Source organism: Gymnodraco acuticeps, unplaced genomic scaffold, assembly GCF_902827175.1.
Source record: "Gymnodraco acuticeps unplaced genomic scaffold, fGymAcu1.1, whole genome shotgun sequence".
NCBI lineage: Eukaryota > Metazoa > Chordata > Actinopteri > Perciformes > Bathydraconidae > Gymnodraco > Gymnodraco acuticeps.
This window is the reverse complement of record NW_022990997.1, coordinates 289,554-361,642: the sequence shown is the minus strand read 5'-3', so window position 1 is coordinate 361,642 and position 72,089 is coordinate 289,554. Positions and strand designations below refer to the sequence as shown.

The 72,089-nt window shown below is 40.6% G+C and overlaps 1 long non-coding RNA gene across 1 annotated transcript; it reads left to right on the top strand.

Annotated features, from left to right (window-relative positions):
• Window positions 1-47,419: 47,419 nt before the first annotated feature.
• On the top strand, window positions 47,420-51,217 carry LOC117559239. The gene is made up of 2 exons (XR_004570945.1): window positions 47,420-47,723; window positions 50,290-51,217. It is a non-coding gene; the product is annotated as an uncharacterized LOC117559239 (long non-coding RNA).
• The last annotated feature ends 20,872 nt before the right edge of the window (window positions 51,218-72,089 follow it).

Sequence of the window (72,089 nt, the reverse complement as noted above, 5' to 3'; positions counted from 1 at the left end):
TTTTTTTATAAATGTAAGGCTTTCAGGACGCCCAAGGACACCACCGTACACCAGGGGTGCCCAACCTTTTTTGAACCAAGAGCTACTTTTAAAGTTGCCAGTCTGCCGAGATCTACCAGTCCAAATAGAGAGGGGGGGGCTGGGGTGCAAGCGAACTGTCAACTGGGGGGAAACGGCTGCAGGGAAACGGCGGACCTCTGTCGGTGCAACTTTAATGATGCCTTTTAAAAACATAAAAAATGAAGGGCGGTGACGGCCGTCAGCGGATCGAGCCGAACCTTGACGACCGGCTGTTCTGTGATTCTCCAGATGGCCAGTCCGCGGAGGGTGGAAAATGCATACCGGAAGTAAAAAAATACGTCCAACGGGACGGTGTTCCCACGGGAAACAAAACTTAAAATATTAAATGAAACAATTTAATCTCTTAAAATTCACAACTTATTATGAATTCACATTCACAAATGTATAATGATGTATTCACATGTTTAACTCTGTTACATATGCACGCAACGAGCAGAAGAGCGTAGGGCAGAATTAGGAGGGAATTCCGTCTCGTAGCGTTTGTGCACTGTTTTGAAATGCCGCTCTAAATTACCCTTCTTCGATAAAGCCACGCTCGCATTGCAGATGAGACAGATGGACTTTGAATTGGAATAGATACAAAAATAATTATCCTCCCACTCGGAGTGAAAATGATATATTTTGGGCTTTTTTGCTTCTGCCATAATTGCGGTCTTGTGTGTGTGCGGACTGTCACTCCTACGGACAACGTCAGCGAACTAGTGCCCACTGCCCACCAGCCACGCCCCGATACATGGGGTCACGCCAATCACAAAACTTTGATGCGTTCAAGTGCATTATTCTGGCACAGGAAGATTATGTTATAGGACCTTAACGATAAAACTGAATATTGTTGTTCTATTTTTAGACACATCTCGTGATCGACTGGGAATCTCCCCGCGATCGATCGACTGGTTGAGCACCCCTGCCGTACACAATTGTTAAATATTCTAAGAATCTTCTCTGTTAAATGCATGGTTGGCTGAAATTGGGTTGCATTGCTACAAATGATAGGCAGAGGAAAACCTCATGAGGACTTTTCTGTATTTTTATTCCATATTTAAAAAAGTGTCCATGTGTGTTTTGGCTGGCCAGGTCTGTGTTTGGTTAATTAATGAAGTAAGTCCCCTTGTTCATACATGGTTTTAAAGCTCACCTTCCACTACACATTGCACAGAAGAAACTTCTGTGAGGACAGTCCTCTATTGTGGGACCTTTAGCATTGTAAACCAGTGGGAACCTTTTTCTTGTACACACCTTTTACTGTGTCACTGTTAAATAAATGTGGAAATGTTAATGGCTGCACATTTGAGCAAGACTTACACTGTCTGACCAACTAACTGTGGACACTAACATGAACAGCATTATTGGTAAATGGGTTTCCAGTGATCAACACAAGGAATAAAATACTAGAATAATAGCATCATAAAGTACAACAATTACCTCTCCTGATGTAACTGTGGAAATAATAAAACCTCACCCAATAATAGAAAAATAATAAATACAGCCATTCCCATCTACTCAAACATCTTCATGGTACGCACTGTTGCTTTTCCCAACGTGCATCGTTTCATTCACAGGGTCGCGGGGCTGGGTCTGGCAAGAGTCATTTTTAAATTGTGGGAATCAAACAAACTACCCACTCAAGTACATAAGATGCACTACAGGAGCCAAGTTAGGCGCGTCGTAAAAACAATGACACAACCACAAGGCCTTCTTGCAACACAGCTAATTCCAAAGACTCTCTGATTGCATATACAGTACTCGAGTCATGGTTGCCTCAAAGATTGTTTGAGGCAGATGTCTTTTTGTGTTTGTTTGTTTGTGTATATTATTCCAGGACATTTGCCTTTGCTGTTTTTAATGAGCACATTTAATACCTAATTGGGAGATTAGCCTCCATGCCTGCAGGCTGGAAATGGTGTCCCCTGCTTGTGCCTGTTTGCTGTTCAAACACAAAGCTCAGACAGTCTGCCTCTTAGCTATGGTCGGAACTCATTCTTCGCTCTATCAGTCTGCGGGGAAATGAATGTGGATCCTACGGCAGGAAGGGATAATCAGCGTTTTCAAACAGAGAGGTTTGTCAGGAGCATTTGATGGAAAGAAAAGTTTCCCTCTGCTATCTGGTCAGCCATTAACATCTGGTGACTTTCACTGCTTTAAGTGATCTGCGATGGATCCACAGATGATGGCAGATTGAATTGCTCTAAACGTACAATGAGACACATTTCATTATGATGATAGTGACTAAACTGGAACAGATGTGGTAGCGCTTTGAATCATGGACTAAAGAAGGTGACTCAGTCAGAAAAACAAAGCTGTAAGAACCAGAACTAGAACAAAATTGATTGAAGTTTGACTGCAAAGCACTCTAATATGTTATAATGATATGATGTTTGGGAGAAAAAAGAAAAGCTTCGTCTTCTTTATCTGCTAAGCTTCAATGCCTTCTACTTTTGATTATAGTAGAAACACTTTCATGGAGTAAAATGATTGTGGCTTGTTGCACTCCACCACTGTGAACTCTATAAGAAAAGGGCTGCGATCTCCCTTATCAACAAGAATGTACGATACGATATACTTTATTGTCCCCGTAAGGACATTTGTTCTGGACTCCGTCCTGCTGTTCCGCATACATACAACATAGTGGACATGAAGACATCAGTCATACACCGTTTTGAACAAACACAATACACACACGCACATACTGACATGGCGACCTATTGCACAACCTTCATGGCCAACAAGAATGGTGATTGTTATTTTTCCCCTCTGCAGGTTTATAACAACTCTATGAGGTTGAAATATCTTCCCAAAATTGGGAAATCGGCATACAACATATCTCAGACAGTAATTCCCTACAAACTCTGACAAAAGATTGGAACGCCAGGCTTTGTTGAACCACAAGAAAAGCAGCCAACCTCAATAATACTCTCCGGCTTGGGAATGGGAAAAATGCACCGCCTTTTTCCATATATTATTTACCTGTTAGTGTCATTTTGCAGGTGTCCTTAGTTATTGGTTAGAATCAATCTACAGTTTACAAGATTAGAGCCACATTTGGGTACATTAAACATTACATCTACCCTATTGCCAGACAAGGATGTCAATATTGGGCGCTTCGGCTCATCTAAGTTGAATAACAATCCTTACGTTGTGTGATTTCGGAGTGTGTAGGTAAAGGAAGGTTTGTCGTTTTGGCAATAAATGATGGTACAGTATGGTTCGTTAACTAACACACTTATCGGTTGAGTTTAGAGAAATAATCTTCCATCTCTAGCGGGACACAAACTTCGGCTTCCTGTGTAAAAAGTCAGATGTGCTACCAACTTCTCATCAATGACACATTGACCCTGCATGCTCTTACTTGCATTTACATTACCGTTGGCATTGGACGTTAATTATAAGGAGAAGAATAATCCAATTGAAGGCTTTAGATTCCTGTAATGTAGGAAAGGACTGCCATCTGTCATTTTCCTCAAAGTAAATGGAACAAAAGTACAAATTATATTCAACCTTAAGCACCATGTTTGATTTTAACTTGTATCTTTAGCGTAGTATCTATGCAGAGGTTGGTTATTATCTATGGTGCTGTTTGCATCCGTTTTCGTCTGTCTCTCTTTCCAAAGAAATCTCAATCTCAATGGCATTACCTGATTAAATAAAGGTTATGGTAATCAATAATAAATATGCTGATACTGCATTCCTCTTGATTTAATCCCTGAGGTGCAATCAAGCAAAGGAAATCCTTCTCTACTCACTGTATGTCCTGATGCGAGGAAAGAATAACGTTGGATTCTGTCCAATGTATTACAACAGGAGGAGTAAATGGCGCAGAAATAGCTAAGCACTGTAAGATGTGAGACTTTATAATATTTTCAGAGTGATCCAGAGTCACTGTCAACGGCTGTCCACAGTGCTGAGCTTGTTCAAAACAAGACAATACGTATTCTTCTCCACGTCAGAGAGGCTGGCCAAGACATTCCTCTCTCCTCACATCCAATATCCCCTCGTTCGCCACACAGCACTCTCACCGTCTCTCCTATGAAGCTTCCTGTGGTGCCAACCTGCCCTGAGACTGGTGGCTTAGGGATTTGCGGTCCCTCATCACAGCTGGGCTCTCCCACTGAGCTCCACTTAACCTCCATGGTCTGCACGTCTAGGACTCTCATCGAGGCACCACCAGAGATTGGCAAAAGTACACACACCCTTTACTTAAGTAGAAGTACAGAAAACTTCCTGCTTTAAAAATACTGACTAAACTTCTTTACTCAAGTAAAAAGTAAAGGCTTTGAAATGTACTTCAGTAGAAAGTACCCATAACTAGCAGCTGTTTTAAAGGAGTACCTGACTCCTCCCTTTATATTAATAGAAACAATAATGTCTATTGTAGCTAATGAAGTTTTCATGCTGAACAACGGCAACATGACAACGTTTCCATTGGTCCCTCTTCTTTAGAGAAGAGCAGGAAATGATGGATACACGGCTCGTGTTCAAATCAATAGGCACGCCATGACTCTAAATAATAATGATCACGCACCAAACACACATTCAAGACTAAGGAACCAGCTGTTTGGAAAATGAGAGAAGTAGAAAGTACAGGTATTTGAGTTCAACATGTAAGAAGTAGAAAGTACAGGTATTTGGGTTCAACATGTAGAAGTAGAAAGTACAGGTATTTGAGTTCAACATGTAAGAAGGTAGAAAGTACAGGTATTTGAGTTCAACATGTAAGAAGTAGAAAGTACAGGTATTTGTGTTCAACATGTAAGAAGTAGGAAGAAAGTACAGGTATTTGAGTTCAACATGTGAGAAGTAGAAAAGTACAGGTATTTGTGTTTCAACATGTAGAAGTAGAAAGTACAGGTATTGAGTTCAACATGTGAGAAGTAGAAAGTACAGGTATTTGTGTTCAACATGTAGAAGTAGAAAGTACAGGTATTTGAGTTCACATGTGAGAAGTAGAAAGTACAGGTTATTTGGGTTCAACATGTAAGAAGTAGAAAGTACAGGTATTTGTGTTCAACATGTGAGAAGTAGAAAGTACAGGTATTTGTGTTCAACATGTAAGAAGTGAAAGTAAAGGTATTTGGTGTTCAACATGTAGAAGTAGAAAGTACAGGTAATTTGAGTTTCAACATGTAAGAAGTAGAAAGTACAGGTATTTGGGTTCAACATGTAAGAAGTAGAAAGTACAGGTATTTGTGTTCAACATGTAAGAAGTAGAAAGTACAGGTATTTGAGTTCAACATGTAAGAAGTAGAAAGTACAAGGTATTTGAGTTCAACATGAAGAGGATAAGAAGTAGAAAGTACAGGTATTTGTGTTCAACCTGTAAGAAGTAGAAAAGTACAGGTATTTGTGTTCAACATGTAAGAAGTAGAAAGTACAGGTATTTGGGTTCAACATGTAAGAAGTAGAAAGTACAGGTATTTGGGTTCAACATGTAAGAAGTAGAAAGTACAGGTATTGAGTTCAACATGTGAGAAGTAGAAAGTACAGGTATTTGGTGTTCAACATGTAAGAAGTAGAAAGTACAGGTATTTGTGTTCAACATGTAAGAAGTAGAAAGTACAAGGTATTTGAGTTCAACATGTAAGAGTAGAAAGTACAGGTATTTGTGTTCAACATGTAAGAAGTAGAAAGTACAGGTATTTGTGTTCACAAATGTAAAGTACTGATACCAGAAAAATGTACTGAAGTACTGTAACGAAAGTATTTGTTACTCCACTACTTCCCACCTCTGGGCACACTGTCACTGCAGAGACTGGAGGAGGGGTCTGTGTGTGCACGGCTGTTGCTATGTACCTTTCATCTATTGTTCTCGAAGATACACAATGAAGCTGTTCGCTGATTTCAAGGTTCCACAAGGTAAAACCCTATTCAACTTAAATCTAGGCGATGCACAGCTCAGTAAGTAGAACATAGAAAAAAAATTGACTTCTAAAAAGATATCGACAAAAACCTGCTCAAATGTCTTCTGAAAAGAAGTCAAAGACGTCATTAGGAAAGCACAAATAGTTTGAGGCATACACAGGAGAAAAGGAGTATGATGCATGCGTGGTCTCATACGTTTAAATTTCATTTTGATCCTTTTCTTGCTGTCCTGAAAAAATGTAAGTGATTTGAATCCACGATAATTGCATCTGCCATCAACAAATCTTTAAAGTTCATAGGGCTTCCTTTAAGATTTTTAAGTGGTCAATTCATCAGTATGCTAAGAATGAAGTTTGGATGATTAAAAGTGTCTGGACAGAGTTTGGCATCAGAGATGTGGGACAATGTGAGGAGGCGAGGAAGTAGGATTTTAACTTTTTTATGTCAAGCTTTATCAAATCTTCACACAACTTCTTCTTTCAACACCTTGAACATCTCGGATGAGTTCTGAATGTGTGACCCTTTATCCCCATTTGCACTTATTTTACGACTCTCGGTGACAGCAGGCTTTTCACCAAACCATTTCTGAACAACTTTTAACACTTATACCCTAGATGTGGTCTGACAATATCTCGTAGAAACTTTTAGTCTCGCACATTTTTATGTTACATGTGTAACTAATGTCCTGCAGGTCACCCTTGAAAAAGAGATCTTTTGATCTCAAGGGGCTTCACCTGGTTAAATAAAGGCTACAAACAAAAAAACATGGCCGTTTTATATGAAAATGATTTGGAAAAGGGAAAGGTTTTAGTCACAAGTCTACAGTAGCGAACCGTCAGGGCCTTCAAGGCATTCAGAGAATACCCTGGAACACTGAGTAAAAACCAACAAAAAATCAATTTAATTATATAAATAAAATGTATATAAAATGAATAAATGAGAATCGTATCTGTGTTGTTGATCTGTAATATTACAGTGTTACGTTGATTTGTTTGTCCTTCTCGGACCATGCACTACGCATTTCAGTGGTTTTGTGTTAGAAAAGAAAGCAACCAATCAGATCTTGTTCTGGGTCTCTGGGTAGAATATCCTTCAACAAGGTATTCTACATCCTTGATCGAATGCCCTGGCCGTTGCACCGAATGAGAGCGTACTTTTGGACTGACAGTTCGATCAACCAATCATATATTGATTTGTAGCTAATGGGCGTGTTCTTTCAGAGTTCCCCTCGGTTCCAGGGTATTCTAGAAGGCCCGCTCGTTAACTGGCTCGAGACAGAGGATCTAGGTGAATGCGACGAAGCAATTCATGCCGTTTTATTATTTCTAACATTGAAATGACAAGTGCAACAGGTGAAGATGAAGTTGTTGCGGAAATGTTGTGAGTTCCCTTTTCAAGACGACAATTCAGTGAAAAGACGGACATTATAACACGGGGCGGCGGCGGCGGGGGGGGGGGGGTGTGTGTGTCTACAGAAGGTCGAGTTGTGATAGACACGGTTCGCCACTGCAATTCCACTATTAAAGAAGTCATAACGCCCAGTCAGAATTGTGACTTTCTGCACTTCCTACATTGGAACAAATCAGAGCCAGTAATCTCGTCATAGTATTGTACATTTACTATTACATTAAACAGTAAACAGGACAAAGGGTTGGAAGAGCAGTGTGTTTTTTAGGGTTACGGTTAGCTTCTGGCAGTTAGTATGAAATGAGAATCTCTTTAATAAATAATAATATGACATTTGGCACGGAGTGAATTTGGATGCAGTTGCTGTCTGTAAAATGCTTGCTGGGTTTGATTCCCTCTGGAGCAACATGGTCCACGTCAGCCCTTGAGGTAATCCTTGTAAGCCACTTTGGAATTTAAATTTGCCAGCTGAATGTCTAACTGGGGGGAAAAATAGGAAGGAAAAAATCCACCAAATTTGCAGTTACAGGTCTTTTCCACAACAGCAGCAGATGACTGTCTTCGGAGAGACATGTCAGACTAATGACAGCACTACAGATTCAAGACTCAAGGCTTTTATTGTCATTTGAACATTAGCTACAGTGTAGATATATCAATGAAAATCTTAGGTCACAGGCTCCTCCAACAGTGCAACACAATAAGACAGATAAAATAGTTGAAAGGGACTCATATTTAAACTACCATAGACCTCAGTTTCCAACCATGTCTCCTAAAGATTATGTTCCCACAGAACTAAACTGCATTCTCAATTACGTTTAGCGTAACGTTTAGCGTAACCTTTAGCATAACGTTTCTCCCACATTACGTTTGTTTTGAACGTATCTCAAATACGTTTATTTTCTACATATCTTCTAGAAACCTATCATTATTATAAGCAAGACAATACATGGCAAAGATATGTAGAAAGTAAACGTGTTTGAGTTTCGTCCAAAACAAACGTAACGTGGGAGAAAATACGTTTCTAGCTAAATGTAATTGAGAATGCAGTTTAGTTCTGTGGGAACGTCATTAGTAGGAGACATGGTTGCAGTTTCTACCACAAATGAGGCAGCTCAGTGGGCTGGAGAGGCACAATGTGAGCTGATTGGTTAGACGTACTGACTCAGTACTTTGAGGCAGAATATGGCGAGCACCTGTGCAAAGTGGCACGGAAGATAAAAAGAAAATGAGTAGCCCACTTAGCCAGCTGTACAATTTGACTAAATCATAAATCAAGTGTGGGTATTGTTGTTTTGGCAGTTATTGTGAGGTCTCCACGTTCAGGACAGGCTCTAAACCTGGTGCTGCTCTGCCATCCATCAACAGGACGGAGTGATGGGAGACTTTGGCGTTAAAGCTCCAGTTTTAGCCTTTCATTGTTCGTACAGTAAGGCTGTGTTTACATCGGCTTGTGTCTGTGCTGTTGGAGGATGAACATGTCAATTCATTTCTTTATATTGCCAAGTAAATGTTAAGGGGATTTACAATGTGTATAACGGACATACATGCAGCCATTCAACAGATTTATAGGGTTAGAGTTAAATGGTTAGGTAAAGAGGTGATAATCAAAATATAACAATACAAACAATTATACAAAGGTATTTATACAAACAATGTAAACAATATTGAGTATAAATGCAATAATTGTATTCAGTTATTGTTGTTTGGGGACATTTATTTTAAATAGCATTCGAATGTTTCACATTAGTATTTTTTAAAATATATTATAACTTTAATTTTAAATAATTTGAACAGCATTTCTTTCTATTATCTTTCCCTGATGACGTTATTTATTTTAATTAGTTTTTGTGCTGCTCTAATTAAAAATGATCCCTCGGGAACAATACAATGTTCATTAGGGCTGTCAAGTTAAGGCGTTAATATTTTTTTTAACGCACTAATTATTTTAACGTGCGATTAACGCATGTGTATTTGTCCTCGGCCCGCCCCGTAGTTTCAGAGCCCAAAGGCTTGACGTTGTTGTTGTTGTTAGTTGGATGGTGGGAGATTCTAGCGAGAGATATGGATACAAGAAAATGTGTTTTAAACAGCAAGCCAAGCACCCGGCTGATGCTGACAGCCCCGCTCCTGCCGCTCGCTTGCGGCAGACCACGCTTGAAAGTTTGCCGGGGAGACGCCTGGACACGGCGTCTACGAGCAGCAAGCTTTCAACAGCGATAGCTAAATGGGTGGCGGTGGCTACAGCTTGCAGGACCATTAACATCGTGGAGGACGAGGGACCGTGTGAGATCATTCGGATCGCATCCAACGTGTCGACTGCACATCACAGCGTCATTATTGGAGAGAGAGATTCCAGGTTGTTGTGTTGAAAATATTCAGGAGAATATTTGTCATTGTTCCAATGATAATAAACAGACATTAGCATAAAGCATATTTGTCCACTCATATGTTGATAAGAGTATTACAAACTTTAAAGATATTCCTCTAAGGTGCATTTAGAACAGAAAAAACATGTGCTATTAATTTGCCATTAATCGCGATTAAATATTTTAATCGACTGACAGCCCTAATATATATATTATTATTATTATATATTATTATAATTGGTTTTGTTTGTGAACACTTTATTATGTTCTGCTATTAGTTATTTTGGCCCATTTTAAATAATAGTTTTCTCTTAATATAAAACCAAGACAAGAAACCATGAACATTTCTTAAGCTTAAAGGAAAATGTTAATAAAAAGACATACATTATCAATCTCATTCTACGCAGTCATTGAGAGCTGCAGTGGTGTTGGAAACATTGTTATTGCTTTCAGTGCAGACTCCATCAATCTATCATCGAGTATTCCCATCATGACCAAACCTTAAGGGTGAAATATATGAATCTCTCTCAGTCGCAGATGCTCCTCCCTGTCGCAGCAACACATGGCGGAGAAGTTTGCCAAAGTTTGCACGTACTGTAGCTGGCTTGAATACTTTATATTCCTTCCCTGAGTGTGCATGTGGGCGTGGAACAGCTGTGAAGAGACGAGCCTGCAGAATGTGTGCACAGTTTTCACCCACGCCCCCTCATGGCTTTCATTGCCTGCACAAACTGGAATGAAAGTGTCCATCAGAACAAGTCACTTTTGACTCGTCTGTGAAGCTACGACTCCTCCCATCCTGAATTAGTGGGGTGACTTTCCTTATGTGCCCAAATCAAATTCTGGCATTAGATGTGGACAAGGGCAGGAAATCTTTGCCATCTGCAGGAAGTGATCGATCAAAGCTTAGAGTGGGATACAGACAGCCTTCTGAACAGATGTTAGAGAGCATTAGTGTTCAAGTCTATTATATATATTGTTAACAGTTACTAAGATTGCTTGTTACAGATTTGTTTAATTGTTTCACTTAATTTGAAGACTTCCACAAGAGGTTTTGTCTCTTCAAATTCTACTTGTTTACAGTGCTATGCAGATCTAGAATATGCCTGATGCTAGCTGCTTGTATTTAGGGATGGATATTTCTTTACATGTCAAACATAAATGCCATCCCACCAGCCCAAACAGCAATTTACTCTTTCCTTTTGATTACGGGTAACCCTGAATAGCAGACATTTCAATTGTTCATTCTTTGAGTCTGATGTGACTGCCAATCTCTCTGTATAATCATCGAAGTATAAATTGCATTTTGAAATGATAAAAACAGCAGTTTGCATCTCTCTGCATTTCTTCTTTGTTGTCTCTGAGCATCATTTCCCTCCTGTCTCCACCAGTGTTGTTTTCTAATTTTTCTTAAGAGCAGTGAAGCTGAAACGGAGAGGGATCATTGCAAAAAAAAAGAAATGCATGATTTAACGAGGCAAACATCGACAAAACATCCCTACTGATTGGCACATTCGAGCATGCTTTCGTCCTAAATGAAGGATGAATACGGCTAACATAATACCTGATAATCACCTGGATAGTACGGCATGGCAATGTCGTTATAAGCTTGTTAGCATTCAGCCAAAAGCCCTGTGTACTCCTACTGAATGTTCAGAGAGAGGCACAAGCACGGTTTTACTTTTGTTCTTCTGAAACACATTGTGGGAAGGTTTTCAGTGAAATAATATACAAACAATTATCGCACATAATATCATATCGGTGTGCATTTAACCAGAGATGTCTTGATGTGAATTAATTGGCAGATTGATACCGTTTGCACACTCCAATTTACTTCATTGAGAGATGGTAAAATATTTTACAACAACTATAATATCGTTTTCGTCAGTGGTTCTTGTCGAAAACAGTGGAAGAATCTGCTCTGCGTGTCACCCTCTCACTCGGGGAGGAAATAGGACATTCCTCCTGCTGGCTCAGGCCACAGAGGAAATGGAACAATATACTTCAGAAATAACAAGAGGCGGTCATCACAGTGAAGGATTGTATTGGTCCTGGAGATGCTGAAGTAGTGAGGATGGAAGAGGGAGCACAGAAATACCTTTCTGTCTCTGTGCTGTGAAGAGCGATCAGAACAGATGTACCACGGGAATACATCCTAATCCTTTTTCAAATCAAAACAACAGAGGGATTTGTTGAAATGCACTCCCAGTAAACGTACTGTACATATGTAAGGTTCTCTTCAAAGCAAAGAGGACGCAACTTATCTGATGAAGTAAAGTATTCTGAAATAAAGATCTGATTTGTTTCTTATCAGCAAAGCAGTCTGATGTAATGAACTTATTCAAACTACAAACATAATCAGATCAGATAGATGTCAAAGTCAAAGCTAAAACATATAACCAAAAGCATCCATTTAATGTTATCTGATTAGCAAAGCAAACTGGTGTTATAAATTGACGCTTATATGCTCCCATAAAACTTGCTTCATATGCTGGATATGTTGCCTCTACTGTGATATGTTTACATGATCTAATAAGGTGAAGTAAAGTCTAAAATGTAACAAGAATATATGCTCCCATAAAACTAAGAACTTTCTTCATATGCTGGATATTTGGCACCATATTTTCATACTCTCTGCAGTTAGGGTTAATCTGTTTTGATCGAGGCGCTGCTCGACTCCAACTGTGGGAATTTGGCCGTCAGTGGTGACTGCATAAAACCACAAAGTGTGAAGTGCTGGCATGAATCTGACCTGGAGTAAGATTTTAAAGCCCACAAACAAGGTGTTTAAGTGTCTGAGGTACAATCTCACATTCCTTTTGCTGTTTAACTGCTGGATTTTATGACAGACAGAAACAGTAGGCAGTGTTAGTGTAGTATCCCTCAGTGTTTAACTCTCCTGGAATGTGCTGCGTTGCGTGTGTAAGGCCATATTCGGTCTGTTGTTCCTGATGGGAGTTCTTTGGACCATCCCTTCACTGAAGTCCAAAGGTTGCGTCCAAAGATTTTGACGTTAGGGCCTGAAGACTTTTGAAGGGTTTGGGTTGGGGTTAAGGTTATCAATCAATCAATCAAAAATACTTTATTTATCCCAGGGGAAATGTGGTTGTGACAGTTGCACCATATTAAAACATAAGTTGAAGTCAAAATGTGCAAAAATACCTTCTAGCCACTGGACTGGACTGAGGCGGGACACAGGTACAGTACTCTTGGTGAAGCCATGATGAAGACTCAGACTCATGGTGAAGACTCAGACTCATGGTGAAGACTCAGACTCACGGTGAAGACTCAGACTCACGGTGAAGACTCAGACTCACGGTGAAGACTCAGACTCACGGTGAAGACTCAGACTCACGATGAAGACTCAGACTCACGATGAAGACTCAGACTCACGATGAAGACTCAGACTCACGATGAAGACTCAGACTCACGATGAAGACTCAGACTCACGATGAAGACTCATACTCACGATGAAGACTCAGACTCACGATGAAGACTCAGACTCACGATGAAGACTCAGACTCACGATGAAGACTCAGACTCACGGTGAAGACTCATACTCACGGTGAAGACTCAGACTCACGGTGAAGACTCAGACTCACGGTGAAGACTCAGACTCACGGTGAAGACTCAGACTCACGATGAAGACTCAGACTCACGATGAAGACTCAGACTCATGATGAAGACTCATGATGAAGACATGATGAAGGCCTCTGTGCTGTGCAATCCTTATCGTTCCAAACTGTCCGGAAGCAATCGATGGAAACTGTCGTGGCTCATTCTTTGTAGTATAAACTGTGCCTTATGAACAGGGCTCCGCTTCTTGACGCACACGTTAATACCGTCCAAAATAAAACTCTGCGCCTTCCTTTGGCAATTTCGTCTCAGTCCCACCCCTTCCTTATATAACTGTCACGGCTGGAGGGCAAGGTACACAGGACCCAAATGCAGAATATCCAAATCCAAAATACTTTTATTGCAGAACTAGCAACAAAGTAAAATTAGGCAAAACTCAAAAATCCCTCTGAACAAAAACCTTCCAACAACATCAATAATCTCACAAAGACAGACAGAAAAACCAGAACTTAAATACACACAAGACTAATCACACAAACAAGACACAGGTGAGGAGGGAGGAGAAAACACAGGGGCACCAGGTGAACACAATCAGGTAATCAGGTAGGAACACAGAGACAGGAAGCAACAGGCAAGACGGGGGGTGAACACAGAGACAGGAAACCAAAGACAGAACTAGACATGACAAAAACACAACACAGACAGATCGTGACAATAACAGCTGATCATCTGATCGATCACAATAAATCCAAACTATTCTCAGAAAATGTTATTTACTAGAAATTCAGAAATCGAAAGAATATATTAAGACCTAAATGAATTAGAAAATTGTAATTTGTAATCAAACGTTGTCAGTTAGGGTTTGGATTTGCCTGAAGGGATCAGAACACAGTATCTAACAACAACTCGAACAACTTTGACTTGTAATCTTAGTCATTTTAACATCTTTGCGACAGTGGAACTGCCTTTCCCGCCGAACTGTTCATTGTCTTGCTCAAGAAGTTTGGGACCAGATCCCCAACACTGCCAAAACCAGTTTTACCTCCTGATCCGATACCTTCCCGAAGCTGACCTTCTTTTTGAGCCGAGACACTGAGTAAGGAAAGAGTAAGGTGTTCAGGAACCAATCTTAGCTGAGTTTCACCACGTTCGTATCTCTCCTCTGCCGGATCTTCAGAAGTTGTATTTGAGAGAAGTATAATGAACAAACTGTGAGCAATATATCCACTGGTCACTATGTCCCCAAGCCTCAAACAGCACCTGCTTTACAAAGGCACACAATAAATTGAGACGGTCGAATCAAAACATTTCAATCGTTTTTCTAATTTAGTATTTCGAACAAGATGTTAAAGTGTAAAAACATGCTCCTTTCTTCCCCATCTTCATGTGTCATCAATCCTCTCCTGAGTTTTTATCTTTCACTGCATGCTATCTAATAAACAGAAATGACAAGAACTGATATCAAACTGTACTGTCGCACATCCTGCATCATAATAACTTCCTGAACCATAAAAACCTGCCGCTCGTGCTGTATTGAAGTGCTGGATAAACTACTGGCTCTACATCAATACGCTCAGTGGGTAGCCGCCTTCAAAACGCCACATTCTCGCAAATTACATAAACAAATTGTGATTGACCACGGGGGCGTCAGTTTAGACAGCCAATCAAAACAACTCTACATGAAGTCAGAAGCGCCGGGCTGAGTTCTCGCACACATGGCCGCAACGCTTGAGCAGATATCCAAACAGCTCGTGTGCCACCGTGTCACCTCTCTGCGGTATTGACATTGTAAAAGGACCTTGTAATATTTTTCCCGAGGTTGAACGCTGAGCTCCCGGTGCACTACGGCTGGGTGAATCCATCTGAGGCCCGGCCAGCACTCTTTTTATATCAATATCGCTGCAGAGCCACCTACATTTGCTGAAAATGAAAAATGAAATAGGGTTTTTTTGTGTGTGTGGGTGTGTGTTTGTGTGTGTGGAGCATTTAAAGAGCGGCCTCATGGGAACAGAGGAGCTGAGGAGAATTGAGCCTCAGGGAAGCAGCAGGCCATGCAACAAGACAATTTCTCTTCTATAGAAAGCATCAGATAAGTATAATACATATATGTATACATGAGTATATGTCTGTTGATTGTGTATATATATGTATATACACATTTTTCGATATATTTGTATTATTTATTGTGGGAAACAGTATTTGGATCTCTCCGTCTGTACACACCAACTGAAGGATTGACAATAATGAAGCAGTGTCTCTAATGACTAAAAATACCCGAGAGCAAATCCTTGTATTAGGGATGCCCCTCTTGGTCGATTAGTTGATTTATAAGTTGTTTTGTTCTTGGTTGACTGAAATGTATTTAGGTGTTTTTTAATGTTTAAAGATTTTTTTATACTGAATGACTTTTCTAAAAAACTTGTGATAATTACTTTGATAAAAACAAGACTTAAAGGTGGGGTAGGTAATTTTGGAGAAAGCAGCTCGAGTGCGCTAGAATTTGAAAATACACAACCGGAAAAAATCTGCCACTTCCTCACAGAGCCCCTCCTCCAACACACACGAACGCGCACATGACCAAAGAGGGCACGAGATCAGTTTGTGCCCAGATGGAAGGCTGACAGGCAGGTAGGCCATCCAGTTACTTTAGCCGGCTCAGATGATTGGTCGTGCTTTTTACAGCGCTACAGCTTCCACAGATGAGATTTCTTTATGGATTTTTTGTCAAAGCACTTCAGATATTCATTGCTATCGGGATGTTAAGAGCATTCCATGGAATATAACAAAAAGTGTATCTCGAGCCGGTTTCTCAAACGTACCTTTAAGGTGACGTTTTTGTATGATTTTTAAAAAACATTCATGGCGAAACTCTGTTTAACAGATTTGGCAATACGCTAAACCAATCGATTAGTCTACAAAAACAATTTTTATTCAAGACATTTCTTAAGTCAAGCACAGTCCTACATTGTATTTTATTCAAAACACCAAACTATATGTTGTTAAATGTTTCTCTCGTACATGCAAGCTCACTTTTCCAACACACCACTCTGCCACAGTTAGGGTAGACTAAAAGTCCAGATGATTTTAGTCTAAATACGATTAGAGCCCCAGCCTCCCGCTGCTGTTTTGTTTATTTGTCAATGCAGCATTAAGGTTTATCCTTGGAAGTATTTGGAGACTTATTTTATTAACTTTTGGAACAACCTATTTATTTGGGCTAATCTAATTTGTGAACTAAACTGAACCAGAGTAAGCAAAAAAACAAGTTATGAATTTCACTTCATTTCAGAACCAGCCGGGCTAAATGTATCAAAAATAACGGAATGCTTTTTTTTTAATCAAAAGTGTCACATTACACACATTATGGGCTGGAGTGTGTCCTCTTGGCAGTCGATGTGCAGATTCGTGCTGAAGGTGCATCTCTCGGCTCTGTGACACCGCTGACAATCATTCAGGACTCATAACCGCCTGCTGACACACCGCCCAATTACTCAGTCATATCCAGGGTCCATACTTGTGTGTGTGTGTGTGTGTGTGTGTGTGTGTGTGTGTGTGTGTGTGTGTGTGTGTGTGTGTGTGTGTGTGTCTGTAAGTAAGGGTGTGAGTGATGGATAAAGCTGCAGGAATGACATACATGTGGGCAAGTATGTGTAGACAAATGTGTATATGTACACAGTGTGTGCAGCATGTCTGTCCGCATGATTCTGTATGTGTAGGCGCATCTGTGATGGATCAAGCTATCCCTGGAATGACATTCTTGTGGGCGAGTCTGCCTGTGTGTGTGTGTGTGTGTTTATATCTATGTGAGTGTATTGTGTGCCTGTGTGTGTGTGTGTGTGTGTGTGTGTGTGTGTGTGTGTGTGTGTGTGTGTGTGTGTGTGTGTGTGTGTGTGTGTGTGTTAGAGAGAGAGTGTGCATGATGGATCAACCTATCTCCACAGAGGCAGGATGACAAAGGGGGCTGAAGACGGTGAAAATGGGAGAATGTTTTGCCGCTGTGACCAGAGTTCAGATGTGTTTTATCTCCTGAAAAAAGGAGAGCTGAGAGGGAGAAAAATAAACTTAAGAGGACTGTTTCTACAAACAAAAAAGGTAACAGAGGTTATCGATCTTATCCTTTAAGATTCTGAAGACTTAATGATGTCACAATCCAACTTCATTCAGACCGGTTTGGATTGGTGAACACAAGTAAAGGGGCCATATTATGATGACTTTCAGGTTCTTATTTGAATATGTTGCCTCTACTGTGACATTTTCACATGCTTTAATAAGGTAAGGTGAAATAAAATCCAAAATGTAACAAGAATAAAAGAAATAAAAAGATTTGCTCAACAGTGATACCACAGATCATCCAAAAAGCTCCAACAATTGAAGTGTAATGTAAGACATACCATCTTAGCATTGTATTTCATGACAAAGTCTCCATTTGAGGAAATGATCCCATCCCCTGAGGCCTCAAGATTCCTCTTATTTGCCAAAATCAAACTCAGGTTCAAGTAGGGTCACTGCTATGGGGGATGTTTCTTTCTGAGACGAATGGAAACTGAAGAGCAAATCAGAACATGTCACCTGAACGTCAGCCAGCAGGTCCTCTGTCAAGAAAACCTGGATCCACCAATCGATGATCAGTCCTCTTCATCATCTGCACTGACATCACACATTAAACATCAAGGCTCCTTACACTTGTTGGCTTCACACTGCTGAACACAACATGCTTTCATCAATTTACAAGCACTTTAAGACAGACAGCGTTTGGGTCGACTGTTCTTTTACCAGGTCAGAGTCTCTGGCAATAAGGAAATATGGATCAGGTTTAATTAAAATGTGAACGCAATGAGGCAGACTTTGTGCAAATATTTAAGGGTTGATGAAATGGGAAAACATTGAAGTCTGGTTAAAGTGGACCTATCATGCTATATTTGAAACATATATTGTAGGGCCATGCCCATAAAAACATGTCTGTGAAGTTTTTTTTTCAAAATACCAAACAGATCCCCCATTGTAGCCATGCCTCATACCGCTCAAACCCCTCTTTTGCAGCCCTGTTAGAGAAACGCGGATCTTGGGTCCTTAGCTTGAGAAAAAATAAAAAGAGGAGGCGGAGCTAATGCCTGATCAGAATTCTACCGGAGATAAAGTTAAATTTGGTTGTGATAAAACGCCATCCTGTTCTAAACCACATCAAGGATTATGTCTGAAACAGTATGGAGCTCAAATGCCTTTTCTCTTGCTGGTTTATCACAAGGTGAGCTCCTTTTTTATTTCCTGCTTTTTAAACACATGTGCTCTCCAGTACAGGTTAGCTCTGAGTGTTAGCGATGCTAATGTAAACAAAGACGAGAGTACGTCCAAAACACGTCAGGCATTGTTTCTGATAGCAACTCTCTGTGGGTCCACCATCCGAAATGACGTCACATCGGCAGCAAATCTGTATCCGCTCGTTGTACCCCCGTTTTTAAAAGATTTGGGTACGGAGGAAAAGAGAGAGGGTTTTATTTTCTGACGCTGCGTGAGTTCCCCGACGCACTGGGGACACATATTTATGTATTAAAGACATCAAAAAGTGCATTTTGCATGATAGGTCCCCTTTAAAGAAGAAGATATGGCGCTTGGAGTTTCCTGCCAGAGGTTTGGTATTATTTAAGGCAGTAGAACGTAACAAGGTACATTTACTCGAGTATTGTACCTAAGTGCTATTTTTACATATTATACTTGACTTCAGTATTCTATTTTATGTTACACGTACTTCTACTCTACTACATTTTGGAGGCAAGTATTGTACTTTTTACTATGCTCTATTTATTAAACACTCATAGATATAGCTACTTTGTATAAATTAAAACATAAAAATGTGGTGCAATATTATTTTTGTATATACTTCCGTTCTTCTACTTAAGTGACAGTTTCAGTTCAGGATTTTCACTTGTGATGGAGTATTTTAAGAACATCATAGTTCTGCTTTTACTCAAGTAAAGGGCCTGAGTACTTTATTTTTTTTTAAAGTTTTGCAGACTATAATTTCAACGATTGTCTCCTTTTTACCTAAAATACTTTTCATATCAGGGATTTGCAGCGTTGCCTTATACATGTCTAAGTCTTAAGAGCTACACTGCAGACATATTGAGAACGAGTTTTGTTACAGTGGTTATTATGGGCCAATTTAACCAAACTCTATATCCTCACCTGCTCGAATGAATCTCACTGCATGATGTTTCCATGTTTTCATCGATTGTTTCACTAGAAACTTTAAATGTAATATCAAACCTAATACAGTTCTCCTTCTCAAACTGTTTGGCCAGCCGGGCTCTGACACAGACCAGATGCTGTAAAAGTAAAAGCTCAGAGACGGATGAACATATGCAGGCTTCCATCTCTCCCTCCCCAGGGCGAATAAACGGGAGGCAACCCATCCGGAGATCTTATTCGCGGGCAGTAAAACACTCTTAAGCGAAGGAGCCCCACCAGGCCACAGCTGCTGTCATTACAGAACATGAACTAATTGATTGGAGGGCGCACCCGCTGGTTGGGGGAGGGGGTTTAGGAATAAGTGAGGGACGGAGGGGGCGACGGGGGAGGGGAGGGGGGAATTGGAGGACGAGGGAGGTTATGTGGGAAGTAGTGGAGTACAAATAGTTCGTTACTGTATTTAAGTACATTCTTCTGGTATCAGTACTTTACTCCACTACCTTTTTTTCTGACGACTTTTTACTTTTACTTCTTACATTTTGAACACAGTCAGGTTATTATGCTGTGATTCCTCTGTCCGGCCTTTGCATCTGTTTCATCCTTTACGGTCAATATTAGCTTTACTGTTAGTTTTAATGAATTGTAAAATTGGATTTATATTGACAACTACTAGTATTTATATTGTATACATCTGTATTTTGATCTGTTTTAATTGTTAGTGTGATAGGCTTTATTAGGTGTTTTAATGTTTGTTGATGTATTGTGTACCTGCCCAGGAACTGCAGAAATTAGCTTTAATCTGACAACTCTGAATGTGTCCCCTGAACTAAAATGTGTTTAGCTCTAAAACCTGACTCTCCCTCGGGTGACATGTTTGAGTCACTGCCGTCCTGCGAGCAGAGATGGGAAGTAGTGGAGTACATTCGTTACTGTACTTAAGTACATTGTTCTGGTATCAGTACTTTACTCCACTACTTATTTTGCTGACGACTTTTTACTTTTACTTCTTACATGTTGAACACAAATACCTGTACTTTCTACTTCTTACATGTTGAACACAAATACCTGTACTTTCTACTTCTCACATGTTGAACACAAATACCTGTACTTTCTACTTCTTACATGTTGAACACAAATACCTGTACTTTCTACTTCTTACATGTTGAACTCAAATACCTGTACTTTCTACTTCTTACATGTTGAACCCAAATACCTGTACTTTCTACTTCTTACATGTTGAACCCAAATACCTGTACTTTCTACTTCTTACATTTTGAACACAAATACCTGTACTTTCTACTTCTTACATGTTGAACTCAAATACCTGTACTTTCTACTTCTTACATGTTGAACACAAATACCTGTACTTTCTACTTCTCACATGTTGAACACAAATACCTGTACTTTCTACTTCTTACATGTTGAACACAAATACCTGTACTTTCTACTTCTTACATGTTGAACTCAAATACCTGTACTTTCTACTTCTTACATGTTGAACTCAAATACCTGTACTTTCTACTTCTTACATGTTGAACACAAATACCTGTACTTTCTACTTCTTACATGTTGAACCCAAATACCTGTACTTTCTACTTCTTACATTTTGAACACAAATACCTGTACTTTCTACTTCTCACATGTTGAACACAAATACCTGTACTTTCTACTTCTTACATTTTGAACCCAAATACCTGTACTTTCTACTTCTTACATGTTGAACCCAAATACCTGTACTTTCTACTTCTTACATTTTGAACCCAAATACCTGTACTTTCTACTTCTTACATGTTGAACTCAAATACCTGTACTTTCTACTTCTTACATGTTGAACCCAAATACCTGTACTTTCTACTTCTCTCATTTTCCAAACAGCTGGTTCCTTTAGTCTGAATGTGTGTTTGGTGCGTGATCATTATTATTTAGAGTCATTGCGTGCCTATTGATTTGAACACGATCCGTGTATCCATCATTTCCTGGTCTTCTCTAAAGAAGAGGGACCAATGGAAACGTTGTCATGTTGCCGTTGTTCAGCATGGAAACATTCATTAGCTAACAATGACATTATTGTTCTATTAATATAAAGGGAGGTCAGGTACTCTTTAAAACAGCTGCTAGTTATGGGTACTTTTTACTGAAGTACATTTCAAAGCCTTTACTTTGACTTGAGTAAAGAAGTTTAGTCAGTATTTTTAAACACAGGTATCTGTACTTCTACTTGAGTAAAGGATGTGTGTACGTTTGCCCTCTCTGACGGGACGTGAAAAGGAGCAGGAGAAGGATGAAATGTTGTAAGTGGGAGTGAGAAGTGAGGACGTTACTCATCAGCCATTACTCAAGTCACACATCAGTCCTCACAATGTGACCGGGCGTAGGTGTCCAAATGAGGAATTGGTCAAGCGTCGCGGATGGATATACGTTCTGAACGATGTGCGTCATTATTTGTAGCCGAGTGTCAATGGTAGACCCCCAGTACTTAAAACAACTGAGGATTGATGTTGAGTGTGAGAGGGGGTGGGGGTGAATACATCAAGGCCAAACAAACATTCGACAGCGCACTAAGGAGATAAAACTGACGTGTGTATTCTTTCTGTACAATGTGTTTATGTTTTGTTGGCATGTGCAAATTAAAGTGTTGATCTGTCTCCTTGCATACATACTTTGTCTCAACCTTCAGCATGTATCTATTGTATTGTGTTTATTGTGCACACTGACATGTGTTTTGAAAACTGTCATGCCCTGAAACTGCTTATTAAAAATGCACTTTTGCTCTCTGCTCTGCTGCTCCTATCCATTACATCCAACCCTTTAATACTGGTGACAATGAATTGACACTTTACCCCGTTCATCTGACGCTCATTGTTGTTTATTAATGTTGTTTAGGTGTGGAGATTGTCTCTTGTTGTTGTTGTTGTTCTTCTTCTGTCCAGCCATAGTTGTCACTAGGGATGCACGATAATTATCGGCCCGATAATTATGACGTCATCCCGATAAACCCGATACCAGTATTAATAGCCCCGATAATATACAATATATTTTTTGGGTAAAAAAAAAGAAAAAATACTGCGGTGTGGGTGGATTGGGATGAGGGGCGCTTGTTTTTCACTCGGCTCCTCCCGTTTTGCCAGTACTGTGGTATTAGTGGTTTAGGAAGAGGGGAGTTCTTCACAAATCCAGCACTCCCTAACTCATGCCTGGCTGTGACGTAAATGGTGTGCGGCCGTAAAGCCAGGACAGTAAACAAACATGTCGTCGTTGGTATGGGCGTTGGAGCTATGTGCAACTCAAGGCATATGCTCGAACCGGAGCTGCCTGGACGCTGCAATCATGTTGCGCACTATCCGTGCTGAGTGTGCTGACTTTTCGTACAATGTCCCACTGTCTGGCTTCCTGCATAAAGTCAAGTGCTCGGCGCAGTTGTGGCGAAATGTCGCTCCTCTGTTTTCATTTAAACAGCTCCGTATATCCATTAGCGCAGCTAGCTAGCACCAGATGCTAACAACAACAATGCACGTAAGGTCTCTCTCTCGCTCACTCGGGCCACACATACACACACCCTCCCGGTCCTCCAGATGGCCAGTCGGTGCCTGCCGGTGAGCGTGGAAGTGTGGTCTGCCACAAGCAGGCGGCAGGAGCGGGGCTGTCAGCATCAGCTTGTAGACGGTATTTTAAACTCGATGCGCTCTGAAACTACGGGGCGGCCGAGGAAAAAAAATACACATGCGTTAATCGCGTTAAAATAATTAGTGGCGTAAACATTTTTTTATTATCGGTTATCGGTATCGGTCTTGAGAAGCAGGAAGTTATCGGTATCGGTCTTGAGAAGCAGGAAGTTATCGGTATCGGTATCGGTTTCAAAAAACCAATATCGTGCATCCCTAATTGTCACCAATGCTCTGTTTTGAGCCCCTTTTTCTTACGATGCAGCATCCACTGAAGGTAAGAGTAATCCTCAGACAAACTGTTGGTCTTTGGGGAGCCAATTTTGATTTATTATCTTACATTACATTGCATTTAGCTGACGCTTTTATCCAAAGTGCATTCGACCAGGAAGATACAACCTATCTGGGTCAATATGGAAAGCATTGAATATTCTGTAAATCCCTGTGTTCTACAATATGGATCTAATTTTAGATGACCATCCAACATCTTTCTCAAACAATGGCCATGAATGCAAGGAGGCCAGCTGATGAAGACGAGTCAGCAATGAGATATAGGGTCTTTCTCAATGTCGAGTACGCTTGCTTGGTAGCACATGTCTTCCGAGTCACTTGCTTCAGAAGCGAGGCAAGAATCCTTCCTGGCAAAACGAAGTGTGGAACAGGCAAGCAAATGTGCAGGTGTGCGTCATATGAGAGGCCCCGCCTTACATTTTCCGCCACAGATTTGGGGAAATTGGTTTGGTGCAAAGCATTGTGGGGATTTTAAGACCGCGGAGTCTACACATGTGCAGCCTCGACATTTCTCGCTACGAAGTACGCCGGGCTCGGTAGAATTCCAAGTATGCTGGACATTGGAACAGTCCTTCGGCGGCACTCAATGACGTAGTATGCTTGAAATAGTGGCTCTGGAGCATCCTTCCTTGACATTGAGAAACACCCCCTGTCCTCCTTCACAAATACATCACAACATACGACAACAAATACACGCAGCATACATACTTATGTAAGAATAAAGTGCAGTAATTATTTCCAGGGGTAAGTAATAATAGGTATGTATTTATAACATATATATCATTATTATAAATACATACCTATTATTACTTATTTATTACATTTTTTTCTTTATACCCCTGGAAATAATGACTGCACTTTATTCTTACATAAGTATGCTGCGTGTATTTGTTGTTTTTGTTTTGATGGCACCTTTTTAAAAGGGAGAAGCTTTTCTTTATTTCATTGTACATGTATAACGACATTAAATGATTCTATTCTATCTATGCTATTCTTTTGCAAATAGAAAATACTGAGATATTCAGTTTGTCAATCCATGTGTTTAAAAGTCCCAGAATATGATAATAATCATAATATTATTTTTATAAAGCCCATTTCAAACAACAAGGTGCTCTCCATCAAAACAGAACACAAGAATAAGCTGGGTGGCTGTGGCTCAGTGGATAGTGTGCTGGACTTCGAATCAGGGTATAGCAAGTTCGAGTCCCACTACACTTCACCCCAGATTGCTAATGTGGGGATTGTCCACAGTACTGCATGTATGTCAGTCGCTTCGGATAAAAGTGTCTAACAAGTGACGTGTAATAAATTGAACTTATTTTTCCTTGTACGATGTGAGGGTCTAAGGACAGAGGGTCTAAGGACAGAGGGTGTCGTTTTTCTCATACTGATATTCTGAACAATCTGTGCTGTTGTATTTGCTGTAAAGTGTCTCTACTGTAAGCTATTTTTATTATATGTACAGCACTTTGGCTCCACCAAAAATCGTTTATAAATGTGCTATATAAATAAAACTTGATTTGATTTGATTTGACTTGAACTAAAAAGCTAAAGGAAGTAAATCAAAACAACAGTAATAAAACATGTCTAAAATCACCTCAAGGCCATTTTTTTAAAAGTTTGCAGCCCTGATCTCATCAAGCAGGTCTCTCCAGAGTCCAGGAGACATAAGGCACTGAGAGGTCGGATACATAGCCCGGAGCAAGGCCTCTCAGGGCTCTGTAAGGAAGCAATACAATCTTAGGATCAATTCTAAAACGAGATGGAACTAATAAGCACAAAGCAGGCCAAGGAAAATACAAATCAAACCTTAACCCCAGACATGTCATAATTGAAATGTTATTTTCATTACACACACAAGTGTCTGACAGCCTTCAATAAACATGTGTTTTAATTGAAATGTCACACATGTGTTTTTATTCTGGTGTTCCTTCCTAACAAATTGAATAATTGATGGTTAAAGACTGGATAAACAAATGTGTAATTATACCCTGGTGTTTAATGATAGTCACTGAGGATCCTCTTCATTCCAGAGTTTGTTGTTGCCTTACTCAGGTACCGGCTGGCATTCTTTCAATAAGATGACAGCTTTGAGTCCTCAGCCAGCTGTGTGATTATGGAGTAAATGACAGCCGTGATGCTGGCATGCTCAGTATGTCAGCAATGCAGCGGCACAAAAGCCAGCACTTTGTTTGTCAGGTCTGCTGTACAAAGAGCATGAGTGTGTGTGTCAGAGCGGGATGAGCTGTGTGTATACATGACCTATTTTGTATTTGTGGAAATGTGTGTTGCATGCAATGATGTGTGTGTGTATGGAATGATGTGTGTGTATCGGCACGTCCTCACAGGTAACTTGTAGCTCACTGCAGTGCATACCTGCCTGCAGTGCCTCCTCCTCTGCAAGTATCTGCCTGTTTTTGTTTTTCCTGTTTCTCAACGGGGCCGGCCACTGACTCTAAAACACACACCTGTAACGCAAACTCCCCGCCCACCGTCGCCTTTGAACTTGTTAAGCAATTGGATGTTTCACCGATGCGTGGGTGGCAAACTGAGCTATTCACCAAGACAAAAACATGTCTGGGGTTTAAGCCTGATGGAACTTGAGCAGGCCGATGAAAAATGTGGCTGGTTATTGGGTAACACTCAACATACAGTGTGTTATTGTGCTTTCAGCCATGATGCACTGACAGGATAGGAGGCCACTGGATGTGAGAGCTTCAAAAACAATGCCATTCATTCTGCCTTGAATCTAAGGATTTCAAGATGGCGCCAGTGTCGGCTCGCCGCTCCCTCAGCTCTCTGCCTTTAGCTATCCTGATTTTGTTTTATGTTTGTCAGAATGTCCCTGCTCTGCTTGTCTATGATCGCCAAGCTCTCCTCCACCTAAAAGACCCTCACTGGAGTTTATACTGCTGCCCGAACCTATATCTGGCAACCGTAAATCGTCCCCCCCCCCTCTACTGTCAGATATTCCCACCTACCTGCGCCGGTTGCCCTGCATCCTGCCTCACCGAAAGCGCTTTAGGCGACGGGGAAAGCGTGGTGGCGCGCTCGTCCATCAAAAAGCACACCTGACTGCTTCTTCCGTGACTTATCCACGCATCAGATGTCATGGCCCTCCCCGCTGCACGCCATCCGAGGGTTCGGTGGATTCGCCCTGTCTTTCCGGAGCTGCGGCCTCTTCTGGGCCCGCTGGCAGCTCCTCCTGCCCGACTGACTGCTCCCGGTCCGCGCGGCGTTCAACACGCACATCTTCGTCAGCTGAGACGCACTACACCTTCGGCCAGCCCGGAGCGAAAACTGCATGGCCTTGCTAAACGCTAGGTCAATAGCAAACAAGATGTTCCTGTTAAACGACTTCTTCACCTGTCATGATCTGGCATAGCCGCGGGAAGTCATTTTGCTCAGGGGGTGCTGCCAAAAGTGGGGGAGGGGGGCGCTTAAAAAAAGAAAAGAAAAAAGGCGGTGCCGGGCCCGGCTGTCAGCGATACGAGCCGCATAAATTGTTTGTTAAAGGCGAGACACCGCAGGCAAAAACATCGTTTTTCAAGTACTGGTCAATTTTGAGATGTTGTGCTATTTTGATTCCATAACATGTTTTCTTTCAGGCTTTTGGAAGGAAAACGTACAAAATACACATTTAAGTGTTCATTTTACTATAGTTTGTCTATTTGCGTCTGTATATTTCTCCTAAATTCACCAAAAGTTAGCATTTCTAACGTAACATAAAGTACCGCGATCGCTGTTTGCACCATGCCATCAGAGATATCGTTGGAAAGCTCCGTCTCTCCTGCACAATCTCATCGGATCCAAATATGGTAATTTCCTTTGTATCAGCAACCAATCGTGAAAGCACAAAGGGGTCTTAAACCAAGAAACGAAATCTCATTGGCTGGTGTCAATTTCTGACAACGTGATTCGTTCAGATGCGTCACGTGGTGTGCTAAAACACTTCCTGGTTAGCTTTCCGCTAGAAATGTAAATCTCAAAATGGCAAAAGAACGGCGAAAAAAACGTTCACAGAGAAGACAACAAGTGTCACTTGCACGAAGTAAGGTTATACAAAAAACAAATGAAATACCTTCACGGAGTGCGTTGAGGCGCAAGCTGTCATCCAAAGAACAGGAGGGTTTAGCTAGCGCCTCACTGCAATCTTTAAAGGTCGTTTTCTCAAAATGAGTTTTTTCTCCTACTCTGAGTCCGACATTTCCACTTCAGTTGCACGTACATACACCAAACCTTCCAGTTATATTCCTATCAATATTATGAAGGCTTTTACAGAAGGGTTTGTTCATATGTCATTCATAGCCTGAATTATATAAGATTGTATACCTAGAAACATGGCGAAAATTGATATTTTAGGGCTGTTGATAAAAAGTGATAAAGTGATAAAAAGAGATATCCAATATCCCTTCTGTAAAAGCCTTTGATACTAATATGACTACAAAATGAAACGAGAATTTTGAACCTGGCTTTATCCAAAGTTCAGATTTCGGTTCCTGAAATGTGTTAAAATATGCGCAAATTTAATGAGATATTGGATCATTTGCATATTCAGAAAACGTGTAATACAAGAAACAATTGCCTTATTGTAGGTAATTAACTGGAGAAATTTCTAGCTGATATATTTAAGTTAAAAATAATTACCTATTCACCTGGGGTGTCTCGCCTTAACTGTTAGGCTTAATAAACCATGATAGACCTACATCACTTAGCAACAGCTGCACATGCCCACATGCTAACTATGGGTCTTACAAACCTACATAACATTACAAATAGTCAGAAAATATTATTTACAATATTAATAAAACTATGAATTCAATTTTAACTGATTGACAAGGCAAAACACTGCACAGCGGCAGCAGCATTAAAGGACAAATATCGTCTTACCTTGTGTTGGGGCTTCACAAAACTCCAAATGTAGCCTGGGGTGGCACTAATGAAGACCCTCATTAGAGCAGATACATCCACATTGTTCAAAATGTTACTATGGACATGCATCAAAGTCAGATGTGTCAGTCTCTTCTGTGTCATATTACTCTAGTTGTAGAGGTGGTGGGCTGAAGAGTCCACTCTTGTTATTGGGTTGTTTGTTGGAGAAAACAATCCAAAATCATTTTTTGCGCCATTCTAGAAAGTTGTCACTCTGCAGTGTGTGTGTCGCGTCAATTACGTCACTCTCCCACAACCTACGACCTGGATGACTCAGATTTGATTTATTTGGAAAATAAATTCAAGCCACCTGACTGATACAAATATATACTATGACTATTATATGCTACTGAATACAGCTTAAAAAAAAGTAAAATCATAACTATTTTATGTAGTTTAATCATTTGTATTTAGGTGGTCACTCAGTTTTTCAAATGTACACCACTCGCCAACAGGGGGTGCTGCAGCACCCCCAGCACCCCTACTTCCCGCGGCTATGTGATCTGGATTTAATGTTCCTGACGGAGACCTGGGTCCACACCGGCGAGTATGTACCGTTTTCTGAACTTCTTCCTCCCGACTGTACTTTCTTCAGCTCCCCCCGTACCACCGGCCGTGGTGGGGGCATAGCTTCAGTGCTTAGAGCTAATCTCCAATGCCGTTTGCTTCACCCAGTAACTAGCTATGCAAGCTTCGAGTTGCAGCTTTTTGAGCTGAACCTGGCCTCACCTATTCTTTCACACACACATACGGGTATTGGGCCGAGGGCGACACCGTACTTCCGGTATCCGCCGTTTTACGCGAGGTGCAAGCAGGCCAAGGGTTTAGCCGTACACCGTCTAGGTGTTGCTAAGCTTCCTGTACTAAATATCATAGTCTATTGCCTTAATCAATATCTAGTCAACTCTAAAATACCACATATATGCAATGGCATGATAATATTATTGTGACAAGTGGGGTATTCACCTGGTGTTTCCAGAAGATAGACGAAGATGCAGCCAAAATCAACACAGTCTGTAAGGGCAATCCGACAACCCACACAGCTCTAGTTTACGCTGGTAACGACCTAGAGCACACCCCTCAAGTCCAGAGATGTAATCCGAAGACATGCAGCGATTTCTTCGGTCGTTAATTCAGAAAAAAAACCTAGTGCGCTCTGCCTTGCTACGTTAGCTAGCTGTTTATATTTGCACTTCCAGGATATTTGCACCTCCATGAAAATGGCGTATTTATATATATATATATATATATGGCGCCTGTTGCATTGTGGGTAGCTCGTAACGTCACTCTGTGTGAAAGAATACTATGCGCAGTCGTGTATCGTCCGCCAAAGTACAATAATGATTTTATAACTGATTTTTCTGACTTTCTGTCCGGGATCATGGTGAAATATGATCGTGTTTTGATCTGCGGAGACTTCAATGTCCATGTGTGCTGCGAGTCTAAACCTCTGGTTAGGGATTTTTTTAAACCTCCTCGACTCTTTCGGTCTCATTCAGTCTGTGGCTGGCCCAACACATGATAAAGGACACACCTTAGACTTAGTATTATCGTTTGGATTGTCTATCTCTGTGGATGAAATCTGTGCAGGAACGCGTATCTCAGACCATTTACCGGTTCTGTTTACAACCTCGATCCCTTCTGTAGGAGTCGAATCACGTGCTCCTGCGCGTTGTCTGCGTTCAATTAACCCCTTGACTGCCTCACAGTTTTCAGATGCTTTTAATACTTATCCGATTTGTAAATTAGAGGTGAACTGTGCTTTTAGTGCGGATGAGATTATCTCTTTGTTTGATTCGACATGCACACTAATACTGGATTCCGTTGCTCCTTTTACGCTCAGACGCACCAAAATTCTCTCAGAGCCGTGGCTCAACGATTGTACTCGCGCTTTTAGACGCGCTTGTAGGCGTGCAGAGAGAAAAAGGATAAACTTCATGTCTCCTTAGAAATTCTTCGCTCTTGCCTTTCCGATTATCAGACGGCAGTCAAAGCAGCCAAAACAGAGTATATTTCTTTGTTAATCTCCAAAAACAGCCATAAACCTCAAGTTATTTTTAATGTCCTCAACTCGATCATTAATCCTTGTGATGCTTCTCCAATTGTGCCATCAACTACTCTCTGCGATACATTTCTTACATTTTTTATCAAAAAAGTATCTGCTCTAAGGCTAGCCTATACTAGTGCTACCCCAGATCCTGCTCCCTTTCTGTGCCCTGCTGTCCTCGACCATTTTGAGACTGTATCCTTCTCTTCTCTTTCGGAAGTAGTCAAGCACCTGCAGCCGACAAACTGCACCTTAGACAGCATTCCCTCTCGCTTCCTTAGAGATGTTTTTGAATCAGTTGGAGCAAGTGTTTTATTGCTTTTAAACACCTCTCTTAGCTCAGGATGTGTCCCAGCTGCCTTCAAACATGCCGTGGTTAAGCCACTACTTAAAAAGAAAAATCTCGATCCCTCCATTCTCGCAAATGTCAGGCCCATCTCCCAGCTACCCTTTTTATCTAAAGCCCTGGAGCGAGTAGTCTATGCCCAGCTGCAGTCGTTTTTAACCACGCATGGCATCCATGAAAAGTTTCAGTCTGGCTTTAAACCCATGCACAGCACTGAAACAGCCCTTTTAAGAGTTTTTAATGATCTGCTCCTAGCCGCCGATTCAGGCAGCCCAGCTGTCTTGGTGCTGTTAGACCTGACAGCTGCCTTTGACACTGTGGATCATAGTATCCTGTTGTCACGGCTTGAACAGTCCGCAGGCATTACAGGCTCTGCCCTTGCATGGTTCAGGTCCTACCTGACAGACCGTAGCTTCTCAGTGCAGTTAGGTGCCTTCTCCTCTGCCAAAGCCCCTCTACCTGTGGGGTTCCCCAAGGCTCGATTCTGGGCCCCATCCTTTTCCTATTGTACATACTGCCCCTAGGTTCAATTCTCACAAAATATAATATCCCCTTCCATTGTTACGCTGATGATGTACATATTTATCTGCCTCTCAATCAAAATGCCAACTCACTACAGCAGTTGAAGGACTGCTTAATGTAGATAAAATCCTGGCTGAGCCAAAACGTCCTTACCCTCAATGAGAGCAAGACCGAGGTCATCTTTTTTGGACCCCAACCAACAGTCTCCCCGGTTGATATTCTGGGCTCCCTCAATACAAATATCTTCCCCTCTGTTATGAACCTTGGAGTGACCTTCAACAGCGCCTTTAAATTTGATAAGCAGGTTAGCACTGTAGTCAAGACCTGCTTTTTCAAAAATACGACTATTGGCTAAGACCAAGTCATTTTTATCTTTATTAACGCCTTTATTACCTCGAGACTGGATTACTGCAATGCTCTGTATGTGGGTATGGACCAGGCCTCAATTAGACGCCTCCAGCTAGTTCAGAATGCAGCTGCACGTCTTCTTACTGGCCATAAAAAGCGTGACCATATCACCCCAATTCTGGCTTCATTGCACTGGCTTCCAGTTCGGTTCAGAATAGATTTTAAACTCCTTTTATTTGTTTTCAAAGCCCTAAATGGGCTGGCTCCTGCCTATATAGCCAAACTCCTCCATCGCTACAACCCAGGCAGAGCCTTAAGGTCGGCTGATCAGCTGTTGTTGATAGTGCCTAAGACCAGGCTTAAAACCCGAGGGCATCTAGCTTTCGCAGCGGCTGGCCCTAGGCTCTGGAATACTTTGCCCCTCCATGTGAGGTCGGCCCAGACCCTGGGGTTTTTTAAATCAACACTTAAAACTCGCTTTTTCTCTCTGGCTTTTGTTTAATTATTTATTTATTTAGTTATCCACAGAATTGATACTATTTTTAATATTATTAAATGTTATTAATATTATTGGGGTTTTATGGGGTTTCAGTTTTTTATGATTAGTAGGTTGGGGGCGGGGAGACCTTAGAGAAGGTTCTGACTAGACTGAATTGGTTGCTACATCTGGTTGCTTGGAGCTGAGTTGGTATAACCCTGAATTAGATTAGAACATTTTAGAAATATGAGGAATAACCTCTTGGTTTTATAAACCGTTTTGTAATTACTTCTTTATCCATTTTTGGATCTCTGCTGGATTTTCTTTTAAAACCCTAAACCCCCCCTTGGGGTTGGTCCCTCCCCTCTCCCTCTGCGGATCTAAGGTCCGGTAGAGGGGGATGGGGCACAGAGTCGTTTATCCAGGCGGGGGAGTGCATCTGACGAAGAGATAGGTTGTTGTGCTCTCTATCTCTGCTTCTTATCCTACATTTTCACCCTGGACTAGAGGGAAAGCGTTCTTGGACGCCTTTTCAGCTCTGTTTCTTACTATATTCTTCCTACCTCGTTTACCTTGAACTATTCTAGGAGAGTGTGTTGACGTTGACTCGTTGGGCCTTTCCTCCTGTATTTGTTTGTTCCCCAGTTCTTTCCTTTAACTGAATCTAGGAGAGGGCATTTAGGCCTCTCTACTTCCTTCTTTTGATTAGTTTCGTTTTTCACCCCCTTTCCCTTGAACTAATTTACGGGAGAGTGCATTTACGTAGTCACGTTGTGCCCCTCGGCGTATACTTTGACTTTCTGTCTCTTTGGAGAGTGCTAGTACGTTGGATACGTTGGGCCTTTTCACTGTTGTCCCTCTTCACTAGTATCCCATGTCCCCTCTTCATAATTTGGGTCTTCATAATTTCCACCCTATTCTAAGGGGAAGCATGATGGTGCCTTTTCATTTCAATTTCTGGCTTTGTGTTTCTTCACCTCTTACTCGTTTAATATTTAGGAGAGTGCATTTACGTAGTCACGTTGTGCCTCTCTTCCTCTGGTTCTGGCTGTTCTTTTCATACCCTTGTTTCTTTGAGAAGAGAAGAAATTATATTCTAAAAAGGAGCTGACACATGGTGTCTCTTCACTTGTACACTTGAGGGGTCAGAGTTCATATGGTGAGGGATCCATGAACGGTATGCGCCGGCCTGTGCCTTTACCTTGGACTTCTAATAGAACTGCTCGGGTCTTGATAGATTGAGTGGGGAAGTTCATGAGATCTTTCTAGAGGGTTATCAAGAATAACTTTTATCCAATGACCTTTTCCCTCTCTGTCTGTGTCTGTGTATTCTCTTGTTCCGATTAACCCAGCCAAATCTTTTTTCTTGTTTTGTATCTATATCTACGCCGGGATCCGGAGTCGAGGCTGATCCTCTTGCTGTAGTCCTGTGTCCTGGATCCTCTATCCCGAGTTCTGGATTAAGTCGTGGACTTCGGGTCGTGGCTGAACCTGTCTCTGCGGTCCTGCCTTGGGTCTCGTCATGCTGCTTCCCTGATGGCTTCCACAGGATTGAAGCTGACATCCTCGTGGATTCATCTTCTTATTACAGACGCATGCATTTCCTAACATTCGGTCTATATTATATATATATATATTATCTCTTCGATTTACACACGGCATCTATTGCACGTCTGTCCGTCCTGGGAGAGGGATCCCTCCTCTGTTGCTCTCCCTGAGGTTTCTCCCATTTTTTCCCCTTTAAACTGTGGGTTTTCTCTGGAAGCTTTTCCTTGTACGATGTGAGGGTCTAATGATAGAGGGTGTCGTTTTTTCTCATACTGATATTCTGAACAATCTGTGCTGTTGTATTTGCTGTAAAGTGTCTCTACTGTAGGCTATTTTTATTATATGTACAGCACTTTGGCTCGACCAAAAATCGTTTATAAATGTGCTATATAAATAAAACTTGATTTGATTTGATTTGAAAGCAAATGTAGTTGTGTTCACTACTTTAACAGGTGTTGCACCTTTTGTGACATAGCTTCACTAAGGATTTAAGGTCACATGCATTAAAGACACGTATTCTGTATGAATGCAAGTAATGACTGGGTGTGAAGAGTTGTAATCACTCCGTCCATTCAGCAGGTGTGAAAAGGTGTCATTGTAAATGAAAATGAACCCTCTTTCAAACCGGCTGATATTTACCTGCATCGTGACAGAGTTACACAACGGGATTATTTCATCAACCTTTTCTCAACAGATGGAGGAATCGGTAATATGTGTGATCAGAGTGTTCTTGATAAACCTTATGATTTTTACTTCATAATCAGAATACTTTTATAGGAGGAAAATTGGGTTTTGTGGCAGTTTCTCCATTGTAAAACAGTAAAGTTCTTAAATTATACAAATAGAATAAATAAATAAATTGGTATTTAAACATAGGAATTTAAACTCATAATGTTCAATAATAAATTAAATCAAAAATATTTATATAAAATCAGAGAAGTTAAAAAATGTCCATTCAAAGTTAAACTAAAATGTAATTAAATAGAAATAAATATATTGAGCAACAGTAGTGATACCACAATGTCAAATATGTTAGTTTAAAATGTCTTAATTATAATACTAAGAGTAATTAATTGATATATGAGAAACACATATTACAAATGTATTATGCGAGCACCTAAACATTAGTACAAGTACTTTAACACAGTATTTTGATATACTAAAGGAATACTTTCATCAGCTTCAGAGCAAGTTTTTGTCACCTCAGCTTTCCTGTGGGAAGTTCAGTACCACATCATTCAGTTTGGGACCCTCTGACTCTGGGACGGGGCTGCTGGGGAGGGGGCGGAGTTTTAGGCGTCTGTGCCTCGGGGCCCATTACCTCATAGTCCCATCATGCTCTCTGTCACAGACCACTGACAGCTCTCTGTCAGCTGTTTCCTTGTGGCTGTTTTTATGTTGGTCCCATCATTAAAAAAAAAACATGTCTTGTTACCAGTGATATAAACCATGAGCGAAACACATGTGTTATTAAATCCTGTCTTTACCATCGTTAAAGCAAAAACAAATGCAATTGACTATATACTGTGGATAATTAAGTATTTTAAGGATTGGTGTGTACATGTCAGATGATCCATCTCGCAGCTCTTCGTCCCGTTTCTCCGCCTCACACTCGGCTCCAGCCCTTAAGTGGTTAACAGCCATCTAGCTGACTCTTAAATGGCCCAGATTGCCATTACTAAGGTTTTCTGGAGCCATCCCTTACCCTTTTAATGACAGCTGCTTCCGCCATTAATTCTCAATCAATAATGCAAAAACACTCAGAGCGAAGTCCATCCTGCCACAGCTTTATTTTCTAATGCTCTCCGAAAGCTAATGAGTCAGGCTAATTGGTCCGTCATCATCACCACTCAGGAGTTTACCAGAGGAAGTGGCTCTTTCCTTTTGAGCTTTAAAGAACATTAGATAAACAACTGGTTTCACTAAAGCACAACCTGAGCTGCCTCCTGAAAGAAAACTCTCCAAGGTTTCCACGTTTTTCATACCCAGCTTTCTCTTCTTGCCATTTTTTGTAGACTTCAAATGATTACAACACTTCCAAATGTGCATAGCAACATTATCTGTTATGAGTCATGCATGAGTGTGTTTTACAAGACCTTTGACAAGCTGCAATGTTATTTGGGTGCATGGAATAAAGGTTTTTATACTCTTCTGATAATGGGAAGAAGATGGCATGGCTTACTTTTAATATGAGTGTTACAAAGAATAAGAATAGTAACAGTTCTGAAATAAACTCATAAATGCATGTGTGGTAATAAAATAACAAGTTCAACATTTTAGAAAAGCGGCTTGTTCACTTACTTGCAAAGAGGAAGACGAGAGGATAGATACCGCCCTTTGTCGAAATATGAGGCTAATGTTAGCAGCCGGTTAGCTTAGCATAAAGACATGAAACAGAGCCAGGAAGCTAGACTAATACCAATTATGCCTACTTTTCAATTTTACTTATTTAACCCTCCTATTGTCTTCGTTTCCCCCCCTTACTTTGGTGTTCGCGGTCCAATTTGACCGGTCCTGTTTTAACTGCTATTACATGAACACAAAAACCATTAATCATCACCAAATTTCATTTCACACCCTTTCAAACTGTACATATTGTATCAGACTACTGGTATACATGAACAACTGCAGTACATATACAAAGAATAGACACTGAACATGTATTGGTGTGCCAGGTGTGATCCATGTGGGGGGAGGGGCACATAAGAGCGGGAAATGTGTCAAAGTGTTCTGTGTGTGTGCGTGTGTGTTTGTGTGTGTGTGTGTGTGCCAGGTGTGATCCATGTGGGGGGATGGGCACATAAGAGCGGGAAATGTGTCAAAGTGTTCCGTGTGTGTGCGTGTGTGTGTTTGTGTGTGCGTGTGTGTGTTTGTGTGTGTGTGTGCCAGGTGTGATTCACATGGGGGGATTGGGCACATAAGGGGAGGACGACACATCTAGAGTATGTGTGTGTGTGTGTGTGTGTGTGTGTGTGTGTGTGTGTGTGTGTGTGTGTGTGTGTGTGTGTGTGTGTGTGTGTGTGTGTGTTATCTGATCCGGATGGTTAGGCCTACTAATTCCTTTTCTTTATGGGAACACCATGGGTGTTACAAAGTTGACTAAATCATCCAAAATGCAATGAAAGTGGTGATCAGCCATTGTATATGTTCAAATGTCGGCTGTGAAGAATATCATAAAGCCTTAATGCAATCGAACATAAAACAAAAAAGTTATGATTGATGAAATTAGTAAATCGGTCAGATTTGACCCGAAGACAACAGGAGGGTTAATTGTTGCATCTTTGAATAATTCGAAACAAAATGAGATAAACAAATTAAAATGTATACTTTCCCCCCAGTTTCACTTGCACGAAATGCAGCAAGATCCATAGCCCATTCATATCCATTTCACTTTTTGCACAGGCTAATGCAAGAAACCTTTTTGGGGGGTTTATTGACAACTGTAAGAGGAGTGGGTGGATGGGTGGTTTTCATATAGGATAATTAGCTAATAGGGAAAATAAACCATGAAGACATCTTACAGGGAAGACAAAACAGATTCTCAAAGCCTTGGAGTTCCACAGCCAGATACACAATCAATGAACAATGTGTGTGTGGCTAAAGCAGCTAGTGTATCTCTTCTGCGTGTAATGTATGATCTATTGTAACATTAACTCCATAATACCACTCAATAGTGACTGGGAGGCTATTTCCTAATGGTAATTCACCTCATTTAGCAAAGCACACTATGGGGCATTGTGTTTGTTTATGGTCACAATAATGCATGTGGGAGTGCAGAAGTTATGAGAGATGAACTGGGGTTGTATTAGCCATCATCAAAATGAAAATGCAATCATTGTGCAATACATACATTTCCCCGTGAGCTTATTCTGCCCCTCCTTTCCGCTTCTGCCGATATGAGAGGGCTTCCCCAAATCCAATATTATCTTGTGAAAACATGTTCGCAGATGGATTATCCATAAATCACGCTGTATGCAATACCGCGGCATGATCGGGGTCATGTAATCATCTCGATCATTTCAAACAAATAGTCCCTCGGCGGATCAATACAGCTTCAGTCGCAGTAGGCGAGAGAAATGTTTTTCTCCATAGATTTTGTAATCAGCGATAGCCTCTCCGTTAGATGGTTGTGTGTTTTTCAGTAAAGACTAAGTGCACGAGGTGACTAAATGGATGCCGTATTGAATTGTGCTTTAAATAAAGGGCCAAATGACCTTATTTGATGGAAGGACATGTCGGGTGGTGATTTGTGGACAGCTGTGACCGAAAGGTTAGAACGCCCGATTTATGACTCAGTGTTAGGATTCAGCGCAGGGCTTTGTTAAATGGCCTCTTAATGGGAAATATGCACAGCCTGTTGTTGACATGATGAAAATGCAGAACATATCCTTTCATTACTTAATAGTTGCATGATTGATTGCATGTGGGAAACCAATATCAACGTATTTTATTTCATGTTTATTCAAGCAGGAAGATCTTAATCTGTGTTGGCACAATTCGAAGCACAAGAAAATGTCACACCAGGAAGTGAGTTGAGTGAAAAAACTACAATTAATTGAAACATCAAGAAAGAAATCAGGGTAAACTCAACTTAAAACATGCAAAAGTCATGCTTAGAAATGCTTTGTTGCTCAATAACGCTAATAATTGGTACCTGAGTTTAGCAATAATAGGATTAATCTCCAGAGAGTTTCAGACTTTTTCTCTCATCTGTCAGACAGCACACTCAGAAGACAGTATATTTGCAGAACAAGTGTTATTCTCCTGTGAATACTTACATTGAACCCGACTGCAGATCCTTTATCTCCGTTCCACAGGTAGTTTTGTGATGAAACTACGTTACTTGGGAAATCATTCCTTTCATTACTTAATAGTTGCATGATTGAGTGCATGTGGGAAATCAATAACATCTTTTATTTTAAGTTTATTCAAGCGGGATAATCCCTAAAGATCTTTTTCAGAGGAGTGTTGGCAAAATTCGAAGCACAAGAAAACAGACACCAGGAAGTGAATAGAGTGAAAACACTGCAATGAATTGAAACATCAAGCAAGAAATCAGGGGAAACTAAACTTGAACATGTAAAAGTCATGCTTACAGTAGAAAGGCTTTGTTGCTCAATAACGCTGAAAATTGGTTCCTGAGTTTAGCAAAAACAGGGAAAATAGGATTACCATCCAGAACGTTTCAGACTTGTTCTCTCATCTGTCAGACAGCACACTGAGAATGACAGTAACTATGTGCAATATTATATTATATTATTATTAATAATGCTGCAATGCGTGCAATTACGTAACTGCCACTACGTTTTAATTGTTGCACTATCTAAATACTGCTAATAATGATTGCATTGATTACGTGACCATCTATGTTTCTACGTTCCATGTTGTCTGTGGATGTTTAATTGCTCTTTTGCTGCACTTTTAGTGTACAGTTTTGCTGCTGTGTTTATTGTATTTTGGCACAACAATTTCCTTCGGGATGAATAAAGTCTTATCTTACCTTATATTTGCAGAACAAGTGTTATTCTCCTGTGAATACTTACGTTGGACCCGACTGCTGATCCTTTGTCTCCGTCCCACAGGAAGCTTTGTGATGAAACTCGCTACGTTACTTGGAAAATCATTCCTCTCTATTGGTTCCTCGTCATTCTGACTGTGCGTTGTTTGGTCTGCATCAGAAAAGACACTGGAAGCAATATTCAGGATATGAAAACGTACAACGGTGTTTGGCACAACCAGCGTGCTTGTTCAGGTTGTTTGTAAAGTAAATATGTTCGGGGGGGACTGCCAATGAACTCCCAAAATAATATATTCACCAGTATACATCACTAGTTTTTGTTTTGAGCTTCATTGTCATAGTTGGTGTGAGAATACAACTGTGTAAAGGCACAAGTCTTTAGTACACTATAGTGTGGACAATTAGCCCATTATTTAAATCTGAGAAAAGTTGGGAGAGAGATTTGAATCAGGGGACATTATTTTGTTCTTTTCCCTTATGCACAAGGTTGCCTTCTGCATTGTAACATTTGAATTAATGATGACATAATTTAGTTTGTCCAAGCATTAGTTTCATAAGCGTCTTTGAGCATAAGGAAAAGCGCTGTACACATTTGTATTATTATTATCTTCTACCACAGTTGCAATCACTGAAAGCTGTCCACCACTCAGAACATGTAGCTGTTAAATAACTTCCAGTTGAGTGTGACACAAATCCTCCTAAAATAACATTTAAATAATGCAGAGTTGTATCTCAGACACAGTGTGAGTGTTACTTCCGTCATAGCGCATGCAAAGTGGTATTCGAGAGCATCAAACATCTGAGCTGATGCATGTTGCTGTCACTCAGGCAGGTAACTGGAGTTTAGAGACATCCATTAGATAAATATCCTCGTCGGACAGCGACCCTGGATTTATATCCGTCTTTGAAATGAATGGCACATGATGGAGCATCCATCAGGCGAGGGTGGAGACGGCTTGCCTTTTCTTTGACCCTTCAGTGCTTCTGCTTTGACCCCACAGTGTGTACATGTGGTCTAAGATCTTTTCTCTTGTAGCCTCAACCTGCCACATTCCTAAAATAATAATAATGCTCACACTAATACATATTAATAATAAGTTATGCCTCTAAACAGGTGTACTTTACGCTAAAAGGCATTTAGTTTGAACCTTTGTCTTCCCTTTTAATGAGTCTGTGTTTACTTACCTATTTTAAATCAATGTTAAAACTGATGTTTTGAGACCATATAATAAAGAGTATTTTGTCAGTGTGAGCGTGCTTTTAGCTTTTAGTTCCCATATAATATATGTTTATTTCTAGATGTGTTTGTAATATATATTGTAAATACTTTGGGTTTAGTGTCCGGTCCCAAATTCTAAAGCTTCTGAAAGCTTACAGTATCTGGTATTTTCATTTCTCTCTTATTTTGTATGATTGTGTTTTTGAACTTTTTGTGAATAAAATGAAAAGGATTTGAGCAGGGCCGTCCCTACAGGCCGATCATGCAGACTGCGTGGGGCCTCACCTTGAGGAGGGGGCCTCACCTTGAGGAGGGGGCCTCAACTGAGCCGAAAATGCGGCGCACCTATGCGCTTATGCGGCGCAATTAGTGTGGCGCGGCACACTTTTGCTGCTTTCGCTGCTGCTACGAGGCTCCACTAGCACCCCCCCAAAACAAAACAGGAACAAAATACTGCTTTAAATAAAGGGGATAGTTGAAGCAAATGCATTTAAATATAAGTTGAAGCAAATGCATGTCTTTCCTTGAGCGTTTATCCGATCCTCGTCGATGTTACCTGCCTCTTCCTGGCCGTGATTGTGTTCCTCGTGGCCCTGGTTAGCGTTTGTTCGTTTTTCTCAGCTTTTTGAATAAAGCTTGCTTTTGGTTTGCACTGTGATGATACCCGCCTTCCCTTCTCCTAACTCTGCGTTCGGCAGTGTTCATTTTGGCAGCTATTTTAGATTTAGTGTCTTAGTCTTTAGATGAAAATGGTTATTAGTTTTAGTCACATTTTAGTCCTTTTTTTCCTTCATAGTTTTAGTCCAGTTCTAGTCGATGAAAAATCATTACATTTTAGTGAACTTTTAGTCAAAATGTTTTTAAACTAATTCAGTTGGGCAAATACAGGTATCTGAAATTGGAATCAATGTACAGTATCAAGCGTTGAAATTCGTAAAGCAACATTTCACTCTCTTAACACTTTACTTGTGCATGTGAGTGACGTGTGCACTAATTCAACCAATGACAGGGATGCATTTTGACAGACAAGACGGACAATTGGGGGAAAATATCCTGCATTTTGAATGTCCGATAGTCCACCATTAACACCTTAGTCCCGTCTCGTCAACGATAACAAAATATACTTTTCGTCATAGCTTTTATTATCAAAAATCTATTTTTTACTCGTCTCGTCTTAGTCATGTAAAAAAGGTCGTTGACTAACTTTTTTCGTCATAGTTTTCGTTGATTTTTCAAAATTAACACTGGCTTTTGGGACCTGATAACCCCCAACCCTGACTGTATTAGCAAGTGAAATAATGTCACTGATTCTGTGAGCCTTATACTGTTATTATAAAAGCCAAAGGGCTGTGTAGTCCCTTTGGCTTCCTTGGATTTTTGGGGATATCTACCTCTATGATTGATAACATGTTAAAGTCAATTCTAAATCCAACAGGGCGCCAATGGAGGAGAGTAAGGGTCCTTCTCAGGTCGATTATTTTCATTTCCTCGGTCCTCGGTAGGCTCTCACCGGAAGTTGATTTGTCTGCGCCATCTTGAGTATCGTCCCATGACGCTTATTTCTGCGGGAGGAGCGAGGAGCGAGGAGCGATAATCGAGGAATCACCAGACCATCCTCCGATGAAATCCACAGATACTTGCCCCGCCCCCTTACTGTGTATCACTCACTGATTGGACGATGCAGTGCATGCACTGAACTGATGCTTCTTGACATGAGAGCAGTTTCCCAGCGGAGTGAAGAAAATACATGAAACTCACGAGAGTCACTCCTCAGTCTATACTGTGTTTTGTTTCAATTCATGTATCATTTAGTTCAGACACAAATGCAGGGAAACTATGCAAGTGAGGGACGCAAGGAATCTATTTAACCGACCTGAGAAGGACCCTAATGCCCCTTTCACACCAACGCGTTATCAGCTCCGGCTCGGAGCTGGAGCCTGAAAAGTACCGTTTTTTCCTGTTCACTCCGCAGCGGCGCCGCCTCTTAGCTTCGGAATCCGGTTCACTTCCAGCTCCAAAAAATTGTTGGTCTAGAGCAGTGGTTCTCAAAGTGGGGGGTGCGCCCCCCCAGGGGGGAGCAGAGGCATGACAGGGGGGCCGCGAGGGACCAGGGGGAAAAATGGTTATTTAAAAAAAAAAAAAAGATTAAAAAAAAAAAAAAAATCATATTTTGAAAAATTATTGATTGAAAATAATATGATACAGTACTATTACATCTGGGTCTCTGTGTTTCATTAAAGCTTGGCTCTGTGTGTGTGTGTGTGTGTGTGTGTGTGTGTGTGTGTGTGTGTGTGTGTGTGTGTGTGTGTGTGTGTGTGTGTGTGTGAGAGAGAGAGAGAGAGCGCACCGGTACCAGAGATTGTTGTTGTTAGCTTCTGGTGCTAGCGAGCTACGCTAACGGATATAAGGAGTTTTTTCAACAACAAAGGCTCAGTGAGCTAAAGGACTCTCTCAGTGTTATCTCAGTGGGTCTCAAACGTTTTGGTCACCATTAATGTAAACAATTATTTCCGAGGCACACGTTTATATGATCATTATAGTTATAAAATAAGAGATACATTAAAAACAGGTATGAAATACTATACATTAAAAAAAGAATACAGTTTAAAAGGGGAGTGATTTGTAAAATATCCATAAAGAAAAAGTAAATCTGTTTAGAATTCTGTTTCAAATGGGTGTTGAGAGATGTATCCATAGATCTCTTCATTTTGCTCTCAAAGTGCACCAGATTGATGCTTTTAACTTCAATATTTAACAATCTTCCCGGGGGAGCTTGCCCCCGGACCCCCCTAGAGGAGGTCCACACACCACCTATAAAAATAGTACTTTACCCCTGCTTACACCTATATGCCGTGAGCTGATTATCGAGCCTTCATGGTAACAGTCGCGGGTACACTGTGTGTATGCGTGGGGAGTGTTGCAGTAGAACATTCCTCTGTAGCGCCCGGTACATTAATGGGAAACCCTAAATGTTTGAGCACCCTCTATGAAACGTCAAGCTACCCCACAACACCCCCAAAATAAATCTCTGGCGCCGCCACTGAGCCTGACTATTTGTGTTGGGGGGGCCCGACTTTTTTTTTTCTCCAAAGGGGGGGCCTGACAGAAAAAGTTTGAAAACCACTGGTCTAGAGGCAAGAGCTTCGGAGCTAAGAGGCTTACGTCTCTCTTACGTCGAGGCGGGTTGAAGTAGATGCTGAAGACCACAAAGAAGTCTTGCATTTCGCATGTGATGTTTGTAAAGTTCCAAGTAAAGTCGTCCCTTGTAAAGTCGTCCGATGCCTTCCATTTCGTTTCGTAAGAGGATAACCAAAGCGAACAGCGCTTCAATACAATCGGCCATTGTTGTTGTTGTCGATGTGAGGGATTTCCGCGCGGTTTGGATTTTATGAAGCAGGCACGTAAACGGTGACGTCATGACGCAGCAGCGGCAGCTCTGGGCGGTGTGAACAGAGCGGGAGCAGAAAAGGGAAACCGGAGCTGAACCAGAAAAGCTCCCGCTCGGAGCTAGAAAGGGAAAAGCGTTGGTGTGAAAGCCGCATTAGAGTTACAGTATAGTGGCGTGATGTTGACTTATTAGTTCCCAACATGTCATTTAGCAATTTAGAAATAATAATTTCACATTCGGCCACAAGAGCCTTGTAAACAAAACAGGATTAAAGAAAGAAATGGAAACTGTTTCGTTGCCATCAGAATCAGAATCAGAATACCTTTATTAGTTGTTCGTTATTTGTTACAGCAAGAAAAGAGTCAAAAACAGCTTAATATTAACCAAGAAGCTTGCTTAATATGCATTTGAAACAATTACGCAATTTACTAAAAATGTTGTTATATGTGTAAGGGTCTACTAGGGATCATGAACGTTATATAGTCGGACTATTTTTAGTTCTAACTGTATGGCTGTTGAACATCATGGAAACATTGCAGTACTCAAAAGAAGCATTTGTTCTGAAAAAATATTTACTGCCCTTATTCTGCCACCCGTAAACAGCAGATGACACAACACAAATAAAAATACAGTCGATATCAGTTTGGTGGATCAAAAGTGTGAAAGCTAGAAATGAAAGGTTGTTTGACAAAGAGGTTGACAGCCCCAAACACACAAAGATGATTGTTCTTGACAAGTACAAGCCAAATAAAGTGTGCCATTTATCTTTCTCCGGGCCACAGTCTGCTGACAGAGTGAAACAATAAGTTATTTGTATGAAATGTTTTTGGATGGAGTTTTCAAATGGAGCAGCCTGTCAATCAGAGAGCAGCGCGACACACTATACATGGCCTTCATGCAGCAGAGCACTCTCACACAGTAGCTTCTGTTTCCCCCTCACACACTGCGGAGTGTATCACAAGATCAACTTGTTTGGTTTGACAACATCATGTGACCGTGGACGAAGCTGATTATATCGTGCAGGCTCTGTTTCTGGAAGTGTTGCTTTTTTTAATGTCACAGAAACCGCATGACCAACACACAACTCTGAGCATTCAATTGTGCTTTTATCAAATGTGTAAGAATCAGAATACTTCAGTACACAAGGGGGGAATTGGGTTTTATGATCAAATAAAATAAAATTAGTTAAAGTAAAATGTCGCAATATCGAATTAAATACAACATAATAAAATATTTGCATGAACATAAGAAGTAAATGTAAAAAGTACAAGCTGAACATATTGAAATAAATACATTTGAATACATATATTTATATAATCATAAGAAGTACAATTTTAAATCTGCAAATTGAATAACAATGATACATTATTTTAAATGCCTCTGCATGTCAGGCCCCTTTCTACTTCCTCAACATCAATCATAGAAGAATATGTCACAAGATTATTTGCTATTAATAATATATGAGTTAATACAAAGCAACGATTCAAATGTATATATTAAAGATTCTTTATTAACAGATGTAAAGCTATGTGTCTTTGCATGTCAGCTAAATAAACGTACTGTAAGTCAACAATAAATCACTCACCGTTTTAATATGTTGGTTTTCCGTGTCGTTCCTCCTTCTTTTAACCTTAACATTTTAGGCGATTAAGTAATCCTTTAATAAAACATATGGGAGCTAAGTGCCACATGTTTTTCATTAAAAAAAAAAAGTCTTTGTTCACCTTCAGTCTAATGTTTCTGCTACGTTTAAGGCCATTCTTAAGTATGACCTGTAACTTCAATTTACCGACCAAAGGTTAGAGAAAATTGGTCCATTTTTCATGTTTTGCTGTTAATGTAAAAGCCCCTCACCCTCGACAGATGTGCTTCATTTCTATCTAATTGAACTCTGCCTCGCTGTGATTGGTCCCCCCGCTGTTTGTGAATGGGAACACTGACTGGGAAATGTCATTCATGTGTTTGGCTCTGGCTCAGATTAAAGGTCCCATTATTGTCGAGTGGCCTACTGTTAATATCCCCGGGCACATTGCTCTGCGGAGGTCACCATGCTAATAGATACAAAACTATCCCATTACCATTTTCATGCTGCGCGAGTAAGAGCTTTTAAACACAGTCAAAGAGAGTCAGAGGGATTTGCTTTCATTAAAATGTACTGTATTGTTCCTGATTGTGAATAGAAATGAAATGCAATGGATTATGCTTACAAAGAACATCCAATAACTGAATGATATTCAAACCATTTCATGCAACGTTATGTGATCATGTGTCTCCACTAGATTCAATGCAGGTTCTCATATGAAAATCTTTTAGTAAAATATCAGCTGTAATTTAATTTCTAGATAAAAAAAGGACAATCATCGTGAAAAAAAGAAAGTGGCATCCATGAATGTTAACTCAACATCAAAAGGACATATTGGCCTCATTTTGGACGTATTGGATTGAAACTAGAGCTGAACACAGAAGGGTAAACATTGAAATGGATGGTATTGATTGAATTACCGGAAACTGCCTCAGGTGATGAAGAAAAAACGTTGGGATGGCCGGGGTGCCAAAGTAGAGAGGGACAGAAGTCGACCACTGGCTAAACAAATGGGAAAAGTATACTTTGAGGGGATTTGATTAATCCTATGCTGAAAAACATAAAAACATCACTTCCTATGTAAAACACTTATCGTCCTCCATGAAACAGACATTTCCCACGGCATTCTTGACCACTATTGACTGACATTGTCTATCCATGCATGCATACTGTATAATGGTTGTTGTTGTAACAGTAAGTCAAGCAAACTCCATTACTGGAAACATTGGTCATCCATTACTGCGTGCATGCCCTTTGGCAAGAAATGGTAGATGGAGAAAGAAAATCTCTTTTCAATGGAACAGTTTACCGGGCCGTTACGAAAAATATGTGTTGATGTCGTAGCATTGATCCTGCGTTGAGATAAAGGAAATTCACAAACAATATTTCATGCCTGAGGCTTGAAACAGCCAGTCACTCTGTTGCACATTGGAAGGACGAGGGATTAACGATTTGTAACATTTCATTCAAGTTTCTCAACTATACTCTAACCCTAACTCTAACCCTAACCCTAACAATGTTTTGTATTACATAATGGCACATAATTGTAAACGGTAGTGTTGAATACTGTGAAGCTAACAATTGAGCGGCCAGACCAAGCAAGGAGGCAGAGGCAGAACGTCCAAATACAACCCGGTGTGGGCATTTATTAATCATTGGCACATGATTAACAGTCGTATTTAACAGCATCAATCATCCATATGACTGTCTCCAGCACTATCCCCTTCTCAATGAGCCTAACACGCCTCCTTTTATAGGCCCAACAATTGGACTGTACCATCAAAAGGGGTGGTATGTGCTAAAATGGTTAGCTCAGATAATGAAACTGTTAGAAATTAAAATCAATGTTTTATGGCATAATGTAGATTAAACATACCGTCAGTTTAAATGCTATTTTATTCTGGAAAAAAACGGAAGTTCTGAATACCAAGCTTTTATTCTGAAAATCCTTCATGACGACATCCGGGACTACCGTCCATTAGTATAATGAAAGTGGCTATTGACGCCGTTAACATGTATTACATATAAAGTTATGAAAGAGATAAGGAGGAGAAAAGGCATGTGGAAGTAAGCAATGAATGTAAAATGTCGAAATCCTCCGTTTAACACAATTTCGGACAAAGAAGAACGAGGGGGAAGTCTCCTACGTCACCACAGCTCACAGAGAGGAGGAGCGAACAGCCAGCAAGCGGGAAGGACGAAGGCTTGTGGAGTCTCTTCTGCACAATTAAAGAAAACTAAACATTACTTGAAAATAAAAAACATCCATTAATTCAATTATACCTAATTAATGTTTAATTCATTAATTAGTTTCCCCGTGACTCTTTACGGTGACGGACCATGGGACCGGAGACGGGAGAACAGGTGGAGGTGAGTGTTAACTACTGCAGGGATGATATGAGAAATATATAACAGAAATGTATATTGCTTAGTTTATAAATGACTAGAATCGCTAATCACCCATTGTGCCAATCCAGCCCCCCGACATTAAGGATTAATATGTGTTTCTCATACTGGCGCCAACCATTCAATACATCGGGTTTGAACGCCACACAAGCTCTTGTCATCTTTCATACATCAAATGCTTCCTGTGCAATGTTTTACCGTGGAACAAATGAATATGCTTCGCCAATAGTGAAGCTATATAATACGTAACGAGACCGTGATCTACGGACCAGAGATCACCTCCGTTACATTACGGTGATGAAAGCTGCAGCAGATAGGATGTATAAAACATGTTTCTGGTTAATAATACATTCAATAGGCTTGTGTTGTTGCAGCCATTTTGAAACCATATGATGCACAAAGGATGGACTTCCTGTCTTAGTCACCCCGTCACATTTAAGTAAGTATGTAAAATGTATTTATAAAGCGCTTTTCACAGACATAGTCACAAAGTGCTTGACATATCCCAAGGGGTCAGCATGACACAGAGTTTTCTAAGGAACAGCAGACTAGGATTTTTACGGGAAAACTGTCGGCTCAATTTCCTGGAATAGTCTGGGGAAATATATGTTGCCTTAGGTTCTCTGTTGATGTTTATTTGAGCAAGGCACCACACTCTGAACCATCTGCTGCCTTTTGTTAAGTTATTCTGGCCTATGAAAAAGGCCAGAATAACATTTCATTTTATTGTGAAAGACATTTTTCACTGATATTATTTTCAACATTTTGAGATGTATCAAAGTAGAACGCATGTTATTATAAACATCGGCAAACTTCTGCTTTAAACATCTGCCCTATGAGGATGGAAAGTACTTTAATTTGTCCAAAAATGACAGGCCTGAATTCAGATTAAGGATCTATCAAATGTCATTCTGGGTTTTGAAATAAAAACATACATATATTAACCATAAATAGCCATTTCAAGTCAATCATAACTCAAAAAAGGTGGGAGATATATATAACATTTCCCAACAAAGAACAAGCTTAAATTCTGATTTACGGTCGAGAAAATGAAATTCTGTGTTTTAAAATAAACTATTAAAAGTAAATCATAAATCAACACATCAATGTTTTTCCATAGCAGCGAAATCACCATTATAAATAACATTCCCCTCGAATATATTATTTGTTTTATTGCCTCGAGTCAAACCAAATGAAAAGAGCAAAACAATGAGTTGGCCTGTGATTCTCTCTGCCAAGCACTAGTTGAATCATCGTATAAAACAGAAAATAGCCAATCCTCTCCTCTGCCCAGACGATGATAATGCTCTTTTGATAGAGATGAATCACCCCCCACCCTTGCCTAATTTGGTTTATTCCAATTTTTGTGCAGACAAGCATTTTTTTTCCCATCCTGCTAATCTCCTCAAACATTTTCAGGCGGACCGAAGGTATAGGCTGGTTTGAGTGATCAAGCTAAATTGCCTAAGAGGCCATTAATAGTTTATAGGGCCGGGCTGATGAAAGACATGCAGGAGGAGAAGGAGAGGAAAAGCTAATTAAATCAGTGTCGGGGGGTCGCCGGTGTCTTGGGCTGGCATGGTGGGCCGTAAAGATTACCATTATCACTTTCATTACCCCTGCTGATTGTTTAGAGGTGGGGAGGGTTTGGGGATGGAGGGGCACCAAATTGCTTCGCCAACCCCATTTACAAACCTCTGACAATTTCCATTATCGCAAAGTTATGGCGCAGGGGGTGAGCGATTTCATTTCACAAACAATACTTGCCCACCCTCTGTTATATCATTTTCATGGTGTGTCTTATTTCTACATTACTAGACACATTATACAAACAGTTAGGACAACCTTTCATGTTGTTTTTGGTAATTTTAGACGATAATGGCTAAGTTGGTATTTCAGTCCATACAAAGGATTGGAAAGGTGTTGGATGGGATACAAAGCCATTTATTTCTATGGACGTGGCTTTTTGTAGAAATGTTAAAACATTTAAAGAGACTTCCTCAAACTGCAGTTGCAAAGATAGACAGACACTAGTGTAAAAACATTTTTTTTAAGCTGTATTTTTATTAATAGATAATCGAAATACCTAGCCAAAGCACTTACAATAAAAGCCAGCCTGAACAAAAATGGGTCCGCATATGAATTGGTGATTTACTATTTAAGATAAAGCAGCAGTACTAAGTTATACTTTAACCACACAAACACACATTTCTGGTTCACATACTGGGCCGTTCTTCCTCTAGCTCAGCATGGATCGCTCCACATGTTTCCACATATATCTTCTTTAGTGAAAAAGCCAAGGCTTCAGCCACTAGAGACTGACGTACAGATATAGATAAATCACTTCTTTATATATTACATAAACCCAGAACAATGCTATATGTATAATTACAAAAACAAGTGTTATTAAAGTTTGAAGTGTAAGGTTTGCCAATATAGATTCACATATGTCCCGCCATGCTTTCTAATCCCACTGCTTACCCACTGTTTGTCCAGCAATGTAATAACTGCAATGACATTGTTCCCACAGCAATCTGCTGTTCATTATTGGATGGCGGTGTGGACTGGGCCTCTTGTAACTCTTTCTCGTCCACCATTTCTTTTCCTGCCATGGATGAGTTTCTGCCAGCCTGAGAGGTTTAACTCGTGTTCTTCCACTGGGTCGGCTTTACGAACGCACTAATGAGCTACGGAGACGGAGTGGCGCAGTGGGCTGTGCGATGATCATCGAAACCCGCCACTGCGTCAGGCCAGTGTCCTTGGGCAAGACACTTCATCCGAATTTGCCCCTGTGGGTACTGTCCACAGTACATGACCGTTACATGTATGATATGTGTGTAATGTGTACTTGTAAAGCTCCTTGATGCCTTCGAGGTGTGAAGATAGGCGGAGTGGCGCAGTGGGCTGTGTGTTGATCATCAGATCAAGGGGGGGGTTGGGGAACACCAGTTCGAAACCCCCCTCCGCTGCGTCTGTAAAGCCATTGTGTCCTTGGGCAAGACACTTCACCTGAATGTTCTCCTGTGGGTATACTGCCCACAGTACATGTATGATATATGTGCAATGTGTTTGTAAAGTGCTTTGAGCATCTGGAAAAGCGCTATAATAAATGTAAGGAATTATTATTAATTTCTGAGTGAGCTGTGGCACGATCACCATGGAGACGCTTTGTGTGGAGGATGCCATCGCATATAGACCAATTACTTGTATATAGACTATTCTGTAGTATTTCTACTATATTATATTTTATTGTATTTACTTGCACTATTTTATCTGTGTTATTGTGTTGCACTGTTGGAGGAGCCTGTTGTCATATCTACACTAGCTATGAACACATAACAATAAAAGCCTTGACACTTGAATCTTGAAAAGTCCAACATACAGTATCGGAGGCAGAACTGGACTGATGATGATCACGACGGTGTTTTTTTGTCGAAAAGCTGATATTCCAACCTATATTGATTATCCCAAATGTAGCACTTGTAGGTATTTTAAGGACCTCATTGTTACTAAAGCTTCAAATGAGAGCTGTGAAAACCGAGGTTATGATAGGTAGATTATGATATAATACCGATACCACAATTTAACTGAAAAGGCCAATTCATGGATGGAAATAGCATAGCATTAGCATTAGTTCAGATTACTGGCTTCCACAGAGCAAACTGCAATATCTGATTGTTTTATAAAGCGTACATTTGACTTCCTGTGTCTGTATATCTTTGAGGTGTATACAAAGAAGTCACTAAACTGCCACCTAAATGAAACTTAAAACATATTGGAAGACATTTCAGGTTTAGGCAGCATTTATGTGTTTTGGACAGTAATGGACATTTTCTCATTTTACTTTGCATATTATTGGAAACATGACCAGTTGGCTGTGTGTGATCGCTCAGTGTTTCGGTAAGTTTGTGGATCAGGATTTTATGAGATCGGCCATCATCCCCCACCGCTGCAATGTTTCGGCTCCACTGTTCTGCTGCCAGGCTCGCAATGGAAACACAGAGGGTCCAAATACTGTGTGTGCTAAAATGTGCTTGGTTGCTTGTTTATGGTTCATTTTTATTTGTATGTGTATTTTATTAAGAAAGCGTTTTTTAACCCCGTTTGAAAGGTGTTACATAAATACAGTTTATAAGATAAGATGGACCTCAGATTCAGGAGTTTAACAGCAATAGTGTAATAATGAAAAACAGGACAGCACATATTCACACAGACTTATACAATTAAGGATCAAATCAAAGATAACAATGATAAAATAACTATAACAACATTAAATGAATTAAAATGAACATATATACATATTTTCAGGTATTTATTTAAATACCTATTTATCAATTTTTGTATTTGACAATTTGAAAGAAAATGGATTTACCTGCAGGTGTGTCGGACACACAAACACACACACGTCACACACACACAAATCCATGACCATGTTTGGTAAAAGTGTGTGTTTGTGCGTACTCAAACACGTAAATGCATAGCTGCCTTTGTGCATGCATGCCTTCCTGCATCTGTGTGTGCATTCACAACACAATGGGGGCTAATGGGAAACATGGGACGGGTGGAGGGGGGCTTTTGGGAGAAGTGGGGGTGTGGGTTTTTCTTTTTTGAGGGGGGACAGCACTCCAACATCTGCAGGTCTACTCCCACATTCAGGGGATTCCTTGAGAAATGTACACTATTTGTCTGAGCTGATGGGAAGGGGCGTGCAGGCGATGTGTGTGTAGACGTTGTGTGTATTTGTTCCCACTGATACACAGAGGAAATGAGTTTCGGTTGCAGAGAGGCAGCAGTGACGGAAAGGGGGGGGGGGGGGGGAGTCAGGGGGGGCTAGGATGGTTTTCATTTAGCTCTCTTTATGAGTCAGGACAAAGCTGGCCGGGTCAGAGAGGAGCTGCGTGCGAGGAGACGAGGGAGTTCACTTGTCTGCTTGATGTATGACAAATGCATATAAGCTACGCAGGCAGAGGGGAATTGGATTCTTCCCTTCTCTCTGCGAGATGGCGATGACTTTTTTTTTTTTACTTTCTTTCCTCCCTCCAGGCAATGAGGTTATGGATTTGGACAGGTGTGAATACTGATGATGAATAGTAATGTTGTTAGCCTGAATGGAGCGCTGAGATTGATGGAGCGAGTTCTGCCTTTTGATTATGACGACTGCACGAGGATCGGCCGCCCCAGAGGGATTTTATGGGCCGTCATCTGGTGTAAATGACAAAATAAATGGCAAATACATTCTGCAACTTGTAGTACATGTCCGCTTGATTTGACCTGTGTCACCCTCAATATATTAAAGGTACATTCAGCACATATGAAACTAGGAGTAAGGATTTTATAAGGGGTAAAAAACGCACTTAAATGAACCAGCTCTAGTGTGGCCTGCAGAGGTGGAAAGATATTAATAACACTATGTATCTTTGTCTAAGTAATAAAAGCAACACTTGTTAAGCAACTATTGAGATTGAATTTGCAGAATGTAAATATTTTAAGTTATTATTGTCTGTGCTCCTGTTCTCACACTTCCTATTATGTCTCAAGATTGAACCTGTATTTTTATTTAACTTGCTGACACATAAAGTACATGGTTCATGTGCTAAAAAAGACAGAGACACAGACAGAAATATACATTTCAGTTTGGTTTATATACATAAAGTACATCAATGCATATAATCATGCAGTGTTAGATATACTGAATAGACCCCCAGATGTTATTGTGAAAGTGTGAACACACACACCATAAGGAAACATTGACAGACTCTGAACAACAACAGTCAGAGGAAAGCTCTCAGAGTGGTACAAGAGGAACATTTGGTCAAAACGATGTTCAGGGGAGTGAAAACTATCCCAGATATGATTTGCCCTGAAGCCTCACGGTGCCCCTCCTCTAACAACAGCAAACTCTGAGAACAACACGACTACGGTAACTTTCCACTGCCTCTGATCCTCCAACTCCTAGTGAGAGGAACCAGGTGGATATGAGTTTGATCAGTCAAATAAATGCACAGCTGCTTTACAGTGACAATGACACTGTTTTAATGTGTCCTTTTTGTCTACACGATAATGACAAGAGCAACAAAAACAATGAATAATAATAACAGAAATAACACACATTGTATGTATCTAAAACCTGATCTTTTGTGCCATAGAACAAAATATATTAATAATAATAATAATACAAATATTTAAAAAAATGAAGGCGCCTTTCATGACACCCAAGGACACCTTAACCAGTTTAGCCCATAGCCTGTTTTTCAGGTCTCAGGCTCGAAAATGACATTCCCAGAACAAATGACCATATCTTCCCTTCTAAAAGGGTTAAATTAATAATCTTTGTTCTCAAAGTAATGATAAACCTGTGAGTTGGATGCAGAAAAGTCAGAATCAATATAGATGTTTTTTATTTTAAAGAAAATTCAGATTGAACATAGTAAAAAACTGTAAATTATAGTGTCCGTCCAACAATTATTTTTTACTTATAGTGAAAACTACCCTTGGATGATGGTAAGGTAGACTAAAATCTTTAGGAATCCAAAGTACAACATGTAATAAGTACCCAGTATCAAGATTGATGCAAAACAAGTGACCTTTGACCTTTTTAGAGAGGTTTAGCAAAAATAAACTCCACCTCTGAGGTGATTTGGGTGGAAATGGGGGTTTTACCGTTTCTCTGGAACCCATTGGTCGATTTTGGTGATTGACATCTCTTTCTGACCATTAGAGCCAATAGAATCGAGGGGGAATCTTCCCACTCACACACATGGTAAAACAAAAAGGTTGGGGCTTCGATCACACAGTTTTGCATGAGAGTGAACCTATCTCTAGCTCTGGAAACGGAAAAGCAGGTTTATTGCTCATGGATTATCGGAAATCATTTCAAAGGGACACAGACACATTGGATTAACCTATGGATGAACTTCAGCAGCGTTTTTATCGTTTTAATGCCATTGAAGACCACGTTTGACCAGACAAAGACACAGGTGAGCCATGTTAGCATTTTTAGCTACCTAGCGCCACATGTTTTGATGTCTGTTCTTGTTATTATCTCCGCGAGTTCGTATAATTGAGTGATAATGTCGGCACCCATCGATTCTGTGTCATCTCACGATGTGAAACGATGGGTTGGATGTGCAGCAAAGATAAATAATAATAAGGTTGTGTGAGCAGTGGCGGTTCTAGACCAATTTGACTGGGGGGGCCACTGGGGGGCCAGTTATTTTCTGAGGGGGGCACAATAAATGCAGGACGAAAAAGAGAACTAGACAGTATGAAGTAATTGCGCATAAGAAAACAATGCAATACAGTTATTGGTATTTGTTTCAGTACACTTATTTATTTCAGATATATCTTATAGTTATTACTGTTAGCTTCAGCTTAAGTTATAGTGCAATGTTTGCACTCACACCATATTTATATAAAAATAAAGGCAATGAACAGTTACATCTCTACTTTACATAAGGGTGTCTGCACAATCTCACATTACAGCAACAAAATCCTGCGTCTTTTGGCAAACCGAGTACCAGAAAATATACATTTAAAAATAAATAAATAACTTTTCATTGTTAGGGGGGCCACAGGGGGGTCAGAGGTCAGTGTTAGGCCCCCCCCCCCCTAAAACCGCCCCTGTGTGTGAGTGAATTTCGGTGCAGTCATCTGTTAGCATTTTTCGCTCGTTGCTAATTCAGAGGCTCAGTGTTAGCATTGTGGGTTTTATTTTGAAAAAAAATAAATATTGATCAGTTAGATGAGTTTCTTCCCGTTACATGGATATAAAACATTCATAGTTTATTAAATGAACATGCCCTCAGACACTGTTTCCTGCAAGATGTTGCGGCAGTGCCCCGGTACTGGGGTCTCTCGGACTTAACAGGATAAAATGTCTAATTCATTTTCTAAGAGGTAGCAACAGAACATGATCAAATCCAATTAAGAGCAATATCAGTGAGACATCCGGTTGTTCCTTTATTACCATGAACACACAAACTTTGATGTGCTCATGACTATAAAACAATAAAATAGTGTGCAATAACCCTAATTCAATTATTTTAAGTAATGTTGATATTTAGTTTTCTGGACTGTCCCCATTTCCTGCTGTGAGACAACTAAAGGCTTTTGGGGTTCTGATTCTGAGTAATCTTCTGTAAAAACCGAAAGGGTTGCAACTGATCATTTTTGGAATTTCTGACAGGGACTGAAATATATTATAACAAAGATGTATCGTTCAACAACCATTTGACAGTTGAGATAACACTTTAAACTGACTGCTCTTTGTCTTCTGTCAACTGCTGGTTATCAACCAAGCTGCTGATTGGCTCTATGCCAAAATGTCACGCAATACAATAATGTTCTCAAACTAATTGCTCTTGTCTATTTTTTTTTATTGATTTCATTTCAATTTAAATCAGTAGTTCAGAGTACATTTATATTGATGATTGGATTGTTTTCATTGGGCAAGATCTTGGAACACTCTGGAAATTAAAATAAGTTGAAAATCTAACGTTTGCTATGAAAGGATTTGTCTACCATATACATTTTAGTCTGGATTAATCCACAACCCTGTGTTATTTAATAGTTTGAAATGCATTTATAAATCCTTGCAAATCAATCAAATGAATGAAGGATGTTCTGAGTGATAAATGAATGTTCTCATATGATCTGAACCAGGTTATTGGGTGGAAATATATTACAAATAATGGCATGACAACAAAGAAACCCAGATAAAGTAAACACAATCAATGGAATGTACCCATTGGACAAATTACCTCCTAAAAATACCCAACACCTGTTATTTATTAGTGGGGGGGGTCAGAATTCAATTAGCAGACCTCCATCATGGCAGAGCTAACTCAAACCACACAAGGTCAGAGCAGTGTGTTTATCTCCAGCTGATGAAGTGCGGCATGGTCTGGCAATATGTTCCTCCCCAACAACAACCCTCAACCCCTGCTATCATCCGAGGCCTTTGACCCGCAGTGTTAGGGTTGGTCAACATCTGGTCGGAGGAATCCCTCGGGGCGCTGTGGAGAAGAGAGGGAGGGGGTGCTGTTCCACGTAATTCACACCTCCACAGACGAGGACTTTGAAGCTGGCATTTCAAAGAGCCGCCAATGTTTGTGTCGGGGGTCGGACGGTCAGAAATGAGCAAATGAAGCTCAGCGCAAGTTTTTTCAGGAAGATTGGTATCTACAACATTCACTCTTCATCCCATGTCCCTCATCAAATCCAGATCTTCAGCATCCTCTTCATCACATCTCCTCATCAAATCCAGATCTTCAGCATCCTCTTCATCACATCTCCTCATCAAATCCAGATCTTCAGCATCCTCTTCATCACATCCCCTCATCAAATCCAGATCTTCAGCATCCTCTTCATCACATCTCCTCATCAAATCCAGATCTTCAGCATCCTCTTCATCACATCTCCTCATCAAATCCAGATCTTTAGCATCCTCTTCATCACATCTCCTCATCAAATCCAGATCTTCAGCATACTCTTCATCACATCTCCTCATCAAATCCAGATCTTTAGCATCCTCTTCATCACATCCCCTCATCAAATCCAGATCTTCAGCATCCTCTTCATCACATCTCCTCATCAAATCCAGATCTTCAGCATCCTCTTCATCACATCTCCTCATCAAATCCAGATCTTCAGCATCCTCTTCATCACATCTCCTCATCAACAGTCTTCAGCATCCTCTTCATCACATCTCTCATCAATTCATACTTCAGCATCTCTCTCATCACATCTCCTCATCATAGATCTTCAGCATCCTCTTCATCACACTCTCCTCATCAAATCCAGATCTTCAGCATCCCTTCATCACATCTCCTCATCAAATCCAGAATCTTTAGCATCCTCTTCATCACATCTCCTCATCAAATCCAGATCTTCAGCATCCTCTTCATCACATCTCCTTCATCAAATCCAGATCTTTAGCATCCTCTTCATCACATCTCCTCATCCAAATCCAGATCTTCAGCATCCTCTTCATCACATCTCCTCATCAAATCCAGATCTTCAGCATCCTCTTCATCACATCTCCTCATCAAATCCCATATCTTCAGCATCCTCTTCAATCACATCTCCTCATCAAATCCAGATCTTCCAGCATCCTCTTCATCACATCTCCTCATCAAATCCAGATCTTCAGCATCCTCTTCATCACATCTCCTCATCAAATCCAGATCTTCAGCATCCTCTTCATCACATCTCCTCATCAAATCCAGATCTTTAGCATCCTCTTCATCACATCTCCTCATCAAATCCAGATCTTCAGCATCCTCTTCATCACATCCCCTCATCAAATCCAGATCGTTTTTTCGCCCATTGTGACTTCTGACTCTTAAAGTCGCTGCCTGCTCGCTCGTCGCTGCCTGCTCGCTCGTCGCTGCTTCGGACCGGAGGTTTGTGGAGGCGGTTTGTGGAGGTGTTGTGAGGGCTCGTGTTCGCTTGTCGTGTGCTGGGAGCGGAGGAGGATTGTCACGGAGGAGGGCCCGTGTTCTGCTGGATCGGAGGCCTGCTCTGGTGCCATCCACCTGTCTTGGTTCCGGTGTGAAGGCCTGCTCCTGCCTGTTTCTGCTTCTTCTACGGGTGCAAAGGCCTGATCTGAGATACTGCGGAGAAACCTGGAGAGTTGCTACGCTGCTGCCTCCCTGCCTGGTTCTTGCTGCTGTCCTGGCGTGGTTCTTGCTCCGGGAACAGCGTGGATACTGTTGTGCTGGACTGGGAGAATGGCGGGTGTCGTGTTTCTGCTGTGCCTTTTTTTGGCTGTGCTGGACAAGGAGAAGATCGCTAGTCATCCTGAAAAATCTACTGGATTCGGGTATGTTCTGCCGCCCGCAGTGGACATCCCCTGTACAGTTTCGGAGGTGTTGCACAAACAATTGCTGGTTGCACTGTCGCGGACATTCATTTCGGAAAATGTTTGTCTTTCTCACATGCCTGCCACGATGGTCCTTCAGAATTGTTTTTTAAACTCTAATCTCACTTTTGCGAAGTTTACTGGTGACTCTAGAACAGCTGACAATGTATGTGTTTTGATTAAGAGGAAAAGGTGCTTGGTATTTTTGTTGTTGTTACTATCAGGAAATGTACAGCCAAATCCAGGTCCACCTAGCAGTATTAGTCAAATAGCTACTCCTGCTGATTTTATATCTAGATCGGGGTTAGGTTTAATTCATTTAAATGTGCGTAGTCTGTTACCTAAATTAGATTTTGTCCGTATTTGGGCGAGTTCGACTGATGCTGATGTCATTGTATTATCAGAAACGTGGCTAGATAAATACATTTTGGCCTCTGACATTTACATAAATGGTTACAGTGTATATCGTACTGACCGGCCTAAAAAAGGTGGTGGCGTTGCCATTTATGTGAAAAAATAAGTTTTGTGTAACTAATATGGTTTCCAAATCTGTTAGTAAACAGCTAGAATTTTTAGCCGTGAATATTGAGGTAACAAAGGGTCAACAGGTCATGGTGGTGGGCTGCTACAGGCCCCCTCGGCTGTCAAGGACTCTTTATCGTCATTGGCAAAACTGTTATCACAACTTTCCTACAAGGAAATAGTGCTGCTTGGTGATTTTAATTGGGACTGGTTAACTTCTGTGTCAGAGGATTTTAAAAACCTGTGTACCTCTTTACATTTTACCCAGATTGTTGACAGTCCTACTCGCCCAAATATTAAGTCCCCAAATAAATCCTCCTTAATTGATCTAATTGTAACACATGTTCCACATAAATTCTCATCTGTGGGAGTATTTGCGCATGATCTGAGTGACCACTGTGTTGTAGCCACAATTAGGGACACTAAGGTCCAAAAGGTTAAACCACGTATCATCACAAAGAGAGACAAAAAACACTTTGTGGAGCAGGGTTTTTTACACGATCTGTTTGATTTTGATTGGGGTAAAATCAATCTGTGTGCTGATGTAGAAACTGCATGGTCTTATTTTTATCTTGGTTTTATGAAAATTATAGATGCACCCCTGCGTACATTTAGAGTGAAGGGACGAAACAATCCCTGGTTTTCTGCTGAGCTGTCCAGTCTCCTTCATGAGAGAAACAAGGCCTGGGCAAAGGCTAGGAAATCAGGCTCAGAGGTAGAGTGGCTGCGTTTTAGACAGCTAAGAAATATCTTCACATCTCAAATAAAAAGTGCTAAATCAAAGTACTATCTGTCAGTTACCACAGAAAACCTGAATAATCCTAGGAAATGTTGGAAAGCCATAAAATCGATTTCCACTGGTGATATCCCAAATGAGCTACCTCCGTGCCTCACCACAGCATCTGGCTCTATATCGGACAGGGTACTATGCTAAATTGCTTTAATGAGCATGTTGTGTCCTGTGGCTCGCTGTTTGATTCTGTCACTGACTGTACTTCTGCTTCTGTGAACGCTCCAATCCGTGACTCTGAACAATGTGGTCTGGAAAACCCTTTCAGTTTTACTCCTTTAACTATTGGTATTGTTCATGAAGCCTTATCTAAGTTAGATCCTAGGAAACCGGCCGGCCCGGACAACTTAGAACCTTTCTTTTTAAAGTTAGCTGCAGATTTTATTGCTCCACCTCTTACTTCTCTTTTTAACCTCTCCCTCAGCACAAATACAATTCCAAAAGTATGGAAGTCAGCTTATGTCTTGCCTTTACTGAAAGGAGGGGAGGCAACTATTTTAAATAACTATAGGCCAATCTCTAAATTGTCAGTTCTGGCGAAGGTGCTCGAACGCCTAGTGAGTGAACAAGTAAAGGAGTTTTTATGTAAAAATGATATCCTGTCTAAACATCAGTCAGGCTTCAGAAAGCAACACAGCACCATCACTGCCACAACGAAAGTGGTGAATGACATTACTAGTATTTTAGATAATAAGCAGAGTTGTGCAGCTCTATTTATTGACCTTTCCAAAGCGTTTGATACCGTCGATCATCGCATCTTAAAGCAGAGGCTACTCAGTATCGGCATATCCAGCCATGCAGTGGGGTGGTTTGTGAACTACCTCTGAAAGGTCCCAATGTGTTCATTTTGATGGACTGTCTTCTGAGTGGTTAAACATTTCTAATGGTGTTCCTCAAGGTTCTGTTTTAGGTCCACTTTTATTCTCCATATATATTAACAGCGTAGGTGAAAATGTGGATGATACCGTGATGTATTGTGCAGATCCCTCCATTAAAGAGGCTGTTGTTAAATTACAGGCTGTTTTTAACATTATTCAGACTCAGCTCTCTGAATTAAAGCTTCTTTTAAATGTTGATAAAACCAAGGTAATGCTCTTTTCTAAAGCTAAAAAGACACCAGAGCCTGTTTTAGATATTGTAACTACGCAAGGAACAAAACTTGAAGTTGTTGCCTATTACAAATACCTTGGTATCTGGCTTGATGATTGTCTCTCTTTTAAACTTCATGTCAATAACCTGCTTAAAAAGCTGAGGGTTAGACTAGGGTTCTTTTTTAGAAACAAGCCCTGTTTCTCGCTTGAGGCCAGGAAAAGGCTCTGTGACCTTTTTACCTGTGTTGGACTATGGTGATTTGTTGTACATGAATGCACCTGCCCATTACCTGAGCAAATTGGATGCTGCGTATCACAGTGCTCTGAGATTTGTCACAAATTGTAAAGCGCTTACACATCACTGTATACCAAGGCAGGTTTACCATCACTCTCTGTACGGAGGCTCAGTCACTGGTACATGTTTATTTATAAAGCTATGTTGGGCAAACTCCCGTATTACATCTGTTCTCTGGTAAAGCAGAAAGTTGCAAGCAGCTATTGTCTGAGATCGCAGGATGTAGTCTTGTTAGATGTACCAAGGGTAAGGACTGTTTTAGGTAAGACAGCTTTTATGTGTGCAGCTCCACTTGCTTGGAACAGCCTACAGTCCAAATTGAATTTGAGCAATTTTATTTCTCTGAATGTTTTTAAGGCACGTCTGCACGAGATGCTTTCTGACACTATGGGTGTTTGTAAGTGTTGGTGAATATGTAAATATGATGTCCTTTATTGTTTGATTTATGTTGTTTTTATATTTCATGTGGAACTAAATTGATGCAGGTCTCCCTTGTAAAAGAGATCCGTGATCTCAAAGGACCTATCTGTCTAAATAAAGGAGGAAAAAAAAAAAAAAAAAAAAAAAATCTTCATCATCATCACCAGTGTCTAGACCCAGGGGGGTTTCCTATATGCTCACGGCTGCATTTCCCCCTGTAGATAAACCAACCCAGTCTCACATAAACGTGTAATAGCTACGTTGGTCGACAGGGCAAAACGTAGTATATTCACACATAACCCTCTCAAGACGTGACATGGATACAGTATGTGTTCCTATTCATTTCTAATGACCAGAGTCCATGTCACGTGATCACAAACTTTCCCAGTGAGAAAAAAACCCGATTTATTTTTATTGGAAAATCCTAAATTGTAGGATAGTGTTGCCGTTATAATACTTTTTGGTTACATTTCTAGCGAGAAGTTTATACTTTTAGAATCTACGTCCAGTGGATGTGTAGGATCCATAGCTTGATAGATATTACGAAGATTATTTGAGCTCCGTGTTTTTTTTTACAAAATATTGTGTCCATGTCACGTCCTGAGAGGGTTATTTGTGAATATAGGCTACTACGTTTTGCCCTGTCGACCAACGTAGCTATTACACGTTTTTTTGGATATACGATTTCAGGATCGGGGTCTAATCGCCAAAGACTTAACATTTATCCTATGGCGCATTTGTCAATAAATGTTCTTTAATAAACCAAATTAAATCTCTCCTGATTGAGATGTTTTTTGAGTTTCAATGCTCAGTGAAAAAAGACGGTTTAAAAAGAGTATTTTATTTTACCCATGGCTTTAAATTTGAGACGAAGTGTTCTGAAAACAAAAACATGGAGTGTTGATTTTAATTGGTTTCAACTGGAAGATTGAATTATCTCAATCAGCAAGTTAAGAAAGATAGAATTGATATGAAAGTTGTGGGTCTGATTTTGGAAAAGTGTATACACTGACACTGTAAGGGGTGCAGACAGCACTGTCAGGGGTGCCCAACCTTGTTTGAACCAAGAGCTACTTTTAAAGTTGCCAGTCTGCCGAGATCTACCAGTCCAAATAGAGAGGGGGGGGGCTGGGGTGCAAGCGAACTGTCAACTGGGTGGGAGCCTCGCTGCGGGGAAACGGCGGACCTCTGTCGGTGCAACTTTAATGATGCCTTTTAAAAACATAAAAAATGAAGGGGGGTGACGGCCGTCAGCGGATCGAGCCGGCCCTTGACGACCGGCTGTTCTGTGATTCTCCAGATTCTCCAGATGGCCAGTCCGCGGAGGGTGGAACATTTATACCGGAAGTAAACAAATACGTCCAACGGGACGGTGTTCCCACGGGAAACAAAACTTAAAATATTAAATGAAACAATTTAATCTCTTAAAATTCATAACTTATTATGAATTAAACATTCATAAATGTATAATGATGTATTCACATGTTTAACTCTGTTACATATGCACGCAACGAGCAGAAGAGCGTAGGGCATAATTAGGAGGGAATTCCGTCTCGTAGTGCTTGTGCACCGTTTTGAAATGCCGCTCTAAATTACCCTTCTTCGGTAAAGCCACGCTCGCATTGCAGATGAGACAGATGGACTTTGAATTGGAATAGATACAAAAATAATGATCCTCCCACTCGGAGTGAAAATTATATATTTTGGGCTTTTTTGCTTCTGCCATAATTGCGGTCTTGTGTGTGTGCGGACTGTCACTCCTGTTGACACGGACAACGTCAGCGAACTAGTGCCCACTGCCCACCAGCCACGCCCCGACACATGGGGTCACGCCAGCCAATCACAAAGCTTTGATGCGTTCAAGTGCATTATTCTGGCACAGGAAGATTATGTTATAGGACAATAACGATAAAACTGAATATTGTTGTTCTATTTTTAGACACATCTCGCGATCGACTGGGAATCTCCCGGTCGATCGCAATCGACTGGTTGGGCACCCCTGGTCTACATGTATTCAGATAATAATTAATTAAGGACTTAATTAATACAGAATGTTAAAGAAAGAATGAAACCAAATTCAAGAACCTTTAAGTGTCAAAGCCTTTTGGGTGCCATTCATTGTCTCCAAATTGACATGACTTTGAAGGGATCCAGACAGAGACTGATGGAGTTGACCAAAATAAATAACATTTAGGGTTGGATGAATAGTTTTGAAACTATTAGTGGAATACCTGAGTTTATAGTGAAATACGAAACCACAACTCACATGGTTTGAGTTTTCCTTTGTATACGTTTCATTCTTATTTAGTTTGCTTGTTTGTGTCTAATTCTGCTCACCTGTTCCCCATTCCCTAATCAGCTCACTAGTATATATACCGGTCCATTTCCAGTGTTTGCTGCCAGATTATCTTGGTTTCATGAGCCTTAGCGGTCCAGTATTTCATACCGTAGCCTGCAGTACCTTATTCAACCCATGTTTTTGACCATTGCCTGTATTTTCCATCATAGTATGATTAATATAGCCTTTTACTCTAAGTAGAGACTTTGTCTTTCACATCGGAGTCTGTGAGTTTGGGGGTTTGTTCTTCCTTGAACTGTGACAGCAACTTCTTTGACTGAACCAATTACATTTGTTTTTGTTTTAATGTATTTTACCAAAGCCAACGTCCACCAATGTTAAATGTTTCGTAACACACTTTTGTTTTTTTTACATAGAATATTCTCAAACTGTTAAAATATTTATTGTAAACGAGGTCCTGTTTGATCAAAGATAAGCAAACGGAGAAGATCAGATAGACGCCAGCTTTTTCAACAGTTTTCAATTCAGACACATTTCAGTCAGCACCAAAAAAGTGCTCCAGTAACCAGCCTTCTTTTAAAGCACATTGAAAACCATGTTTCACCTCTGTCAAACTGGCAGACGTTCAAACATGTTAAAGTCCTGTCAACGCTTTGGTATGAATCTGGAAGGCAGGACGATTTAGAGGTTAAGAGGGGCTTTCCCTGCATGTGTGGGGTCACAAGTTCAAACTCCCTCACTAGTCAATCTGTCCATTAACAGCCATGAGGAGTCTTTGAGCGAGACGCTGAGCTCCTCCCTGAGAGTCTCGTCGGATAAGACTGGCAGCTAGATGTACTTTTCTGTGTCTTGTTAGCAGACAGCTTGACAGTGGCATCCGTCTCTACCAGTTTCACTCTGCCTCTTTTTTTGTTTTTGCTCTCCTGCATGTATTTTCCCCGCGCCAGCAGCTGCAGAAAACCAGTTACTCTGAATGACAAGTCCCATCTGTGCAGCAGTACAGTGGCTTTTCGATGGCGCCATATGTTTTCCATATTTGCGCTCTGAATCAACACTGCGAGGCAAATTGTGTTTTTGTTTGAGATATTATGCAACACAAGCACATGCCGGGGATAAAAAAAGACCGTACAACCCCCTGCCTCCACTCACGTCTTAGAAAAATACAACTGGCTTTTGCATGGTTCACATTCCTCACAAGAACACTTAGTTATACAATGACTGATTGAAGCCAGAAAGGCTGTTGCACCCAGACTTAACTCTTAGCATGTGAGACGACGACAATATTAGAGTAATTTACCGTAAGTGTTTGCTGTTTTGAAGTCAACAGTTGGCAAACAAAACAATATTTTATTTTATTACACACACACACACACATACATGTAATGGAGAAACATCACATCGCCAAGCATGGGTTTTTAAACGACTGTTAAATCTTGTGAAATGGTTTTCCATGAGATTTTGGCTCCTGGATGCAGATTTCCATTCTGCCCCTCTATCACAACCAAATTAAAAGAGATATTAAATTAAAATGGATAAAAGTCAAAAGTGTCAAGCTTAAACACCTGAAAGAAATGATGGGAAAGTGTTTCAAGAACCAACACCTTGGCCCTCCTGGTGCATTGTGGGTTATTTTGATTGCCACTTTATTTATCTTTTGTCTTTCCTTGGTAGAACCGTCTCAGATCTTTCTTCTCTGCCTGTAAATTAAGTCAACAGTTGGCATCAGAACAAATATTGTGCAAGTTCTACAGAATACTAACGCTAGATGAGATTCCTGACCCAGATGTCCTTGTTCCTTTTACGAAAATAGTGAGTCTTTTATTTTCCCAAGAAAGGTGTGGGAGAGGGATGGAGCGCATGATGCAAAATGCAGGCATGATGGTGTCTGGCCAAAAGAGGGAGGTGCAAAGTTGAGCGATTGTGTGTGAGATTAGGGCTCAGCCAAAATGTGTCAAACTTTAGAGGATTTCATCTGCATTGTACTAACCTGCTGGAGGTGTGTTATGTACCATGTCGGAAAGAAAATGTCCGCTCAATTTCTTCCTGGGGTCTTTGGGGAAGAGCTTAGACAGAAGGGTAATATGTGTTTGCAATTGGCCAGAGGGGAGACAAACAGGAAAAACAGAAAGGGAGAAACCTATGGGAGGGACTCAAGGGTTCTGTAATTGTCTGGTTGTGGCTTCCCAAAGCAGATCAGATTATCAAAATCTGTTGTAGTGATGTTGAAATAACTTGGCTTTTGAACAATGAATGGCAAAAAGCCACGCTCACACAATGCAAAACACTGTGAGAATCCCACTTTAGAATCTTTAAGTCTTTTGTTAATACATGTCTGGACAACAAATCTGCTTTTAATCCCAGGAACTTTTCCAAATGTTTCATTTGTATGATTTACTCAACACTTACCCATACTTAACCGAATCAGTTGCCAATATTTCCCAATACAAAACATGATTATCTATTTAAAGTTTTAAAACGGTTGCATGGAGGCATTTTAAATCCAACATAATAAAACAAAGTGTCCCACCTTTGCCTCTATGAGTAACCTTAACCCTAACCCTAACCCTAGCAAAATTGTATTTGCTAATAGACACTAAAAACAAAGTTCATCAACAAATGATCATGGTGCCAGATAGAGACAGAGAACATAATGACAATGTATCTTGAAGGTAGCGTGAGTGTCTGAACCAAATTTTCTGGCAATCCATCCAAATGTTGTCAACCAAACGTTCGGTGCAACGGGTCAAAGGTAGGGTATGTCATTTTGGAGAAACCAGCTCGAGTGCGCTAGAATTTGAAAATACACAACCGGAACAAATCTGCCACTTCCTCACAGAGCCCCGCCTCCAACACACACGAACGCGCACATGACCAATGAGGGCACGAGATAAGTTTGTGCCCAGATGGAAGGCTGACAGGCAGGTAGACCATCCAGTTACTTTAGCCGGGCCGGCTCAAATGATTGGTCGTGCCACGGCTTCCACAGATGACATTTTTGTATGTATTTATTGTCAAAGCATTTAAGATATTCATTGCTATCGGGATGTTAAGAGCATTCCATGGAATATAACAAAAAGTGTTTCTGAAATAAATTACATACCCCACGTTTAAGTCAGAAACTCAAACAATGCAATTGATCATTAAAACCAGACCTGTTGGATTCATCCTCTGGTGAACTTGAATGTCTTTACCGAATGTAATCAATCTAATAGTTTAATATGATATTCACCTTGGACCACCTGCAAAGCTATGGAAAGCTTGTTAATGTAGATTTCTGTAAAAGGTCAAATACAAAATGGGGCAAATCCAAAATCTATTTGAGGTACAATCTTCTGGTTAAAAGTAAGTCATGTGGTTTGTTGAGGATTAAAGAACTGCATTCAATGAAAATACATACAGTACTCTTCATAGTGTTTCAATCAAATATGGAGACATCTTGTAATCAACTGTTAAATAGGGGATGATTCATCTTATTTATGTTTTATAAATGTTAAATCAACAGTAAATCTCAAACTGCAAATTGTGTAAAATCTGTTTTATATTTATTTGAACTTCAATCCTGTTGCAAGTCTACCAACACCCACTGATGTCACTGCAGATGTTTGACAGTTAATGTTAAACAGCTGCTGTGACATCACTGTTTTTCTTGTAAAGTACTCATCACAATCACTTTCTACCGTCTGTATTCTCGTAAAGGGAACGGTTTTAGAGCGTGATTTACAGGTGTCTTGGACTAGAGACCTGATACAGCTACAAGGGACTATTGAATACACCAATTGATCGAAGAGAACGCTGTTTGGCCGATAGCTGCAAAACAAATCCAGGCTCGCAGCAGCCCCAATAACAAATACGCTTTATATCCATACCATAGTCAAATTACAGTTCTAATGACCCAGACCCACGCAGTCTTAATCCTTCATGCTTTGCTGCTGGATATGTCTTAGATCAGTTACCAGTCAGCTTCAGGTTGTTCCAGATCCACAGTATCGTTTGACCTTTATCAGAAGTGACCTCCATTATAGTTAACCTCATTCCCCCGAGCACACTGTTAAACTCTCGCCTCCTGACCTTTACTCTGCTGTGTGCAACTGGGATGAACAAATGTGAAGTGGTGAACCGGAGTGTACAATCTTTTTTCATACTGCAACATACATGCCTGTCAGCCAAAGCTGATCCATGTTATATCAGAGATTTCAATCAATCAATGTTTATTTATATAGCCCAATATCACAAATGTTACATTTGTCTCAGTGGACTTCACAGTGTGTACAGAATATCAGTATGACAATACGACACCCTCCGATTTCAACTATTTGAACCATAGTGGAGGCGGTTTGCAAAGCCATTTATACTGTGTGTTATGATAGAAAGTAGTTGCTATCTTTTTCTGTGTTTTATAGAATGGCAAATCTATTATCAATTGGTTTAGGACTGTAGGCCATATAAAGCATTTCGATTTCATGTTGGGTCCTTGGAAACTGAGAAGAGCATTTCTTACTATCTGAGTACAAACTCAGCAGTTCACATATTTACTGATAGCCCTAACCCAGCAACCTTTTTGACCAAAAGAGCCATTTTGCCCCCTTTTCCAACACTTCTTTTTGTCTGGAGCCGCAAAACATATTTGATAGCTTGATAGCTTATAAAGTTGTATATATTGTTACATCATAGACAAAAACTATAGTTTTTTCACATTTATTATTCATTACATTATAGAAAACTGTTTACCTCTAACGGCCCGTCCACACTACAGCTTCGACAGCTTCAAAAACGGTTTCCAACGCGTCTGCCCATTCACTTTGAATGGGGTGACGTCACTTTTCGCCGAACTGCATTGTGGGAAGCAGAGCTTTCCTGGCGTTTCAGGCTGCAAAAGTTGAGCAATGTTCAACTTTTGAAGCTTCTGAAGCTTTCGGTGGAAGCGTCAGCCAATCAAATCATATGCCAGTGCAAGCTCTAGCCAATCAAACCGCTGCTTGTGTGTCAGGGGCGGGAGATTCATGTGATTGGTTGTTGGTCGAACTTCAGACGCGCCCAGCTCCAAGCTTTTTTTGAAGCTGTAGTGTGGACGGGCCGTAATAATAAACAAAGAACTCTTAAATATACACAGGCCTACTTTAAAGTAAATTAAACACAGCACTTGGGGAGTCCTTTAGCTGCACCCTAAAAAGAGTTAGGTGATTGAATTATGACTGTAGATCGTCAGCTGTCTTCCTCTTCCATTTTTTTCCGATACGTAAAGGCTGCAGCACCTTTGACAACTCGAATTGTTTGCTGTGAAAGCAGATAACTCTAACCACGCAGTATTAAACCCTCTGTGTTCCTCCGATACTTTTATTTTCTTTGATTTATCCATAGCTCGCTCATCGAGCCGGGGGTCAGGTTATTCGCCTGCAAGAAAAGGCGCTGGCACGGGACCGTAGCAGGATGTGACGCATATTTTAGTTGACCTAATTAAAACCGTTTTTTTTTTTTTTATGTGTCACAGTATCACCTCAAAATACAAGATACGAAACATTTTCAACCATGCAACAAAATATAAATAGTCCTACAAATACTTTTATTTTATTTCCTTCTTATTTTTGTCTAAGATCAAGGGAGCCAGAGCAGAGGGCTTAAAGGGCCGCATGCGGCTCGAGAGCCACGGGTTGCCGACGCCTGCCCTAACCCTAACCCTAAAACATCAATATACCCAAAGTGATGCACACTTGTATTTGCTTTGCTCACATAAGCATTGGAATATCATTGAATACAAAAAGAGAAACATGCCATCAGGCAGTAGTAACCACAACGTAGATAGAACATCAACTTAAGACAACAAAAAACATGAGACACAAAGAAACTTAAGCAAAGGCAAAATGTAACAGAAATATTTGTCCCAGTGACGAAATAATTGGTGGTGAAGTGGCCTCCGTTACATGGTCGTCCTCCGATTGGCCGGTTGGTAGTTCAATCTCCATCCCCTGCAGTCAAAATGTTGAAGGCAAGATATATTTTTCTCGAGTGTGAATGGGTTAATACTGACTAGTTTAAGGCACTTTGAGGGTTGAGTAAAGACTGGAAAAGTGCTTTTTTAACTACAATCCACTTAACATTGGTTCCAAACAAAGATGAAATGCCCCTGAGATTGTTTCCTGAAGATAATACTCTCTACAACACTCTCACATCGTTCAAACAATCCCTCAAAACTCACCTTTTCACTCTTGCCTTCAATTCCTACTAACCCCTCGCCCTTATTCCACCTTGCTTAGCACTTTTTATTTGTTTTACTTTTCTTGTTATTTTGTTTTACTTGCTTGGAAAGCGCTTTGAGCACCAGGAAAAGTGCTATATAAATGTCATGTATTATTATTATAGTATATTCTGAGTGTGGGTTCATATCAGTGTTCAATGTAGCAATTAGAATATTATGTGTCAGAGGATCAGGATGTGTATTGTGGCGTTTCCATCGAGACGGTGAGACACGAGCTGAAGCTTGGCAGTGATTCAGTCAGACGGGGAAATAGATCACAAAGTGAGTGACACCTGAGTCGGTGCACATCTGGTTTCAGGAGGGAACTTTCTCCCCGGTCCACACATGGTTTTCATCGGGACTACAAGCTGCAGGGCTGACCCTCGTCTGTAAGGAGAAATCCAGAGGCCCCAACGCCCTGCTGGACGCCTCCACTTGACCCACTTTCAGCGCTGATCGTTTTTCTCCTCGGTTCAGTGGCTGACTTGGCTCATCCTGGGTTGCTGTAATGTCAGCGCGAGCATCGTGCTGTAATATCGATTTGATTCTGAGATAATTATGCAACTGCAGAGCTACATAACCGGCCATCTGCTTCTACCAAAAGAGGAATTAACCCTCTGCAGCATCAGTGGAAACGTACAGCAGCTTAGCAAACCAGATCAAAATGACTTTGACGAACAAATCTTGAAAGATAATGGTATTACACAATAGTCCTGTCCTGTTTTAAAACATGGTAGAGCTCAGGAAAGCCAGTTAGTTTAAGTCAGATCAAAGGTTTTGATAATGGTTACGTTAACAAAGGATGAAAAGGGCTATGGTTGGTAAACCACGTGCAAAAACCCCAATATATCAATTGTTTTTACTCATTTCTCTGTAACCTATAGCCATGGGTTTGAGGACATCTCATGCTCTTATTCAATTTAAATACATGATACTTTTCTCACAAAAATCTATGTAACCCAGAAGGAGAGTTGCTCTATTTTATTTTGTATTGCAAGTGAATCAAAATGAATTGTATCTCTGTTGGAACATATGCAGAGTCAGGTTGTTAAATTTCTAGAGTAATTTGCAGAATAATTAATGATACGTGTGGGAACTTTCTCTTGAGGAACAACAGCCGGGGGCACAGTTTCCTGGAGTCTTATCATCTCAGTGACGTTGCTAGATCTCGTTTTGCATACAGCTGTGCTCTCCAGAGTTTTGGATGAATTGATAGAACACCTAATTATTTTTCAATTTGTATGACACATTTTGTATTATATATATAAGACCACAGCCAAGCTAGTTAAAGGGGCCCTATTCTGCTAATTTCAGGTTTCATATCAGTATGTAGTGTCTCTACTTTAAAGAGTCCTCTCCTGCTGATGTTCAGGTGTATATCAGTTTGTAGTGTCTCTACTTTAAAGAGTCCTCTCCTGCTGATGTTCAGGTGTATATCAGTATGTAGTGTCTCTACTTTAAAGAGTCATCTCCTGCTGATGTTCAGGTGTATATCAGTATGTAGTGTCTCTACTTTAAAGAGTCCTCTCCTGCTGATGTTCAGGTGTATATCAGTATGTAGTGTCTCTACTTTAAAGAGTCCTCTCCTGCTGATGGTCAGATGTATATCAGTATGTAGTGTCTCTACTTTAAAGAGTCCTCTCCTGCTGATGTTCAGATGTATATCAGTATGTGTCTCTACTTTAAAGAGTCCTCTCCTGCTGATGTTCAGGTGTATATCAGTATGTAGTGTCCTCTACTTTAAAGAGTCCTCTCCTGCTGATGTTCAGGTGTATATCAGTATGTAGTGTCTCTATTTAAAGAGTCCTCTCCTGCTGATG